This window comes from Ailuropoda melanoleuca, chromosome 20 (genome assembly GCF_002007445.2).
Source record: "Ailuropoda melanoleuca isolate Jingjing chromosome 20, ASM200744v2, whole genome shotgun sequence".
Lineage (NCBI taxonomy): Eukaryota > Metazoa > Chordata > Mammalia > Carnivora > Ursidae > Ailuropoda > Ailuropoda melanoleuca.
Genome location: NC_048237.1, coordinates 1,392,994 through 1,448,269, shown reverse-complemented (window position 1 = coordinate 1,448,269; position 55,276 = coordinate 1,392,994). Strand labels below are relative to the sequence as shown.

Here is a 55,276-nt window from a genome sequence, read left to right as displayed (position 1 = left end):
ATCCAGCTCAACTCAGGGGACCGGCTGAAAAAGGGGTCCCCTACTCCTCCGCCATCTTAACCTCCCTCTCTCTTTACCATCTTTATAAATAGAGTTTTAGAGGATTCAAGAGATAAATGTGGGTTAATAATGGGTTTTTTTTTTTAGAGATTATATTTTTAAGTAATCTCAACACCCACCAAGGGGCTCAAATTTACAACCATGAGACCTGGAGTCTCAACTCTACTGACAAAGCCAGGCCACCCTAGTTTACCACGCTTAGCCCAAATTCTGAGGAAAACACTTATTATACACCCTCTTGAATTGTTTAAAGTATATTTTCATATGCATTTATATTTATACAGATTTGAAAATAAAATTTACATTTTAAACCAATAGAATTAAAAATTACTGTAAACCAAGAATATATAACTAATATAATAAGGAATGTATTAATATTTTGATCATAGCTCATTCATAAAATCTGCAGAAAAGGAGATAATAATTAAGGAAGATTGCAACAATATTGACAAATTCTTGCACTGAAACACAGACATTGCTTTTCTATTATTCCTTGCACAATTTCACTAACTCCCATGCATTCTCCCAATCCCATGATTTGTGGCTCTCTGTGAGAGGTGGCAAAACAGGAGTCAGAGATATAGGATTTTCCCCCCAGTGTCACCTACCGATCTATATTGTTAAGAAACATCAGTGCAAGAGCATTTTTTTTGTCACCATATTCTCTGGGTGCTGAGAATTAGCTCACTTGAGTTCTTACCCTCAGAAACACAACTGACCTATTTAACTGGCCAGGACATTAGCTTCTTCCTCCATTCTGTTTTTGCCCCCACCCCTTCATGTTGAATATCAGCCTGTGTCTGCCAGCTGATTTACTAGAAATGAAAGCAGGGCAGAGGTCCCAGGACTCTCTTTTCCGTGCTCGGGTTCATGTGTTCCTCCTCCTTTCTTCCCTTCCCGTCTTTCTCTACTGAAACCTGCTTTGGGGCTGAAGCTCTCCCATCACCTCTCCTGCCACACTCTGTCAGGAAGACACTGGACATCACCTTTTCAGACACACCATGTGTCTCTAAAAGTGTCATAGACACAGCAACACCCACCAGGCTGCCCTGAACAACTTGTGGGGCTGGACGTTCACTGCAAGAATGAGCAAGAGACCCCTTCATTGTTATGTGGCTTTACCTTGAAATCACTTACGACCTGGCTGAGGGACTCTTGGCATCAAACTGTCCTCAGTGTCACTAAGGAACAGCTGGGGTGGGGATGTGACTTCTGGTTCCTATACTCTCGACATCTCTATGATTTTGTATCAAGCGGACACTTAAGGACAGACAACCACAGACTGTGCTGGAACCACAGTGGGTCAGTCAGAGATGCTCAGCATCCAGGTCCCTGCTCTGCTCAGAGTTTGCGCTCAGCTCCCCCTGCAGTCCCCATCACTGTGTCATTCATGGCACAGTAGTACACAGCTGAATCTGATGCTTGCACTGAGCCTTTCTCCAGGTGGAAGGATTTGGAATCTCTGTTGTACATGGCTACAAATCCTTTATTGCTTCCCTTCTGGTCCCTCGAGGCTTTCAGGAGGAGCTTTAGACCTTCTCCCAGACACTGGATATACCAGAAAAGAGTGGGGTAACTGGTCGTTATATAAGTACAGTTTATAGTCAGAGAAGCCTTTTCTGAGAGGGTCACTAGGCCTTCCATCTGGGTCACTGAGTCTCCATGAATTTGTCCTGAGGAAAAAGAAAAAAGACCTGTGTCACCTTGGGCATAAAGCTCTCAGATAAATTATAGTTAAAAGTTTTGCAGACACAGTGGAAGAAAGAATCCAAGTTTTAAGAGGCATTTTACTTACCAAGCATGAAGAGTGCCACAGTCACGAAGCCTGGAGAACACCTTCATCTCTGCAGTGTCACCTAAATAATGTTCTTCTTTCTTACCATGAAGAAACCTTGGAGTGACAGAAATGATCAGTGCAAGCCCACATTTCACGCAGGAAATGTGATTGTGATGGGAAGCTGCGCCCCTGGTGGATGGAGACTGAAGTGCGTGCGTGTTGGCCAGAGTCCTCCCCAAGTCAGTCATGTGTTTCATCCCTGCCATGAGGCACATGTCAGTCTTCAGGTGCCCTTGGAATTCTGAAGAATAGTAATCCTGTCCTCTCAGGTCTATTTGTTCTCAAGACTACCTGATATGGAACTTCTTTAACACAGCATCCCAGGGCGTTTCTGTAAAGATACCCATTTTCTCAAACATTTTAAGACAATTTTTTATAATTTCATTCAGAGCCAGCCAATAATCCAAAAGAATGTCAGAAAAGGGTTTTAAGTTGAAATCAGAGGAAACGGTAAGAAGTCAAGTCACTGTTCTTCACTTTTCAGCCCTTCACCCCACATGTGGAAAAGAGACTGTCATTCATTACACACTCACCACATATTTGTTAAATTAGACAGAAATAATGAATAAACAGCCTTTGTTTGGGGAATCATTACTACTAGAATGCAATATTTCAGTCTTAAATTATACCAATTGTAAGGAATGCATTCTTTTTAATAAAAGCTTTTTAGGAGGAAAAATTCCCATTATCTTGTCAATATTCAAATATCCTTGCATTTCAAAATCATTTAAAAAGTGAAAAATATTAGCCCTAGCCAGAACAAATGATAATCACAGTTATGTAATCCCTATAGAAATTATCTGAGATCAATACCTTATTCTACCATTTCAATGACTCTAATATAACATAACTTGTATATGTGAATTAGGCAGCAAGTGCTAATCTTTTATACTTAGTGGATATCTAGCCTCAAGGATGCTTTTCACTGTTGTCCTGTGTATTGTTATGTTGCCATATTTTAATCAAATGATTTTCCTCCACAGGGTAAGGAACCCTGAAGATGTGGGTTGGCATCAAATGCCTGAAGCATGATTTAGGATTCTCTTCATCCCAGCTTTTGAAATTGTTAAAGGCATAACAGCTTATAGTCACACAATAGCCGAGAGTAAAACCAATGTACCAGTGATTGAAAATTACAGATTCTATGACCCCACCACTAAGTCCAGGAGTCATATTTTACAGGATTGAGACCCACAAGTTTGTAATTTCTGAAGCTCCCCGCCATAGTTTTTTTACAGTCAGTCCCACACCGGTTTGTGAGATTTCATTTGTGATAAATGCCCCCTGGCCAAGATGGTCATCAAAGATCAGGAGGAAAGGTCTGGAGTCAACATGGGAAAATGTCCCTGTGACTATACAAATTTTTAAAGACTACTCTTTTTCTACAATGCACCAAAGACAAAAACAAGCACTCTCTTAGCTCCCATTTTATGACCATTTGTTTTACAAAACAAAACAAAATAAAACAAAAAACTTCTGAGGATTATCAGGATAAAGTTCTGGAGACAGACATATCTTCTGTAAGTCCTTTTAAAGAGTTATCTCTAGACACAGAGATGGAAGCTTAGCTCAGGCTGTTTCCTGGAGGCCACTCTCCAGAGAATCAGATCAAGGAGGTTCATGAGTCCAGAGCCAACATGGGGATAGTTACCCAGATGCAGAGTGAAGTACGAAACCCAGACCTGGATATTTGTGAGTCCACATATCCCTTCTCTTCTCCTCCACCTTCCAAATCACCTTGTCAGAACCTGCCTCAAAACTACACTAGAAAGGACTTTGGGACAAGCAGCTACAAACTTCTATTCTGATATACAGGGAGAAAGCCAAATAGGTTGGGATGATGCTGGATTGAAAATAGACAGTGTAACACTATACTGGATGGATGGGGGAGGTCATTATCTACACTTAAAAAAAAAACCAAAATAGTTTTAAGCCAATAAGAAGAACCTAGAGGAAATGCAATCAGGGATTTCAAAATAAGTGATGTGGCACAAAGAACTTCTCTTTTACATGCTCCGATCCCTCCTTCCCACAATACACACACAACACTGCCTATCTCCCCTGTTTTAGATCCTAGACCAGGCACATTCCCATAGGGGCTCTCCTTACCTAGCCACATGGAAGCCATGAGCACCTTCAGAAGCATGGAGAGCAACATGTTGAGTTCTCCCACTAGATGGAAAATGACTTCTTCAATATCAGAGCTTGGCTCTGTGAGGGGAGCCTGACAGAGTGAGGGAAGGATTGCTGGGTTATGTGCCCCTGTGGCCCCAGAATAGGAAACAGGGATTTCCTGGTGTAGCAAGTTTTGTGGGCCCTGTCATAGATCTCTGCGTCCCACTGAGAGTCTCACTACCCCACATCCTTTTGCATTCAACAACCCTTAACTTGGAAACAGTTACATCTGAAAATAAATGAGTTAAATTTTATATTGAAATGAGGATTGATGATTTAACTATGATGTGTTCAATCATTGCATCTGTGATGAAAGTGGGTGGGTGGCATTTACTTAAAAATACTCCATGTAATGGAGTAAGAAAAAAACACAAGATTAGGGGCCATGTAACCTCACACTCTCTATGCTGCTCTTTCACCTAAGCCAGAAAGAAATCACACTATGATAAGAAGACAGAGTGTTTAGATAATCACTGTCGCTCTTTCAATGTACCTATTGTTATGCCAGTGTTCCTCCTCATGACCTGTGTCTATTCAGATGCCGATGTTGGAGCCAAAAGCAGAAAAATCTAATCACTCTTTGCTGAAGAGTTCAGGCTGCAGCCCTCAGACAACAGATCCTGTCACCGAGGTCTCCTTCTCCTCACTGTTTCATTTCCACAGCTCAGCTCTGCTCAGAAAGGCCAGAATAGACACCAGAGTTTGGTCATTAGGTTATCAAACCTTTGACTTTATGTTTTTGCCCTCATCTCAATTGAACCACAGTAAGGTTCCATGCCTAGTATGCTCAGTTCTGAAGAGAATATACCCTAGGTGACCCCATACAACTCCACAGAAGTGTTGATCATCTAATAATTGATTGTAATAAAACTTTCTCTGGGTATGTACATTAAAAATAAGGTTGTGCCCTAAGGAGATTCCTCCACATCATGGCAAACAGCAAAGATCCATTGCCTGTCACTGTCTCTTGATACGGTAGCCAAGGCTTAACATCCCTGTCTCAAAATCATTGTTGCCTCAACTAAATTGATTGAAGCATCTTCAGAATTCGTACTGCATATGTCTCCATGAACTAGGAAGGAACCACATACAGTACAAACTGGCCTGCTCTCTAGGGGATAGCCTATAACTCTCTAAAAATGCCCAGCTGGCTGAGTAAACGGGAAATATTATTAATTTCTCCTCCTATTATTCAACTTTAATACATTTCTCAATGAAGGGAATCTCGTGATTGTGCTTCTCTCATTCAAGAAGTGTCATGTGTGGGACAGGTCTTTTGGACACTCCCCCACCAAATCCTTAATGAATAGATTTTTTTAATAATCTTATCTTAAACATTGAAAAAGACACTACCAGACTGGTCATGCAATTAGTACTCCAGAACCCTTTATAAAACCTAATCCCTTAGCGGGGGCAATGTTAATTCAAGTAACTGAACTAGTGGCTATCTCTTGGGCATGTCATTTTACAAAAAAATTATGTAGCCAGTATCAGTCATTATGTTTTTAATGTAGGTCACGGCTTCCAAATACTAAAAAGACAATGAGGTTTCTTAGCTTTCTAACTTTTCTTAACCCTCTCATGCATCCTATTAGAAAGGGACGGCAAATATATGAATTCTTGACTGCCTTCATGCTGTTCAAAAAAATTTTTGTCATAAAGACAAAGTCCTACAATACAAAAGGCACTGTAAAAGCTAGGAAAAAATGAGGAGCTCATCGTATGAACATACCATCCTGATTAAGGTTCTTATGCAAGATCCTCTTACAGAACATAAAGACAAGTCCATGGAAAAAGTTTAATAATTGCATCTTAGCTGTAGAAAATTTGGCCCCAATTTTGTAAAGAATCACTAAAAATGGTTGATTTGTTTGACCCATGAGAACAAGCTATATGAAAGTCAGGATAGCTGCCTGAAAGAGGCAAATGATCTCCAATGAACACTTACTAAAATCTGCCAGAGACAGCACATCACAGTAGGGACATAACGGATGCAGCATTAAACAAACACTGGCAAAGAAACTTTTCTGGGATAGCAGACAATGGAGCTGTTCATGCCCGTCTTGTCTTGGAACCAACAAAATCCCATAAAATCTGGAAAGGTAGACTATGGTCTGGAATTCTGTCTCAAGGAAGTATTTGAGTGTCTCCGAAAGGATCTTACACAATTTCATTCCTTTCATGAGCCACGTGTATGTACTAATAATAGTATTTTATTTACTGCGTGGATTGAAGCCCTCTCTCCTCACAAAACCACAGTAATCACAAAAGTTAAAAGTCAACTGGATATTGTGTTTAGTACCTGTGCGATTTCAATTAATCTCTATATAGTGGAGCAAATTTCTCTGGGACTGTTAGGTAAGGTTAGCCCTCATGCAGAAACTTCAATTCTCCTATCACCCCCATCCCCAGTCCTCTCTTGTAGTGGAAACAACAAATGGAATATGGAAACTGAAATGAGTTACTATAGCAGAAAGCCTTGGGCTCCTGTGGGCTAGGAAATGTTAGCCTTAGCCCTGGATCCTTCCCTCATAAAGTGCTGTGCTGTCTTACCATAAACTGCTTCCTGTAGCCCACATATCTCAGAATGTCCCAACCCAGCTCTTCACAAACTGAACCAGATAAATAAACCCTTGACACTTCCTTTCATCTCAGGCACAGAGCGCTCTCCTGGCCTTTCATTTAATCAGCTCTAAAAAAAAATCACAGAGGGAGACTGCCATTAAGACATGTGAAGTGACCTTATTAAGCACTTTTTATTACCAGTTCCGCAGATAAACTATCAGAAATGGATCCCTGGTTATGTGTGTACCAACTAGTTCAGCATCACGCATCCTTCATTGACAGGAATGGAAAATGTTGTTCATATTAGAGATCTTTCTTTCTTCCTTTCTTTTTTAAGTAGGCTCCGTGCCCATTTTGGAGCCCAGTGCAAGGCTTGAACTCACAGCCCTGAGATCAAGACCTAAGCTGAGATCAAGAGTCAGAGGCTTAACCGACAACCACCCAGTTGCTCCTCATGTTAGAGATCTTAAACTGAGGTTCTCAAGAGAATCAGCAGAAGCAGACAGTTCACAGAAGTGAGCGCCAACCGATGAAACATGAAACAAACATATTACTGCATGAAGCAGATAGTTCCATCCAAGGCTGTTAGAAGACATATCCCCAGAAGGTTGGCAACACTGGTTATCATAATCTTCTGAAGATTCTTTTCTTTGTCCTTTTAGAAATATATTCCCACTTTAATAATAAATGTTACATATTTCTAAATTACTTGACTTCATTCTTTTAGTACTAAAATAACTTGAGTATAGCCTTTATTTGAGACAATACCCATCCTAATGCTATCATTCTCTTCTACTAAGCCATTGGTAGTGCAACAAAGGCAAAACATTATCGGATATATTATTTTGTGTCAACTCCTGGAAAAGCCAAATCATAACCATACCACAATTACAACGACTACAGTGACTTTTGATCAATAAAATTAGTCTTAAAATGTGAGAAAGTTTTAGAATAGAGTTGGTATAACTAGACTTATATGAAGAACGTGTCTCGATTTGAATATAAGAGTTGGTCCAATGCTCCATTGCACCACTCCATTATTGATTGCTATGGTGTTTCCTTCCTAGAACTATACGTTAAATCTTTAAAGGAGTCCAAACACTTGAAACGATAGCTTATTTCTATAAAATAAAAGTTCAAAAATCAGGAATAGGAAACACTGAGAGGCGAAGGTCCTGCATGTGCCCATGGCATGTGCTTTCTCCCTCTAAGGAGCAGAGTGATTGGTATCCCGTTCCGTTGAGAGAACAAGCAAGGTGTATAAAAGTTATGGACAGGAGAGAGCGTGATTACAAAGTTAGAGAACAAGGGATCTGTGGGGAGCAATGCAGTTGTTCTATATCATGACCATATCACGGTTGTATGAATCTATACTGTATATTAAAACTCAATATTCACAGATATAACCATACACCCAAATAGTCCATTGTTCTATATAGTTTCTTTAATAAAAATCTCAAACACTGAGCACATAAAATAATTGATGTGGTTTCTATTTTCATGACTCCACTCTGCCTAATATATATGTATATTATTTTCTCAGTTTCTCCGTTTGGAAGAGAAAGCACCAGCCATGCCAACTGTGATAGGCAAAATGGTATCAAAAAAAAATCAGGTGGAAAAGTGGAGGAAAAAAACCAAAAATAATTAAAAATATGATTAAGTTAAGGATCCTCGGATGAGTAGATAATCCTGGATAATATGGGTCCAAACAAAATCACATGCACACTTTTAAGAGAGATGCAGAGGGAGGCTCGATGCCAGGAAAAAGAGAACTCAGTGAAACCATGGAAGCAGAGATTGGGTGATGTGGTCACAAGCCAAAAAATGCCAGCAGCAACCAGAGCCGGAAGAGGCAAGAACAGTTTCTCCATAAACCTCTGGATGGAGTACAGTCCTGTTGACATCATGACACTGTCCCTGTGAAAATAATTCCAACTTCTGGCTTTCAGAATAATGGCAGAAAGAATTTCTGTCATTTTAAGCCGCCAAGCCTGTAGCAAATTGCTCAGAGACAGTAGGAAACAAATCCACTAACCATGATAAAGTTTGAAATCCTGAACGTGTCTGTATCCAAGCTATGTGACTCTGCACACTCTGGCTGGAGCCTTTTCTTTTCTTCTGTTGAATACATTCTCAACTAAGTATGATAAAGCAGTTAAGCTAAGAGTAACTGTACCTTCTTTCTCTTCTAGCTTGGTTTAAGAAGAAATAAAACAGTAAAATATAAGCTGTGCTTCCACTATCAGGCTTGGAAGAAATGGACCTATCAATGGTCACCTTGCTTCTACTGGGAGCTAGTGGTGTAATCAAATAATAAGTAATCAAAGTTGTTGGTGTTGGGCTACGATACTGACATTTCTTATTCAGATATTTTAAACTTAATTGAACCTAATGACTTTCCCTAGAAGAACAAACCAGTTAGCTCATAACTGACAACCGTAGCTCAGTCAAGAGGGATCATTCTTGTCAAACCAAATCACCAGTTCTATCCATCCTTAGGCAAAAAATAGGAGATAACTTGAAAGTAGCCTACCCTGAGCAGGGGTGGGAGACTTAGGGAATTAATGATTTATGCAAATTCTTTCCTTACACTGATTTTATCTTCAACACTAAAAGAATTACTTTTTAAAAACTGCAGAAGTAATATTTAATTCAGACATGAAAATAAGACAGGGAAATTTGTAGCAAGATATCTCTACAATAAATATTAACCTCAATGCCTTTTGCAGTCCACTAGTCATACTTGAGTAAGGTACATGATAAATATGTATAAAAATGTTCCCACGTATTCCAGGAAGAAATATTTCAAGCGTAGGTAACAATAAAAATGAAATGGCTAGAAAAAAGCTTATTTACCTTAAAACAATTGACCGTTATTGAGACAGACATAGATAAACAGAAACAAATACTATGTTCTTCAATAATCACATACAGACTCTAAGGATTTTATTAATCACAAATTAACTTATAAATTTAATTTAATTGCCAAGCCTAAATAAAAATTGTAAATATATAGCGGAATTCATCTATTCCTTCTTTCTTTAATAAATATCTGATGATCAACTCTGTAAAAAAAGTTTGTGCTATATAATAATGATTGAAAGATACAACTTTCCCTTCTAAATTATAATAGTGTAAATGTGAACACATACTAAAAAAATTTGAAAAGAGCCTAATCCTCAATTCACATCCTTGAAGAAATCACTTCTTTCTAATTTCCCTTAAATACACAAATAATACATACCATCACTCGGCTCTAAAGAAAATTCCAACTCACATTTTTCTCAACAAGAAAATAATCAGAATACATAGAAAAAGCTATCAAATTTTGCCAAAAATATAGAAGAAGAAGAAGAAAATTTAAAACATAATTCTGACTTCTGAAAATCTCTCACGGAGCTATTAAAAAGCAGATGTTGGAGGAGGAGACTTAAAATTGAGAAATACTCAATTCAGGATATAACACGAAGTGAAAAAAATCAGAATCCTATTTACATTAGATTTTAAGAAGACAGTAAACCAAACATTAGCAATAAATTATCTGGGTACAGAATTATCAATTTCATATTTTGTTTTTTACATATATTCAATATTTAGCATGTAATGTTTTATAACAAACAAAAAATAACATTTGCAACATTTGAAAGACAAGAGTTAAAAGCTTACCCATAATAGGATGTGCTAATTTATTAAAAATTGTTTGTATGACAGGAGTCTGAATAGCAAATATAAAGTCATCTCTAAAACCCAGATTTCAAAATAAAACATTACTAAATCACTTCAAGAATCCATTAAACAAGAGTCATCCAATAAAATGTTCCTACTCTGTCTGGGTCATCTCCATTCTAATATTTTACTATATGCCTTTAACATCTAACACATCAGCTTCCACCTAGAGACAAACAGCACAAATGCTCTCCTGGAAGGTCTGTGTCAAAGGCCAGGGGCTGCCCCGCTCTCAGGTTTGAGTGCAGGCAGCAGGTGTCTGGGGAGCAGTGTGTGCTTGCCGCGCAGAAGTCCACAGCTGGGTCTTCAGGCTGCGAGTCTGCGATGTGCAGGGACAGATGTCTGGCCGTCCTGCTCAGTAAGACAGTGAGCCTTGGTCTTCTTTTGTGGCCATGCTTGAACGAATGTCTATAAGGAGCCGGGGACCTTTTCCAAGCTCTTGCTTATACTAAGGGAAGTACTCTGAACAACTGTCAGAATAGCTGCAGTTGATGACAGAGCTGTGTCCCTGTCGCACACTCAGGGTAGAAGGCCACTGCTCCACAGTCTCTCCTCGGCTGAACCCTGTGCAGAAAGAAAAGGTCAGAGAAAGGAGAAGAGATTCCAGGTTCTTACGCTTCTGAATGCTCTTTTCTACACTAACGGGGGAAACCTGAGTAAACCCGGTCTTGACTTCTGAAGACCATCCACTAATATCTTCCGTGTCCCATACTTGTCAACTCACAGCTCAGCTGCAGCCACGAGAACACGATTAAAGCTCCCCTGGATGTCCTCATGGCTCCTCCCCGTTAGACCAGCTTCACAACTGCAGCCTCCAGCCAGCTCAGCTCCTGCTCTTGTCAGGCCGACCCCTTCCTCTAACAGAGTACTTTCCCACATGGTCCCTCAGCCAATGAGAAAAAGGCCCTGCTCCTGCCACAGTCTAGTGCACCAGATGCACGAAAACGAGCCCTCCACGTGTTCTGCGTCAGCGAAGGCGCACTTCTGTTTGTGGTCACAGCGCTACTGATCTCACCGGGGAAATGTGTTCCTCCTCGCCTGTGCCTCTGAGGGGCTCACCTGCAGGAAGGCGGCAATCAGTCAAGCAAATTATCTATTAGATCAGGGATGGAGTGCACAGTGAGAATGTGGAGATCAAGATTTATACCTCTGAGCACCACTGAGTCACTGTTAGTAAGCTGGAAAGAGGAAAATGGTATTGCTGTTTATTCCATGATGGGCCTGGTGCACATGTCTGACATCAGGAAGGAATGAAGATCTACTCCCTTTAACAAAGAAAACAGAGAACCTTCCCTTTCTGCTAAATCTACCGTCCTCAATTGTCTGTTATGTAGAAAAACTCTAAAAGGAACATGGAAGCCAAGGATTAGATATTTCCAATGCCTCTCATCTCAGACTCTGCTCCTCTAAGCTGATCTCACCTGTGACCTTGCAATTTCCACAGAATTGACGGCACCAACCATCAAAATGTGGATTCTTCCCTTGGTTAATATGACAGTCATAAAAATTTCAATGATAAAAGAGCCAGAGGAAAAGTTCCATGAGTTAAGAAACAATTTGACCTATAGACCTGGTTGATTTGTGCTGAGAAATCCGACATGCTTTAAGAAATCTATTCCTATTGCTACATGGATTATATACTGGAAACATTGGGGGAAAGAGTAGAAAATCTCAGAATACATCAGGCTTCAGGTTCAAAAATGTAGCCATATATAAATTTATTTCTACAGATGCTTTTATTTTCTAGTATCAAAAGGAATGCCAGGTCCTAAATGGAGTAACTGACTCAAATCCTTAGTGGAATTTCCTCTAAAGTGTAAGGCAACTTTCTGAGCATAGAGATTTCTGCTGTTTCAGATTCCACACTCTTATTTTTCTCCCAGACTCCACTCCAGTGTCCTTTCCCAAAGACATTGACGAAGTTCCTCAGTCCTGTAGATTTCCAGAATTATCCATTTCTGCCAAACATCCTTCCTCAACTGCTTTAGTAACTGGGTATTTTCCAATTACATCTGTATGGAAAAAAGCCTAGGAAAGCCTAAATATTGCCATGTTTCTAGGGTACAGTACAAATATGCTAGTGATCATAAGAAAGGATCCCTGGGAAATCAAGACCAGCTTACCTCCATACGTGGAAGCCCTTTTCCTATGATTTATACTCACTGGTCCTCTGGCGTTGTGCAGAATAAGTACAATCCCCATCCACATGTCACACCCTTGAAAATCTGGGGACAACTGTGATGAAGAATCCAAATCAACATATAAATTTGTCTGTGAACATAAAATGTGTTTTTACATATGTAAAATTCCTCCATTCTAAGAATCTTCCTCTGTCTACTCATCCATCCTCCATAGGATAGACTTCCCAGATTCCTCTTGGGGTGAATTTCCCTCTTCTTGGAGACAGATACTTTAAGTCAGTATTTGCCCTTTGGAGTTATGTTATGCAGAACTGAATGTTACACTTTGAATACGCTCTATCCAGCACAGTGTTCTATAAATGAACTACAGCACAAGGACAATCACCCCCTGGGCAAAATCATAGCCCCAGGATTATTTCATTGAATATTGCCTGAGTCATCATCAAAACTTGTTGACCTATGAAGGTTTTCTCTAATACCTTCAGGGATGGCCAGCTGCATGAGGACGATATTCCCCCTTAGTCTCCCAACTGCAGTTATTACATTTTATTTTTTTTATTGTTTTTTTTATTATATTATGTTAGTCACCATAGAGTACATCCCTGGTTTTTGATGTAAAGTTCGATGATTCATTAGTTGCATAACACCCAGGGCACCATGCAATACGTGCCCTCCTTACTACCCATCACCAGTCTATCCCATTCCCCCACCCCCCTCCCCTCTGAAGCCCTCAGTTTGTTTCTCAGAGTCCATAGTCTCTCATGCTTCATTCCCCCTTCTGATAACCCCCGCTTTCTTTATCCCTTTCTTCCCCTACCGATCTTCCTAGTTCTTATGTTCCATAGATGAGAGAAATCATATAATTGTCTTTCTCTGCTTGACTTATTTCACTTAGCATTATCTCCTCCAGTACCGTCCATGTTACAGCAAATGTTGAGAATTCGTTCTTTCTGATAGCTGAGTAATATTCCATTGTATATATGGACCACAACTTCTTAATCCAGTCATCTGTTGAAGGGCATCTCGGCTCCTTCCACGATTTAGCTATTGAGGACATTGCTGCTATGAACATTGGGGTGCATGTGGCCCTTCTCTTCACTACGTCTGTAACTTTGGGGTAAATACCCAGTAGTGCAATGGCTGGGTCATAGGGTAGTTCAATTTTTAACTTTTTAAGGGACCTCCACACTGTTTTCCAGAGTGGCTGTACCAACTTGCATTCCCACCAACAATGTAGGAGGGATCCCCTTTCTCCACATCCTCTCCAACAATTGTTGTTTCTTGCCTTGTCTATCTTTGCCATTCTAACTGGCGTAAGGTGGTATCTCAGTGTGGTTTTGATTTGAATTTCCCTGATGGCTAATGATTTTGAACATTTTTTCATGTGTCTGTTAGCCATTTGTATGTCTTCATTGGAAAAGTGTCTGTTCATATCTTCTGCCCATTTTATGATTTGTTTATTTGTTTCTCGTGTATTGAGTTTGAGAAGTTCTTTGTAGATCTTGGATACCAGTCCTTTATCTGTGGTGTCCTTTGCAAATATATTCTCCCATTCCGTGGGCTGTCTCTTAGTTTTTTTGACTGTTTCCTTGGCTGTGCAGAAGCTCTTTATCCTGATAAAGTCCCATAAGTTCATTTTATCTTTTATTTCTCTTGCCTTTGGAGATGTGTCGTGAAAAAGGTTGCTCTGGCCGATGTCATAGAAGTTGTTGCCTATGTTCTCCTCTAGAATTTTGATGGATTCCTGTCTCACATTGAGGTCTTTCATCCATTTGGAGTTTATTTTTGTGTATGGTGTGAGAGAGTGGTCAAGTTTCATTCTTTTGCATGTAGCTGTCCAATTTTCCCAGCACCATTTATTGAAGAGACTGTCTTTTTTCCACCGGATGTTTTTTCCTGCTTTATCAAAGATTAGTTGCCCAAAGAGCCGAGGGTCCATTTCTGGGTTCTCTATTCTGTTCCATTGGTCGATGTGTCTGTTTTTGTGCCAGTACCATGCTGTCTTTGTGATCACAGCTTTGTAGTACAGCTCGAAATCCGGCATTGTGATGCCCCCAGCTTTGTTTTTCCTTTTCAACAGTTCCTTGGAGATTCGGGGCCTTTTCTGGTTCCATACAAATTTAAGGACTATTTGTTCCAGTTCTTTGAAAAATGTCCTCGGTATTTTGATCGGGATAGCATTGAAAGTGTAGATTGCTCTGGGTAGTATGGACATTTTAACTATGTTAATTCTTCCAATCCATGAGCATGGAATATTTTTCCATCTTTTTATGTCTTCCTCAATATCTTTCAAAAGTGATCTATAGTTTCTAGGATATAGGTCCTTTACGTCTCTGGTTAAGTTAATTCCAAGGTAACGTATGGTTTTTGGTGTTATTGTAAATGGGATGGATTCCCTAATTTCTCTTTCTTCAGTCTCGTTATTCGTGTATAGAAATGCAACTGATTTCTGGGCATTGATTTTGTATCCTGCCACCTTACTGAATTGTTCTATAACTTCTAATAGTTTGGGAGTGGATTCCTTTGGGTTTTCCATATAGAGTATCATGTCATCTGCAAAGAGAGACAGTTTGACTTCTTCTTTGCCGATTTGGATACCTTTGATCCCTTTTTGTCTTCTGATTGCTGTTGCAAGGACTTCTAGTACTATGTTGAATAATAGTGGCGAGAGTGGGCATCCTTGTCGTGTTCCTGATCTTAAGGGAAAGGCTTCCAGCTTTTCCCCATTGAGAATAATGCTTGCAGTAGGCTTTTCATAGATGGCTTTTATGAGATTGAGAAATGTACCCTCTATTCCTACACTCTGAAGGGTTTTAATCAGGAAAGGATGCTGTATTTTGTCAAATGCTTTTTCTGCATCAATTGAGAGGATCATATGGTTCTTGAGTCTTTTCTTGTTGATATGATGTATCACATTGATTGATTTGCGAGTGTTGAACCATGCTTGCATCCCAGGTATGAATCCCACTTGGTCATGATGGATAATCCTTTTAATGTACTGTTGGATTCTATTAGCAAGGATCTTGTTGAGGATTTTGGCGTCCATATTCATTAGGGAAATTGGTCTGTAATTCTCCTTTGTGAGGGGGTCTTTGCCTGGTTTGGCGATCAAGGTAATATTGGCCTCATGGAATGAGATTGGTAGCTTTCCTTCTGTTTCTATTTTTTGAAATAGCTTTAGGAGAATAGGTATTATTTCTTCTTTGAATGGTTGGTAGAATTCCCCAGGAAAACTGTCCGGGCCTGGAGTTTTGTTATTTCGAAGGTTGTTTATCACTGACTAAATCTCTTCATAATTAATTGGCCTGTTTAAGAAATCAATTTCGTCCTGTTTCAGTCTTGGTTGTTTATAGGTTTCCAGGAAGGCCTCCATCTCTTCCAGATTACTTGGTTTATTGGCATATAGCTGTTGATAAAAGTTTCTAATAATCCTTCCAATTTCAATAGTGTTTGTTGTGACCTCTCTTTTTTCATTCATGATTTTAATAATTTGGGTCCTTTCTCTTTTCTTTTGGATAAGTTTTGCCAGTGGTCTGTCAATTTTATTGATTCTCTCAAAGAACCAGCTTCTAGTCCTGTTGATCTGCTCTACTGTACTTCTGGTTTCTAATTCATTTATTTCTGCTCTAATTTTGGTCAACTGCTTCCTCGTGAGTGGGTTAGGCCTGTCCCTCTGTTGCTGTTCCAGCTTATTGAGGTGAGAATATAAAAATTGCATTTTAGATTTTTCTATTCTTTTGAGTGAGCCTTGGATGGCTATGTATTTCCCCCTTCAGACTGCCTTTGCAGTATCCCATAGGTTTTGGACCATTGTGTTTTCATTCTCGTTGTTCTCCATAAATTGTTTAAATTGATTTTTGATTTCCTGGTTTATCGAGTCATTCTTGAGCAGGATGGTTCTTAGTCTCCAAGTGTTTGAGTTTCTTCCAAATTTTTCCTTGTGGTTGAGTTCCAATTTCAGAGCGTTGTGGTCTGAGAATATGCATGGGATAATTTCAATCTTTTGGTATTGGTTGAGACCTGTTTTGTGTCCCAGAACATNAGCATGATCTATTCTTGAGAATGTTCCATGGGCATTTGAATAGAATGAGTATTCTTTGGTTCTGGGGTGTAGTGTTCTATATATATCTATGAGGTCCAACTCGTCGAGTATGGCATTCAAAGCGTTTTGTTTCTTTGCTGATTTCTTGCTTATGTGATCTGTCTATTGCTGATAGTGGAGTGTTGGGGTCCCCCCCATTAATGTATTTTTATCTATATGTCTCTTTATTCTGGTTAAGAGTTGGCTTGTGTATCTTGCTGCTCCCCTGTTGGGGGCATATATATTAATAATTGTCATATCCACTTGTTGAATACTTCCTTTAAGAATAATATAGTGCCCTTCTGTATCTCTCTCTATGGCCTCTAGTTTAAAATCCAGTCTATCTGATATGAGAATTGCTACTCCAGCTTTCTTTTGAGGTCCATTTGCGTGGAAGATGGTACTCCATCCCCTTACTCTAAGTCTGAATGCATCTTTGGGTTCAAAATGAGTCTCTTGTAGACAGCAAANATGTCTTTTGTAGACAGCAAATGGATGGCTCATGTCTTTTTATCCAATATTCAACCCTGTGGCATTTTATGGGAGCATTTCGGCCATTTACATTGAGACTGATTATCGAGAGATATGATTTTAATGATGCCATGTTGCCAGTAAAGTCTTTGTTTCTATAGATTGTGACTTTCTGTTCTGTATCACTCTTGGGGCCTTTTTACCTTTATAGAGCCCCCCTTAATATCTCCTGTAGGGCTGGTTTCGTGGTTACGAAATTGGTTAATGATTGGCGATTTTGGAACGTCTTTATTTCTCCATCAATTCTGAATGACAGCTTTGCTGGATAAAGGATCCTTGGCTGCATGTTTTTCTCTGAAAGAGCTTTAAAAATGCCCCCCCAACCCTTTCTTTCATTCCAGGTCTGTGTGGACAGGTCTGAAGTAATTCTGATACCTTTGCCTTGGTACGTGAGAAATTTCTTTGCCCTGGCTGCTTTCAATACTGTATCCTTGGATCTAATATTTGCGAATTGCACTATGACATGCCGTGGCGTAGGTTTGTCCTGGTTGAGCTTGGATGGGGTCCTCTCTGCCTCTTGGACACGAATGCTTGTTTCCCTTNCAGGGGTCCCCTCTGCCTCTTGCACATGAATGTTTGTTTCCCTTGCTAGATTAGGGAAGTTTTCAGCTACAATTTGTTCAAATATCTCTTTCAGACCTCGTTTTTTCTCCACCCCCTCGGGGATGCCGATGATTCTAACATTGGAACATTTCATTGAGTCAGTAATCTCCTGTAACTTACATTCTTGAGATTTGAATTTTTTGAGCCCAGTCTCCTATTTTAGCTTTCTCTTCTACTAACCCACCCTCCAATTCGCTAATACGTTCCTCTGCCTCATTCACCCTGGCCGTCAGAGCCTCTAGTTTTGACTGCATTTGGTTCATAGAATTTTTAATTTCTGCCAGATTTGCTCTCATTTCCCCCCTTAGAGATTCTATATTCTCATTAACATTTTCGTTAATACTTTTGTCAAGTCTACACATCATCTTGACCATTGTTACTCTGAATTCCATTTCTGATAAGTTGGTTATATCCATATCCATTAGTTCTGTGGCAGAGGCCACAGACTCATTGTCTTTTCTTTGCTGGGGGGGACTTCTCCTTCTCGTCATTCTGATGAGGAGAGGTTGCGGGGTTGTCCAGAGCCCAAATTATTGACCGGGACCCAGGCCGTGCGCCCTTGTTTTATAGGGACCTTAGGGATGTGGACTTCTTGATTTTTCAGCCTGCCTTCTGGGGGAGGGGCCTGCCGTGCCAATACTCAGGCAACCCTGTTTGGGAAGAGTCTATGTGTACCCTGCGAGGGGGGATGGGGATGGGCACACTGTGAGTAGGTGTTTCCAAGCTTTTGTTCTCTGGCAGCTTTCCCTGTCGGTTTGCTGTGCCTCTTCTGAGAGTCAGAGCAGCAGTGACCGAATCTCAGCCTCTGTCTCAGAACAGAGGGATCGCAGCCTCGTTCTCCACTGATGTTCTGGCCACTTTACCTCTGTTTCTGTTGGTGCTGCTCAACCCTGCAGCGTCCCGGGATGTGCACCCCATACCCAGCATCCCAGCCCTCACTTCCGGGACCGGCGCATCTCTGTCCTTTGTGTTTCTAACGCCACCAGCCGCCAGCTGCCCTACACGCTCCCAGGGCTCCTGGTCTCAGTGTGATTACAATGAGCTCACCGGAGCTCCGGATTTCAGTCCTGTGGCGCACGTTCCCGGCTCATGGTCTCAGTCTGCTCTCTCGGGGGTGCCTGTCCTTGAGTCCGCCCGCTCCCCCCGTACAGGTGGCTACCACTTCCCTGCGCCCGAACGCAGCTGCTCCCTCCCCCTTCCATTTATCTTCCGATTTCTTTGCGCAGTTTCACGGCTCCCTGCTTCGTACCTAAATACTCAGAGCTGGAGATGTTCATTTGTAGAGATCCAGATGTATCTTCCTGTGTCTCAGGCTGATTCCGTGGATGTTCAGGCTGGTCTGGTACCTATCCAGATCGACTCAGGGGACTGGCTGAAAAAGGGGTCCCCTACTTCTCCACCATCTTAACTCCTCCTCTCAGTGATTACATTTTATAACAATGTATTAGTGATGCTCTGTATTCATACATTGCCTTTAAGGGGCGTCCACCTGGGATGATATATTTATTTGTTATTTGGGGGAAAGTCCTTAGAAACACATGTCAGGGTTCACACGGCACCACCACCTTTGACTTTGTCCTACTGAAACAGTGAGTGATGCATGAGTTTGCTGGTAGAGTAACAGCAGCTCAGCCTGAGTCTCCTTTCCTGCCCAAGGTCTCAGACTTTTACATAAATTGGACCTCTCCATTCAGGCATTCAAACTGACTGGACCACAACTTTCTCAGACCCAAACTGCAGAGGTCCAAGTGGCTGGGCTTCCATCAGACCCATTCTTTTTACCTAGCAGGATGGTCCTACAGCATGGAGGCAGGGGCAAGAATGTCAAAGAGGAAGTGAGGAAACCCACTTTCTCCCTCCCCCAGCTCATTTACTTCCTGATTCTCCTTACTGTTGTCTTGAACACAGTCTGTATTTTGTAAAATGACTTTGGACTAAAGGATTTCTAAGGGCTCTTCCAGCTCTAAATTTCTTTTATACCATATAACAAAGGAAATACTTATTGAGGACTGTTTGTGTGTAAGGTGGACTGGTGTCAGAGAGGGGTGAAAGCCTGCATCACAGACACCAAGACCATTTTCCCAACCACATGTGACCTAGTGGGTCTGAGGTTGATCCTAACCCACCCTGACGTTGCTTCAGTATCAGAGACAGAGTCTTCAGGGTAAGAGCCTCTCTGTTTGCTTTTCTTCTGTGAGACCAAAGGTGGGTTGAGGAGAATTGAAATCTACAGGAAAGTGGAATAAAATGGAGCTTTCCTCACTGACTATAATATTCACCACAGGCAGGGGGTGGGGTTGGCTCTGTGGTGGACGAGCTTTTGCTCATACATATGTAAAGCGAAATGTACTTTCTCACACAGCCTGATTGCTCTCTAGCTTCTAGCTCCCTCACTCAAGTTTAACTCAGGTGTTCAACATTCCCAGGCAGAGATGGCTATATAATTCGTGGTATGCAATGACAAAGGAAAATCTGGGGCCCCATGTTTAAAAAACAGTAAAAAATGTTACAGTATATAATAAAATATAAAGCTCTCTTTAATTTTTTTTTTTTTTAACTGGGGCACCTGGCTGGCTCATTTCATTAAGCGTCTGCCTCTGGCTCAGGTCATAATCTCAGAGTCCTGGGATCAAGTCCTATGGCAGGCCCCCTGCTCAGCGGGGAATCTGCTTCTCTCTCTGCTTCTGTCTCTTCCCTCTCTCTTTCTGGCTCACTCTCTCTCTCAAATAAATAAATAGAAACTTTAAAATTTTTTTAAAAATAAATTTTTTTTACTTATAAAGCACAATAGAATTTTAATGATACAAAAGATATTAAATTGACAAATTGCCAAAAAAAGTTAGAAAAATTATTATAAAATTTTTGTATAATACAATAAATAATAATACTTTGGTAGTGTAATATCTTAATAATATTTTTCTGGCTTGCTTTTCTCCAAATTAATTTATTTGGCCATCAAAATTAATACTTTCAGTAACTTCATTTCAATCTATATAATTGAAAGCAATGTCAGTTCCTGTTGGTAAATACGATTCTGCAAACGGAATTTTTTTAACATTTTTAATTTTGAGAAGGACAGTTCTGTTGGTGCAACTGATATTACAGATTTTAAAGAATATTTTATGTGCAATGACAAAATTAGTATAAATATCTGATAAATTAGTTGAAATATAAATAAAGTAAATCTAGAGCTGATGTCTCTGGTGGAACAGTTGTTCTACAAATGATTTAACTCTTCATACCAATCAGTTTCATGTAAATCTAAATTTAATTTTAAATTTAAATTTATACCACAGCATTTTATTGTTTTCTCTAACATTTGCTGTAACTTTTGGAGGGTGTATATGAAACTAAAAAGTGGCTTCATGATTTGTATACAATTCAGAATGCTTGTTTATGCATCTTATTATATCTTAACTTATGAGAAAAATTAATTTCAGATTATCCTCTGTGTTAAAATCGGTTTACTGAATAAGTTCAAACTTCACACGAAAATGGTATTCTTTTCCACTGAAGCTATTATCTTTACCTTAAATTTCTATTTCTAAGCCTATAGATATTTGCTTTCCAACGTTGCAGTAATTTTTAAAATTAGAGCTTCTAAACATTTTAAGAACTCCTATCCCTCCAATATGCTATATGCAACGTCAACATACACACTTGTATTTAGTAATAATTCATTGTCAAGGTTACTGCCACCGGCCTTGGAGCCCAGCAGAGTCCCAGATGGCCCAAGCCTGCTGGTGCGGCTGCTGTGCAGGGCCTCCTGGTGGCGGGGCCGGGGCACAGGCGCAGCTGCAGGTGGCCTGCAGGCCCCGGATCAGCAGGCAGCACTGTGCCTCCGCGGCGCACAGGTAGGAGGCTGCGTCTTCCAGCTGGGAGTCCGCGATGTGGAGGGTGCTGGACCGTTCCCTCGTGTTCAGTGTGCAGTTGAGCCTTCCGCTCTGCTTCAGGCCCGAAGCCACGGAAATCAGCCGGGTGAGGCCGCCACCCCCGGGGTTCTGTCGGAACCACTGCACACTGTTCACAGCTTGGGAAAAATTGCATTTCAGAGCAGCGCCGGCTCCCTCCTGGAGGCTCAGGGCTGAAGGGCTCTGCTCCACATCCAGCCCTCTCACCCCTGCGTGGAAAGAGAAGAACAAACACAAGTCATCATTGGGGGTCACTGAAGCAGATTTCAAACTTGTAAAATGTCCCGAGACACACCCCTGGGGCCGTAGGACCCTCTCTGAGCTCAGTGTCAGCTCCCCCCACCACTGTGGGCTGCGGACCGCTCCCCAGCCCCGTCTGGACGCCCCCACTCACAGCAAACCTGGACCCACAGGAGCCCCAGCAGAGCTCCCCAGTGCCTGCTCATGATTCCTTGTCTAGTTGCTGAGTTACCGACACCCCTACTCTGCAGAGAGTCGAGTCCTGGGTCCAGAGAAACTGTGTCTTACAGTCAATCGTTCCAACAGAGCCGCTGAGCTCCAGTCACACCTCAGACCTGCCACTCACGGAACTCGAGACTCCACCCACAGTGGCCCAGTGACACTCATAGCAATCTCTCCAAAATTGTGCTTGTCAACAGTGCAGGAGGTGGGGGCAATAGTTCCAATATAGGAAGATATAAGGGGTTTTTTTCTTAAAACACTTTATGTAAGAATTGTGTGTGGGGTAAGGTGAATTATATTTTCTAGAAGAGTCAGTGGGGAAAGGGGGTTACACAGAACCATGAAGCATCGTTCATAGTTTGATAGACAATGTGAGAATTCAGTTATGTAAAAATACTGATGGGGCGCCTGGCTGGTTCAGCGGTTGATCATCTGCCTTGGGCTCAGGTCATGATCCCGGGATTCTGGGATGGGGCAGCCTGGGCTCCCTGCTCAGCACAGAGTCTGCTTCTCCCTCTGCCTCTCCCCTCACTCATTCTCTCTCTCTCTTTCTCATAAATAAATAAAATACTTAAAATTAAAAAAAAATAAAAAATAAAAATATTGATAAAGGAAAACTGATAGCATGCATTGTGTATTGCAGAAGTAAATACAATTTCTTGAAATCAAGGGAGTTCTAGAAACCAAGACAGTCACCATCTGCATAGAAAATGATTCCAACCAGAATTTGGTTGGTGAAAAAGAGAATGTCTGTATACTGTCCCCTCTGACTGAATTTCCACCTCTCCAACTCTCCTGTGCAACTGGTGGAGACCTGGCTCGCCCACAGAGCTGAGTCTGGCCAGGCTACGCGTTGCCGGTCACAGTCAATATTGTCCTCTCCCTTTCCTTCTCTGTTTGTCCCTTTTTTTCCTTTTTTCTTCTCTTCATTCTTGTTCCTTCCATTCTCAACCAAGATATATGAAAAGGTAAGATAGCTGGAGTATTGAGATAATTTCTAGGTCAGTGGGTTTGGGGGATTTTATTCAGAACAATTAAAAAATTGAAAACAGATAATGGACGCTTTCTGTTGAGCTTCCTCACAAGTGCCCAGAAATACTCCTATTTCCATACGTCTGCTCAGAGAATCATCCTCACAGTGGATTTGTAGAGATAGATACAGGTCCCATCTTTTTGAAGTTGATATAGAATGGCAGAACTGAAAACCTAAGATGAACTTTACACAGACAGGGTTGCCCGTTTCCCCCTACCTTTGCTATCTATAATTTGATTGTCTCACATATTTTCTGTTCTCTCCTAACTGTTCAACTCTCTTACCATCAGGGGAAAAAAAAACAACAAAACAAAACACACAAAAAGAAACCCCCTTCATTTCTTGTACAGCCTAGAGTGCCCCCTAGTGGACTAAAACATAAACGAAGCCTGCTTTAGACCAAGTAACTCAGCAGACAGATTCTGAGCCCCATATGGTCATTCCATGCTTCTTTTTTTTTTAAGTAATTAATTAATTTTATTATGATATATATTAAGGAGGACACGTATTGCATGGAGCACTGGATGTTACACGCAAACAATGAATCATGGATCACTACATCAAAAGCTAAGGACGTGCTGTACAGTGACCATCGTTCCATGATTCTTGATGAGGCAGATGATCAGAAAACAAAGTAACTGCTTAGATTGAATGGGAATTAAAAGTGAACCAAATCCTACTTTTAGAATGGAATTGCATGGAAATCAATATCATAAAATACTTTGGCAATTCTCATCTGGTGCTTTTTGATTTCTTTTACATAGTTCAAAATAAATCCATAAACATTTGCTGAAGTTTTACCATAAATGAGGTAATTCACCAGGTGTTAAGAATACGTAAAAGGGATGAGACAGTAGTTTACAGTCTACTGGGGAAGACAAAAATATCCATCACTATAGTAGAGTCAAGGAGTAGGGCCCTAAGAGGAGTATGAACTAAAGGCTTTATGATCCCAGAGGAGGGAGAATTATTTCCGTGTGGGGTGGTTGGACAAAATCTTATGAAGAATGTGGTCATTCTCTCTTTTCCTCCTTTTTGATGAAAAGAATAGAGGAAACTATAAACCTTTATGATAGCTTATTACTTATTATTAATAATAACTTTAATAGGAATTCTTGAATATATGAATTATTAAAGGACTAAAACATTACATAAAGACTAAAATCCCCTTTGACTGCCACTTTCAATTTTTACCTTTTCATTATTCGATTTGAAGTTGTTGCCTCCAAGTGTTTTACTGTAGATTACACACATTTACCAAATATATGAATCCATAGAAAATGTATAGTGTAGTTTTATTTACAGTGTTTTAATACAAAATGAAACATATTTGTGCATACCTTTCTGTAACTTACTTTATAAACTCAATAATAAATCTTGTAGGTCTTATTGTGTTAACACACATATGTCCTTCTGTTGCACTGTATTCCATATTATGAATATACCACCGTTTATTCATCACTTCCTCTATTAATGAAGTGTTAAGGTGTTGATTTTTTAAATCTATGAAACACAACACAATAAAGCCTTCGGAGCGTTCTTTATTCACATATGCACATGTTTCTCTAGGAGCTGAGACTAGGAAAAAGTGAAGGAATAAGTCATGAGGCTAGTAGGTGAAAATTACTCCAGGAAGAGAAAAGGTCAAGGACACTATGCAGGGGGTCAGCGGCCATACACTGCCACCTTCCCCACCTTGTTCAAGGGTCAACTGTATAGCAAAGTGTTAAGATGTGTAATTTACATTAAAACTTTTCTCAACAGAGGCAATAAGGTAATCATGCATGTGTGCCATTTAAATAAGCTTCAACTCTAAGGAGAGGCAGTTGCCCCAGACAAGAAAGCGAATTTCAGGGGTGATCAGCTTGCATCATAATAGAATGCCATGGCACAGGAAACTATAATTCAGCTATTCGCATCTTGATCCACACCTGAAATTTTAGTAAACAACAGAGCATACCATATGTTAGGTTTTTAATGGAAAAGTAGTGGTATGTTAGATAGCTAAAGGAATGTTAGACTTGGGTTTGCTTTTTTTTTTTTTTAAGAAACTCTGCACCCAACATGGGGCTTGAACTTACAACCCTGAGATCAAAAGTCACATGCTTCACTAAGTGAGCCAGCCAAGAACCCAAGATACCTTTAATTTTTTTTTAAAGGTTTTATTTACTTATTCAACAGAGATAGAGACAGCCAGCGAGAGAGGGAACACAAGCAGGGGGAGTGGGAGAGGAAGAAGCAGGCTCATAGCGGAGGAGCCTGATGTGGGGCTCGATCCCATAACGCCGGGATCACGCTCTGAGCCGAAGGCAGACGCTTAACCACCGTGCCACCCAGGCACCCCCCAAGATACCTTTAAATAAAGGTACCTAAGATATATGCTTTGGCTAAAATATTTTAGAGACACACCCTATTCTTGCACCAAAAGAATATAAAAATCTAAGGTACTCTGTACCTTGAAACTTTATGAATGGAATTAAAGATTTTACCCTTAACAGATCCTGTGTCCAGCCAGTGGTGGATAGAGCTGAATGGATAAACAAATTGTGATATATTCATTTAATAGGACACTCAGTAGTAGAAAGTAATGAATGAATGATACACAAGAATCTAGGTGTGTCATGTTTAATGAAAGAAACCAGGGACAAAAGGTGTCTACCGTATGATTCCATTGATTTAAAGTTCTAGAACAGTTAAACTAAATCTATGGTGATAGCAATAGTCATTGTCTTCAGGAAAGAGGCGACTGGAAAGAACACATAAAACCTTGCTCAGGTGATAGAAGTATTGTGCCCTCAGATTGTTTTAAAATTATCTTTGCCTTGGGGCACCTGGCTGGGTCAGTCAGTGGAGCCCCCTACTCTAGGGTTGTGGGTTCGGGCCCCATGTTGGCTGTAGAGATTACTTAAAAATAAAGTCTTTTTTTTTAAAGATTTTATTCATTTATTTATCAGAGAGAGAGGGAGAGAGAGCACAAGCAGGGGGAGCAGCAGGCAGAGGGAGAAGTAGGCTCCCCGCTGAGCAAGAAGCCCCATGTGGGCCTTGGTGATCATGACCTGAGCCGAAGGCAGCGGCTTAACCAACTAAGCCACCTAGGTGTCCCTTAAAAATAAAATCTTTTTAAAAAATTATCTTTGCCTTTGTATCCCTTTTTGTTTTTGTTTTTGTTTTTTAAAGATTTTATTTATTTGTCAGAAAGAGAGAGAACACAAGCAAGGGGAGTAGCAGGCAGAGGGAGAGGGAGAAGCAGGCTCCCCGCTGAGCAGGGAGCCTGAGGTGGGACTAGATCTAGGACCCTGGGATCATGACCTGAGCAAAAGGCAGACACTTAACAGACTGAGCCACCCAGGTGTCCCTCCATCCATTTTAAAGACAGAAAAAATTAGAAATAAGGATGTATTAAGAGAGATACATGCAACAAGATGACTTGGAATTACAATCTCCAGACACATTCTCATTACTGAATGAATGCTCATTTGTGTTTTAAGTTAAAATAAAATATTGTTGGGGCACCTGGGTGGCCCAGTCCGCTGAGTGTTTAACTCTTGGTTTCAGATCAGGCTGTGATCTCAGGGCTGTGAAATCGAGCCCTGCGTCGGGCTCCACACTCAACTCACAATCTGTTTGGGACTTCCTCTCCCCTTGCCCCTCCCCTCCCCTCTCTCTCTCTTTCTCTCTCTCAAATGAATAAACAAAATCTTTTTTAAAAATACAGATTTGGAGATCTTTCCACTTACAAAATCGCAATCTCTAGAAGTAAGGTTTGAGAAGTCAAATATCTCAAATGGTTTGTGATGTAGCCAACATTAAACAAACTTACAAATTAACCTTCAGGAACACTGAACTAAGAGGACAGTTGTGGTGTCTGTGAAACACATCTGGGGGTCAGCATGAGAAAACACCTCCAATCTACACAGAACATTAAAGCCATTCTCTTTTCATGGTCGTACCGATGTCACAGCTGCAGAAAGAATTACTGCTTGCTCCCACTATGCTTGCCCATTCCACTTAGAACACACAAAACTCCAAATGTTCACAGGACAAACTTAGGGAAAAGGATGCTTTGTGTCAAGTCCTGCTACTATTTGCCTTTGAACACGGGAGGCTTTTTCAGCGTGCTTCCTGGAAAACAACCACTCCATGAAGTCAGAGAAGGCAGCTACGTGGTACTGCGTCAAGGTATAAACAGCAACAAGCTTCAGACTTGGGTAGAAAACTTAGGTCTGGGTATCGTTTCAGGACATAACTACTTCTCGCTTTTCCGCTTCCTTTCTACCCTGTGTCAAGTCTCTGTGAGAAGCAGTGTCTTCCTTCTTTTTCCCTAGCCTTTTTTTTTTGTCCATGCCTCTACCCTACTCCACCTGGAGTCAAAGTAGAAATAACCTGTGAACAGTCTCCTGTTCCATGACTTCCTTCACTTACCCAAGTCAGCCTTGTCTCTTGCTGTTGTTGTGTTGCAACAACCCTCCAGCTCCTCTGAGGGAATCTGTCATCCACACCATGAGTTCCTAAGTAGATGAGTATCATAGAGGAATTGTAGCAGAATTGAGTGGAATGTGTCAGACTGTGTGATCAATAACAAAAATTGCTTAGCTAATTTCCAGCTAACAATAAATTTTATTCAGATGTCCTGACTTCAAAAGTTCACACGCTCTGCTTAAGGGACTTAGATTTACCCAAAGGTATTAGTCAAAAGTCCGTCAGGAAAACAGAAACAAGTCCAAATATTTTAAATAGAAAGAAATTTAACATAGGGAATTAGAAGTACAGACATGGGAAGAGCTGATGAAGCAAAGATGGTAAAGACTGATTACAAGAAACTCGGAAGTGTCAGGGCACCTCGTTGGCTCCGTAGGAAGAGCATGTGACTCTTGGTCTTGGGGTCCTGAGTTCAAGGGTGTAGAGATTACTTCAAAAAAATAAAACTTTAAAAATAAATAAATAAAAGAAATTCTGAAGTGTAATGAGTCCAGCTACCTGCAACCCCAAAGTGGCTGATTCTCAGGAAGAAACCCAGAAGCCAAACAAAACCATGGCCAGTAATCTGAAGAATAATGGTTCCTCCTTCTCTTCCATTTTCTTAAAATCCCAGAAATGCTTCTCAACTGCAGATTTTAAACTAGATGGTGAAAGAAAGGGACTGTGGGAAATGTAGTTCGGGCTTCTCCCCAGCAAAGTGGGGAAGTATTTTATGAAGGGATGAGGAAGATGCCCGTGGAGAGCGTACAGGGCAGCATGTCCATGAACTAAGTCCTCATCTCTACGAAGTAAAATGCAGTCTAAACCTAGAGACACTAATTGAACTGTGATTTGTAATCAGAAAACCTCTGTGATAATTAGACCAGATAGTACCTGAATGTGGATTATGACTACCATAACATTTCATAAATCATCATTTAGAATTTGTCATTTTTTCAAAATAGTGGGACTGAACATGAAAAGAACCACCACACATGAGAAGCAGGAATTAAGCTAATGATAAACCTGATCCCCTATTATTACATGAAAGTTTTAAGCCTTTATTAAAACCTCACTGTGAGTTCAGAAATCCTTACTAATTGAAGCTCCCAAAGTTAAGGGTGTGTTTTGTTTTGTTTGTCTTGTCGATTTCTCGCCGGTGTATTGTCTGTGTGCTAAAAAGTCAAAATTTCCTGTCTTGGTATTTCTTTAGATTTCAATTTCATTATTAGGCTTCCACGTACAAATATTAAAAATTTGGCTTATTTTTCTCCTGTTAATCTGTCTCCTGTAAATTTAATTCTTAGTCCAGCTAGAAGAAACATGAACCAAGAAAAATTTCTTCCTGGCCTTCACATGCCAAACAGATAAGAACCAACTTTTAATATTCCAACAGTGAAATAATATGAAAATAGAACAAGAGTAAAAGAGAAAATAATGATAATATTCGTTGGAAATTGGCCAAAGGTACTATCCCACAAATTTTGAAGATTTCTGAAATAGATTTGGAGAATTTAAGGTGTCAAAAGAAAGGAAACCAATTGTTATAGTTGGTAAAAAGAAACTCTCTTAACTTCAAAACAAGGAGAATTTGGATCTAGATTTAGCGTCTTCCACATCCTTAGTGGTCCTTGAAGAAATGTGAGTTATTCACCATTCTTTCTGCAACATTCCTGATCAGTTACTAAAAATCTCCACAAGCGCACTGTGTTTTGAGCTGCTCACCACCCCGGTCATCTCCTTTGTCCTAGACGGGCGTCTAAAAATGAGGGGAAATAGCCAGCACAGAGTGGATCCGGGAAGAAAGATTCCAAGAAAACGATCTTGAAATTACCGAGTTGGAAAGACAGTAAGTTTGTAAGAAGGAGGTAAGTCTACAAAAGGAGTTCACCTTGTGTTCAGTTTATTGAAAGATACAATCACGAATGAGTGAATGAAAAGTAAAGCCTTCCTGTGCCATGTCCAAACTCTCATATCCATCCTGTTAGAGCCTGTGCGCCCCACACTGGCTCAGCGAGTCCCTGAGCACCTCTATACTGTGTATAAGAACACTGAGGCTCCTACTGTCAGAACCCAAAACCTTTCAGATGCTCTTATCCTCCCTACTATCTCACAGAGTGTGTTCAGCTCCCTGTGCTGTCCCAGGCACTGTGTCCCTCACAGCCCAGAAGCACTTGGCCGAGTCGCTCCAATGGGCTGAGGGTTTCTTCAGGTGGAAGGAGGTTTCACTTATCATAAATTCAGCCTTGAAATCTTCGATGCCTCTAACCAAGGCGTCCCTTGACATCTACTTCAGGAGAAGCTGGAGTCCTCGGTTGGGGTGCTGCACATCCCAAACGAGATTAGGAGTTGTCCCATAGGAATAGTTGCAACTCAGCCCCAGAACAGCTTCTTCAGAGACCAACACGTGGGCTTCAGGCTGTGTCACTGACTGGGCTCCAGAGTCTCCTGCAAAATCAATGTTCTCTCTGTGAACACAGCGCAGACTTGGCTATGAAAAGCATTTCTACTAAAATTTGAATAAGAAAAGTTAGTTCTGAAGAACTAGGGACCATAATAGGCTATTATTCACTCGGGGAGAGAGAATCCCCGGTACTGGGATGAGCAACAGGAGCATGGCGGAGCAGCAGGGATGCAAGAGGTTTCCTTCTGGAAGCTTTTGTCTGAGCAAGCAGGACAGCAGCCGTGGAACCCAGCTCTTGGAAATAGGATATGTGAGTAAAGTTGGGCTAGACGAGTCCCTTGTTGAGGCAAAAATGCAAAGAAACTCCTCAGATGATCTTGAGTGTTTTCTGACCTCTGAATATCTCCCTCGTCTTAACGTCAAAAAACCCAGCAAGTATGCTTGAGTCTCCTAGCTGCAGGGAGGAGGGGCTGAGGGGAAGGTGCTGAGCTTCCAAAGAAATAGAGATCTCTAATTGCTGCAACATCACCTTCTGGAGGCCAGACATCGGACAGAGAGCCGATCCAGACTCCGCACTGGAAGCTAATCTGTGCTTTCCTTCTATTTAGGGATACATCAAAAACTTCCACTGAACAGATTTTCTTTCTTCCCTTAGCATATCACATACCACCTTCTCTAGTAAGTAATATTAATCCTTGCCTCTATGAATAATAGGGCCTGTAAACTACAGAGAAACTGATTATGCAGTAAGTCTGTCAGACTTCAGAATCCACAAGAACCTTCAAGTAAAAGCAGTGGGGCCATTCTTTAGGCACAGATAAGCAGATCAGCATTGCCAGGCTGAGCTAGGGATGGCCTCGCTGGCAGTAAGCTGGCCGTAAGAGGAGGACGTGGATGCTGAAATGAAGACACCAGTAGGACTGCTTCTTTTCTGAAGCCTCTCAAAGTAAAAATGGTTTTTTTTTTTTTAACTTTTCCAGCTGCTAGAGGCTGCCAACATTCCTTGGCTCATGGCCCCCTTCTCCATCTTCAAAGCCACAAATGCTTTGAGCCTTTGACCATTCTTCCATAGTCCCATCTTCCTCTGACCACAGCAGGGAAAGTTGCCCCAATTTTAACTACCCATGTGATTAGACCGGTCTGCCTGGATAATCCAGGGTGATATTCCTACCTCAAAGTCCTTAACTTTGATCCGATCTGCAAAGCAATCTATTAAAAAAAAAAAACCAACTTAAACAATGACACAAAAAATACCTAATGCCTCACAATCCTTCATTCTTATGATACAAAGCGAGAGCAGGAAGGATTAGCCAAACGTATAAAGCAAGTAGTGACAGGGGCCCAGGTCAGACTGCCCCAAAATGTGCCATTTGGGTATATTGATTATTTTAAATAAAAATCATTTAAAACTCAGACGTTCTCTGTTCCCTTGAAAGCAAGAAATAAGCCTCCCATGTGGAAGGCACCCTTCCTATACCAGGAGGTAAAAAGAGATCTTCCACACCAGAGATAGGAAATTTAGAGACAAGGATGCCATATAAACAGCACTTGTTACTTTTTACCCAAACCAAATTCCATTCCAAATTCCTTATTTACTGAAGCTCCTAACGTTGTCTTCCTTGCCGGCAATTGCTGACAGATTTAATGTCACCTTGTCTAAAAGTATAAAAACTACCAGCCTCGGGGTGCCTGGGTGGCACAGTTGTTAAGCATCTGCCTTCGGCTCAGGGCATGATCCCAGCGTTCTGGGATCGAGCCCCAGATCAGGGTCCCTGCTAAGCAGGAAGCCTGCTGCTTCTCCTCCCACTCCCCCTGCTTGTGTTCCCTCTCTCGCTGGCTGTCTCTCTCTGTCAAATAAGGAAATATAAATCTTTTAAAAAATATATCTAAAATAACATATCTTGAAAAAATTCAACAGCAAAGATTCAACAGCCAGGAAGAGCTCTTAGAAGCTAAAAATGTTGCCAACCCCTTTTAAAAATTAGTAGGGGGGGGTGCCTGGGTGACTCAGTTAAGTGTCTGCTTGGGCTCAGGTCATGATCCCAGGGTCCTGGGATCCAGTCCTGCACTGGGCTCCCTGCTCAGTAGGGAGACTGCTTCTCCCTCTGTCTGCCACTCCCCCTGCTTGTGCTCTCTATATCTGATAAATAAATAAATAAATAAATAAATAAATAAATAAATAATATTTTTAAAAAGTGCATAGAAAGAAAAGTCAAAAGGATCACCAATGGCGGGACCAGATGGGAGGGTACCAATCACATTGACATCCGATTTCTTAGCATCATTAAATGTTAAAAGAGAGGATTCTGATGAAAAATTATTTAAAAAAACTAGAATTATAAACTCAGTTGACCATCAGGGCTGATAGATTTACCATTAATAATACATTACCACACCTAATCCCCTGCCTTCTCTATGGCACCTCACTTCACATTCAGTTGTCTCTGGATGCCCTCATCCAAAAACTATCTGATTTGAACCAACCAGAGACTATCTTCAGTGTTTTTCTAGATTTGAGGTTAGCTTGTAGTCTAGTGTTTTCAATCCTTCTGTTCCTCTCCCACTGCCCTCTATACCTGGTACCATTGTCCCAGTGTACTTGGTGCTTCCAATCCTTCTTTCATTCTTGAGCATTCCCAGAACACAGCAGCATAAATAGAAATGCTTCCTCTTGGCTCTCCCACCGTGGCCACAGAGTTCCCCTCTGCCAAACGAGTTATCTCTTCTCCATTTACTTTCCACCCTTTAAACGGCATCTTGATGTCTCCTGTGCTGTCACCATCCTGCCTGGCCATTTTGTGCTTATGTGTTTATATATATTTTGAAATTCTTTATTAACATTTTACTAGGCTTTCAGGAGGCTGCAGAGATCAACATAAATATTCAATCAACTCAGTTCAACCAAACATCTGAGACTTTCTTATTTTTTATTGCAGATCTTCTTGCTCTCTTTCAAGATTTTTGTTTACCAGGTACCTATATTATTTTTCATTAAAAAGGAATTTTAAAATTTTAAACTGTGAAGGAAGAACTAATAATTTTAGAATTAAAATGAGAGAGAGGTTATCACTTCAGCTCATCCATAACACTGACAGAGAGGGCCAGTAAGAAAAGGAAATATTAGAAAAGACTCCGGGGGGGGTGGCGAGAGGAAAAGGAAACATCAAAGGTGAAGGACCCTTCCCTCCTATGTTTTCAGTATCTTTCCCAGTTGCCTTCCACTGCAATTCCTGAGATACAGAGACACACTGAGAATCTCTGTCATTCCCTCTCCCTGAAAGTCAAATTTCTTTTAATGGACCAAAAAAATCAATATTCATTGAATGACTGTAATACACAAGGGATGTGACCCCAATATTTGAGGAGACCCCAGGAATATCTGCAATGCAATCCAGAGACCCTTCTTCTTTCTTCTCCACCCTCTTCCTCTACCCACCCTGTCACCTTCCACTTCTCCGCTAGTCTCCTTGAGGAGAAAAAAGCCTTGAAAGGAGTCGAGGAAGCTACACAATGTTCCCCCTAACCGCCATCCCTGAACTATGTTCTGATGAAGAATTTGAGCCTGAGTGTTTTCTCTCCTCAGACTGTGTGGACAGTGCCGTCTGTCCCAAGGGCTGGCTGTAAGAAGCCACTTAATCAAGTGCCATCTGGACTCAGTTGGTTAAGAGTCTGACTTTGGCTCAGGTCATAATCTCAGGGTCCTGGGATCGAGCCCTGGGTCTGCCTCCTGCTCAGCAGGGAGTCAGCTTTGTCTCCCCCCTCCCTCTTCCCCCCACCTCCCTCCCTCCTCCCTGCTCCTGCTTTCTCTCTCTCTCTCTCTCTCAAACTCTCAAATAAATAAATAAAATCTTTAAAAAAGAAAAAAGGAAAAAAGAAGCCTGCTAATGGAGATATGGGAGGGAAGGGAGGAAAGAGTGTGTATAGGATTGGGGCACAAGCCGCCTCTTCAATTACGGGTTTGTGTCCACTTCTGAGAGCACTGGTCCATGACTGCTAGTTCATTTGCACCAAACGAAGCTATGATAACTTTAATTTTCCTTCCGTTATTTGCCTACATGTGGAACTCTGTTTCTCTGTCTTCCCTTTGATTCTTGCCCTAAGAACCAGTTGCTTTGGTTCTTTCCTGTGTCCCTTAGGAAATAAGCCACTCTCTGTCAGGGAGACATTATGCAGATGTAATCCCATCTATCTCATGTTGTGTCTCTAACAAAAAAATCATATACATTGCTATTTCTTTGGGTGACCTAGGCCAAAGTCACAGGGTTGCACTTTGTCTGGAAGGAGGAGAGACAAATCACTGATTTTTTTTCTTCTTCAAGTTATTATTTAAATTCCACTTAGTTACCATTCAGCTTAGCGGTAGTTTCAGGTGTAGAATTCAGTGATTCATCACTTACTTTTTTTTTTTAAGATTTTATTTATTTGAGAGAGAGAGCACGTGCACATGAGTGGGGGAGCAGAGGGAGAAGCAGACTCTGTGCTGAGCAAGGAGCCCCATCTGGGGTTTGATCCCAGGGCTCTGGGATCATGATCTGAGCCAAAGGCAGATGCATAACTCACTGAACCACACAGGCGCCCTGTGATTCATCACTTACAACACCCGGTGCTCATCACAAGTGCCCTCCTTAATCCCCGTCACCCATTTGCCCATCCCCCTGCCTGCCTCCCCTCCAGTAACCCTGAGTCCGTTCTCCATCGTTAAGAGTCGTTAAGAGTCTGTTTTATGGTTTGCCTCTCTTTTTACCTGTGTTCATCTGTTTTGTTTCTTAAATTCTACATGAGTGAAATCATATGGTATTTGTCTTTCTCTGGCTGACTTATTTCACTTAGCATAATACTCTCGAGTTCCATCCCCCACTGACCCTTGATTAAAGAAGCCAGACCCTGTTTCTTATTCCTACAATGGGGCATTAAATTCAGGGCATATTCACCTCCTATTCTTCCACTGTGTCCTTGGAGTTGATCTGGGTGATCTTTGCACCTGCCAGAGTGCCTGAGGGTCAAACCACAGGAGACTCTCCTGGAACCAGAATGAACCATGAGGAACAGTCCTCTGCAGGTGGGTCCTGCCTGCCCTCTGAGGGCTTGTGCTGGGCTCCCCAGGAGCTTCTCCCTGGGTCATCACTCAGCGCAGTGGCACACAGCCATGTCTGCCATAGGGACTGAAAGTTTCTCCCAGGGAAAGGTGGTTTTCTCTTCATTTGTGGCTTCAAAACCTTTGTTGCTTCCATCACATTTTCTTTTGTGGTTCTCAGGACAGCTGCACAATTTCACCAAGACACTGAACACACCAGAAAAGGGAGGAGCACTCTTGTTGGCGGCAAAGGAGTGGTTTACAATAAGGAAAGCCCTTTCTGAGAGGGTCACTTGGTTTTTCATTTGGCTCACTGAGTCTCCACTGCTTCCACCTGGAGAATGAAAACTGCATATTTCCTTGGCCACGAACCAGACAAAATTGTGGTTGATTATTATACTGATATACGAGATGAAAAGAACCCAAAAATTTTAATGTAATCTATGTATTAGAATGAGCCAAATAAAATTGCCTCTATTAAACCACTTTGGATCTACAAAAATGACAATTTTTACATTTATTGAGATATAACTGAAAGTAATAACATAACTGAAAGTACGACATAATGACTCCACATTTATACACATTAGGAAGTTATCACCACAGTAAGAGTAGTTACCATCTGCCACCTTACAAAGTTAATACAATGTTACTGACATATTTCCCATGGCGTCCATTACATCCCCATGACTTACTTATTTTAGAACTGGAAGTTTGTACTTCTCAGTCCTCTTTGCCCATTTTGTTCCACCCAACCCCCGTCCCCCCGGCACCTACCAATCTATTCTCTGTACCTATGAGCCTGAGTTGGTTTTGTTGTAAAAGAATCCACATTTTAAGGGGTATTTTATTTACCAAACTTTAAAACCTACCAAACATTAAAAATATCATAATCACTAGACCTGTTGAAATTTTTACCTCATTTAACCTTAATGACCTCCTTTTTTTAAAATTTTTTTAAAGATTTTTTAATTTATTTATTCGACAGAGATAGAGACAGCCAGCGAGAGAGGGAACACAGCAGGGGGAGTGGGAGAGGAAGAAGCAGGCTCATAGCAGAGGAGCCTGATGTGGGGCTCGATCCCATAATGCCGGGATCACGCCCTGAGCCGAAGGTAGACGCTTAACCGCTGTGCCACCCAGGCGCCCCAACCTTAATGACCTCCTGAAGGGCAAATACAGTCACATCAGGGGTTGGGGCTTCAAGATGTGGATTGAGGAGTATGGGTGGTGGGGACACAGTTCAGGCCAACAGCAAGTCATTGGCTCTTTAGCCTATCAAGTCTTTGAAATCATGTTAAAAGCCACATGAAACCCCTATAATTGACATCCACAAGCATTGTAGGGAATGCTTCCTAGGTTTTCCCACCTCTCTATGTATAAATCATCACAGCCCAGCTGAAGTCCTAAGGTCACCTCTGCGGCTCCCAGGGTCTTCTCTGAGTATCCTTAAGCCAATTAGGGGCTCAGTGCTGGAATCCAAAATGTGTGCCCAGTTTATGGTAAGGGACTCATTTCTCTGTTTCCTGGTCCCAAGAAACACAGAACCATTATGTTAGTTTGACTCACCAACCACTAAGAAAGTGCACCCTCGTCTACGTTACACGTGGACACTACAGGGTCTTTCCTGGGAGGCAGACCCATAGTTGAGATAGAACAGTACTCCAAAGAGATCAGGCTTCCTTACCATATACTCAGACAGAGGAAGACAAATACTGCATGATATCACTTATATATGTGATCAGAAAACTGAAACTCATAGAAACAGAGTAGAGTGGTGGTTACCAGGGGCCAGGGGGTGGGGGAGAGGGGGAGATGTGGCTGATGGCTACAAACCTCTAATTTAAAAAATGGAGAAGTTCTGGGGGTCTAACGTACAGCACTGTGCTTACAGTTAACAATAAAGTCTCATCTATTGGAAAGTTGTTAAGAGAGTAGATCTTGAATGTTCTCACCACAAAAAAGCAATGGTAATTATGTGACTGGCAAGAGGTGTTAGCTAATCTTATGGTGGTGAACATTCTGCAACGTGTACGTGTATCAGATCAACACATTGCACACCGAGACCTTGCACAGTGTTGTGAGTCACTTATCGCAGTAAAGCTGGGACCCAGGAGAAAGGAAACTAAATCAGTGGGAGGAGATTCCTGATAGCTCATTTAGTCTATAAGCTATTTTCCCTAAAAATGATGAGATCCATGCAGTGTTCCGATCTCAGAGATGGAGCTCAGGAAATCACATGCTTACTTGGTAGCAGGGCTACACAGAACTTCCGTAAATGGTTACCATGGGGTATTTTTATTTTATTTTATTATTATTATTTTTTAAAGATTTTATTTATTTATTCGACAGAGATAGAGACAGCTAGCGAGAGAGGGAACACAAGCAGGGGGAGTGGGAGAGGAAGAAGCAGGCTCATAGCGGAGGAGCCTGATGTGGGGCTCGATCCCAGAACGCTGGGATCACGCCCTGAGCCGAATGCAGATGCTTAACCGCTGTGCCACCCAGGCGCCCCTATTTTATTATTTTTTAATGTTTTTTTTATTATACTACGTTAGTCACCATACAGTACATCCCCGGTTTCCGATGTAAAGTTCAATGACCACGGGGTATTTTTAATCTGGCATGAAGAAACGTGACTAAAAACAGGAACATTTCTGGAAATTAGAAATCAAGTTGTCATTTAGATCGTGTCTATCCATTCCTCGCTCAAAGTAGCACCGGGTTCAGAGCGCGCAGGCATCCGAGCTGGACATTGTTCCCTCCCCTCTAGTGCCCAGCCCGCAACACTAACTGGAGAGAAACCATCCTCTGCGCTGCAGGCTGCGCACAGCCAGGCCCCGCCTGTGCAGCTCTGGGTTCGCGCTGGGCTCCCCCTGCAGGTGCTCTCACTGTGCTCCCAGCGCGCAGTAGTACACGGCCGAGTCCGACGTTTGCGCCCCGCGTTTCTCCAGCCGAAAGGACTTGTCGCTCTTATGATGGGCCTGAAAACCGTGACGCTCAGCCCTCTGGTTTTCTGATGAACTCTTCAGGAGGAGCTCAGGCTCTTTGTTCTGGTGCTGCACGTACCGGAAGACAGAAACCGAGTAGCTGCTCTCGTAGGTGCAGTTCAGGGTCAGCGGTGTCCCCTCCGGGAGGGTAACAGGGCCTTCTGTCTGCATCACCGTGTCTCCACAGGTCCCTCCTAAAATAATGAAGATTTTGTTATTTAGGAATTTATGAACAAAGGGACAGTCCCCAGTGAGGAAATTGAGCTAGATATCATCACCCGAATAGAAAATCATTTTAAAAAATGAAACATTACTACAGTATGGAGATTCCTCCAACAATTAAAAAGAGACTAGCCTATGACCCAGTAATCACACTACTGGGTATTTACTCAAAGAACATGAAAGCACTAATTCAAGAGGCTGTGCGCCCCCCTATGTTTATTGCAGCAGCATCTACAACAGGTAAATTATAGAGCAATCCGCGTGTCCGTCGATAGATGAAGGTAAATATGTGGTGTATGTATATACACTGGACTGTCACTCAGCCATGGAGAAGAATGAACTCTTGTCATTTGCAACAACACAGATGGGTCTGCAGAGTATTATGCTAAGTGAAATAAGCCAGTCAGACCAAGACAAATACCATATGATTTCATTCATTTGTAGAATTGAAGAAACAAAATAAATGAACAAAGGGGACAAAAAGAGAGAGAGAGAAACCATAAAATGGACTCTTAACTATAGAGAACAGATGGAGGGTTACCAGAATGGAGGTGGTGTGTGGGGGGGAAATGGGACAAATAGGTGAAGGGGATTAAGAGTCCCCTTACCATGATAAGCACTGAGTAATGTATAAAATTGTTGAATCCCTATGTTGTACACCTGAAACTAATATAATACTCTACGTTAACTATATTGGAATTAAAATTTAAAGCTTAATAAAAGATTGATTTAAAAAAAAATGAGGGGCGCCTGGGTGGCACAGTGGTTAAGCGTTTGCCTTCGGCTCAGGGCGTGATCCCGGCGTTATGGGATCGAGCCCCACATCGGGCTCCTCCGCATGAGCCTGCTTCTTCCTCTCCCACTCCCCCTGCTTGTGTTCCCTCTCTCGCTGGCTGTCTCTATCTCTGTTGGATAAATAAATAAAATCTTACAAAAAAAAAAAAAAGAAAGAAACATTACTCACTGAGAATTACTAGCAGGACCACCACAAGTGTTGAGCAAAAAGCAGAAAGCATGGCTGTTTGAGCTGCAGGAAGAGAAAATGGCTTTGTAACCCCAAATATAACAAAGCTGATAGGGTGCTTCTCTAGTCTGATTCTGGATTCTGGATAGAATCTTCTAGAGAGTGCTTGCTCATTTGGAAAGAGAAACTTCCTGCCCTACAGCAACTTGCAACTGAAAAGAGAACATAACATGCACAGAGAAATAGGGCCAATCAGTGTCAAGCCACCACGTGACTGAGGGAACAAACCACATCTGAGGAATGGAGGGCCCTCTTGTGGCTTTCCCTGCACCTTAAAGTGATGTCATTAACGTTGTGTATTTGTAGGGTAAAACGTATATTCACTTTTATATTTAACTTACTAATTTTAATTTTTAGTATAACAGATAATTGTTTGCTTCATTGTCATTAATTTTGTCATATTTATCCGTCTTAAAAATAAACTTGTTTTTAACTTTGGAGCCCTTATCGAGATGGCTCATTCTATGCAATGAACCACCTCCAAAACACAATACTGAAATTTTTTTTAAGCTTCATGAAATGCTAAAGCCTTCATTACCTATTTATGTTCTCTAATAGTAAACGGCTTAACGGACTGAGCCACCCCAGTGCCCCTATTTACTTAATTCTAATGATGTGGTTTTGGACTATAGGTGAGGTTCAGTGGGGTGGAGTCCAGAGGGGATGACAAAGAAAGAATTCTTCGGGTGTCTCTGGTGCAAAATGGTGGCTTATTAAAGCACAGGGACAGGACCCATGGGCAGAAAGAGCTGCTGTCCCAGGTTGTGAGGGGTGCCTGATTATATACTATGGGGTTGGGGGAAGGTAAGGGAAAAGGGAGGTTGAGATCATACTTGCCTATGTTAAAGAAGACTCACAGGGTACAGAGGCCTTGCCATTGTCAAGTCAAGGTTGTTTTTCCCTCTAGCAAGGCATTATTAGCATTAAGATAGTTGGGAACTTCCTGGAGGAACACCAGGTATCCCACCCAGGAGTGGGGGCGGGGGAGGTTGCGGGGTGTCAGCTTGAGATTTGTCCTCAGCCAGCCTTCTGCTCCCTCACCACTAATGTAATTCTTTTACAGTCAGTAATTTCTAAGCTCCTTCCCCATCCCTGCCCTGAGCTGCTGGCTGATTCCCCATCCTTCTCTCAGCCCCCTTTCTTGACATGACTTTTACTCTTAGTCAAATTATCTGAATCTTTCGTGGCTCATTACACATTTTAAAGATGCAGTGAAAACTCCTCCCAAATAACACATACGCCTTAATAACATAACCCCTATGTTCGATTTCAGGAGGCTTATAAATTTTCAAGAAGTTTAACCAGTTTAACAACCCTGCATTGAGTATCTTCTAACAAATCCCAGAAGCCAGCACTCAGAGCCAATTATTCCCTAGCTTCCTAATGTTCCTAGCATTCTCTATTATATTGATTATGATTAAGATTAAGGATTTGTACTGGTTGACTGTTAACGTATATTCTAGCCCTCAAATTCTCTATTTCTCATTTTCTCATTTTCTTCCTCTATTCTCCTCCATATATGCCCTTCCCCCTAAGAAAAGGTGACCTTGCCTAAAACAATCTTTTCTTTTCTTATGTTAATACCTTTCTGCCCCACTCTCCTTCATATTAAAACATTCCATTTTGTACAATTCCTGGGAACTTTTGTTTACTTGCTAGGTAGAACGCTGCTGGATTCATGACTCAATAAAGCCAATTAGATCTTCAAATTTACCTGGTTGGATTTTCTTTATTTAATATTAGTAACTGAATATGCCATGGCATCTGTCTGTCCCTTTTGTTAATTAATAAACTGAAAATGAATCCAAAAAGGACGAAATATATAAATGACACACTGGTAATGTGGGGAGGAAGAGTAATTTTTCTTCTACTCTTCTAGGTTCTTGGCTTCCCCTCCCCTATAACAAAAGTTGGATTAACAGAAGAAAAACAAACAGAAGTTTGATGGCATGTACACTTCCTGTATTCATCGTGATGTCCTTTTGGAATGTTGGTGAGGTTTGCTGCTGATGGCCAAGAAAGAATTCTTGAGACATCTTTGGTGCACAAAGGTGATTTTATTAAAGCACAGGGGACAGGACCCAGGGGCAGAAAGAGCTGCTGTGCTGGGGTGAGGAGGAGTGGCTGATTTTATACTGTGGGAGTTGGGGGAAGTAAGGGAAAAGGGAGGTGTCCAGAAGGACTTCCATATACTAAAGACCCTCAGGATACCAGAGGCCTGGCTATTGTCAAGCTAAGGTTTGTTTTTCCCTCTAGCAAAGCATTCACATTAAGATAGTTGGAAGTTTCCCTGAGGAATGTCACACTTGACCCACCCAGGATTTGGGGGTGTGGGGGGGAGTTGCAGGGTGTCACCCCTTGCTTTTTCCTTAGCTTGCCTTCTGCTCCCTCGTCAATGGGAGAGATCAAGGAAAACTGAGTAACTTCCAGAAATGGCTCAAGCCATCACCTTAAACACCATCTTCAGGGGCGCCTGGGGGGCTCAGTCATTAAGCATCTGCCTTTAGCTCAGGGCGTGATCCCAGCATTCTGGGATCAAGCCCCACATCAGGCTCCTCTGCTGGGAGCCTGCTTCTTCCTCTCCCACTTCCCCTGCTTGTGTTCCCTCTCTCGACGGCTGTCTCTCTCTCTGCCAAATAAATAAATAAAAATCTTTTAAAAATTTTTTTAAAAATTAAAAAAATAAATAAACACCATCTTCAGCTAAAGACAAAAGAAAGATGTGGGGGGTGAGGGATATGCTAGTTATGGGAGGTTTTCAGGCAAAACACAGTAAACAAAGGGTATGGTGATTGTGCAGATTTAAGTTGCTACCTTCTCTATTGATAAGAGTTTCTAGAGCTTTATTCTGCTCCCTTTCAATAGAAATGTCAGTGCAGGATTAAAAAAAAAAATAGAGAAGTCCTCAACTCAGAACCCATGCCTAGTACGAGAAGGTGCAAACTCTGTCTATTAAACAGTTACACACAGACTTGCTCACTGACACCACACATAGTAAACAAAGGCTCTAACTGATGCGGGAAACAAAGGCAAAAGAAAAATGATTAAATTGCCTTACTGCCTACAGCCCACTGACAAGTCCTTGAAACAGACTGACCTTCCTGTAGGAACTCAGCTGCCTCCATGCTAATACTTTACTGAGGGCAAAAGGAAATCTTAGCCCAACTCCCAGGGTCCTGTAAGTCTATCTGAACATATAAAATTCTTTTGGAAACTTCCTTTATCTCTAATCCCAAGATATACATTGGCAGTCATCCCCACCCAAGCGCATGACCCACCATATACATCTGAAGGGTCTCATGACTAGGGTTTTACTAAACGGTAATAAATGACTTTTTCCTAACAATAGCTAATCCCCTCAAGGTCCTGGAAATCTTGCTTCCAAATTCCTTAGGGACTTACCCTATCCCTAACTCCCTCCCAACTTGAAAGTATACAATGGGCCACTCCTCATGATCCCAAGGCAGCTCTTTCTGCCCAAGGGTCCAGTCCCAGAGCTTTAATAAAACCACCTTTTTGCACCAAAGACATCTCAAGAATTCTTTCTTGGCCCTTGCCTTCGAGCCCTAATGTCTTTCCTACATCCCTAAATCCATCTCTGTGGTCCTTATGACTTATGGCATGTTGCCCAGTATAGTCTGGCTCTTCGTTCATGAGATGAGTCATAGCAAAGAATACAGGTGTTAAAAAGAAACCCGCATGGCCATAATGAGCCACTTAAGGCCACAAATCAGTAAACCAAGATTTAATAACTAACCTAACCGCAGTTCCAACCCCTCAGGAATGGACCTTTAACCAGCCAAGCTGGAATTTCCTAGAGGCAGTCTCCTGAAAGACTCCTCACCCCTCCGGGGAGGGGGGACAACTTTGCCTAGACACTGCATTCCTTGCTAATAAATTCTTTTTTTTTTTTTAATGCCTTCTCTCTGCCTTTAAAAACTCTTCCTTCCATGCAGCTCTGCAGAGCTCCCCTCTGCTTACTGGATAGAATGCTGCTCAATGCATGAATCATTTAATGAAGCCAATTAGATCTTCAATTTTATTTGGTTGAATTTTTTTTTTTTAACCACAGGTCAATTTTTTATTCCTACCATTATCATCATTATTTGGGGTTCAGTTTAGAAGGGTCTCAGGAATGTTTAGACTGTTTGTTTTTTGTTCTTTATGTAAACACTGAAAACATTCAGTGTTTAATGTGTTGAACCCTGTATATGTCTCAGGCTTTCTGGCCTAGTCACAAAAACTGGGCAGAATTAACTGTCCTTAAACACACACACACACACACACACGTGAGTGCATGCGTGTAAATCCTCTTTTCTTGCTCTCTGGCATTCTTCAGGGCATATTTCTTCTTCCTGAAAAATTATCCTCTGTTTGACTTTCAGAGCTGAGACAAACTTGAGAACCACACGTCAGACCCTTCATGTTCCGCCCGAGGCCACGGAGACCCACGAATCTCAGGAGTGACCCGAAGTCACGCAGTGGTACCCGCTGTGAGGGCATCAGAGGCTGTGCGATAGAGCCTGCCCTCACGGTCAACCCGGGACTCTGGCTCACACCCTTTCACCCTGTCAGGTGGCCCCCACTTCCTAGGCTGGGGCCGGTGGGCACCGCCAGCAGTGGTGCGGACTGAGTCACTGGCAGAGTTCGGGCCAGGAGGCCGGTGGCAGGGCCCTGCTGTGTGCCGGCAGCACAGAAGCAGGTGGCCGAGTCTGCAGGCTGGGATTCTGTGAGGGAAAGGAGCTCCGTTTGACGGTCTTATCAAAGGTGGCCCTCAGTCTTCCCATCTGCTTTTCACCCTCATTTTCACGAATGAGTAGCAACAAGACAAGGGCTCTTCCCAGATGTCGTCGGTACCGTGGGAAAAGCACCGGAGAGAAATCTGTAGAGTTACAGGTCAGCACGACCTTCTTGCCCTCCTGGATGCTCAGGGACTGCGGATTCTGTTCCAGCTTTTGGCAGCTTACCCCTAGGCAAAAACACTATGCCAGAAACAGGAGGCTTAGTCACTACACTGACACTCCTAAAAGTCATATTTTTGGGGGCGTGAGGGTGGCTCCGCCAGTTGAGCAGCCGACTCTTGATTTCGGCTCCCATCATGATCTCAGGGTTCTGGGATCAGGCCCTGCGCTCAGCTCAGAGCTCAGCGAGGAGTCTGCTTTAGGATTCTCTCTCTCTCCCTCTGCCCCTCCTCCCACTTGCTCACATGAGCGCGTGCGCTCTCTCGCTCTCTCGAATAAATAAATCTTAAAAAAAAAGTGTCTTATTTCCTTTCCACAACCCCAGATATAATGAAAGATGAAGCAGAATGGACCCCATCCTATGGGCTGGGTCCCTGGATCTCTTTGTCCTCATCACCAGAAAGCCTCCAACTCACAGTCCACTGGAAGACACAAAATTGCCAAAATAACTCCCAGGAACAGCTTCATTCTTCTCCCCAACTGTGGCCTGGTATGTGGGCTCAGTCTCCTGGATCAAAAAGCCATTCCCTTTAGTTTGGTGGGTGTCACTGGAGTTCTTCTGTGGGAGGAAGTTTCTGCTTCCTACCCAATCAGTGACAAGCTTTTTTAGCCCTTTACAGACACTCACTGATCTAATCCAACTTGAAAGTGAGCTTGTTTCAAATCTGAGAGAGGATCCAAATAGATAGGAAATACCGCCATCTTGTGTTCAGAAGGTTTTTTCAGTAACAAATGTGTTCAAGACCAGTGCTTCTCACCGTGTATACCAATTACCTGGGGATTTTGCTAAAATACAGATTCCTTTTCATTATGTCAGGGAGCAAGAATATCCCATTCCCTATAAGGTCCTTCTAGCCAGACTAAGAATCAAGCGGTCATGAGACAGATTAGTAAGAGAAAATCAAATCTGATGCCGTACTTATGGGGAATCCACGCAGACATGGAAATTCCAAGACAGGCAAAATGAGGTATGTATGTCATTCTCAACTAAGGAGAGGGGGTAGGGGTCTGGGACTTCAAAGGGAAGAAATTCACAGGAAGATGAAAAAGTATTTGGTAAGCAAATGTTTGCTGGATAACTCAGAGACAATGGGACATTGAGGACTTCTATCAGACTGGCTTTGTTAAGTTCCTCCATGTCTACCATACTTAGTTCATAGTATAATGCAGTTATTTACGGTGGTAGCTGTCTTTCTGGAGCAGGTCCTCTATCTAAATTCTTTTTAGGCAGTTGTTGGGGGGGGTGTAAAGAGCTTTTCCTGAATCTGCTGGGTTTTGATTGCCTTTTAACTTAAAATAATCTTCATGCCAAAGTGGCCCATCTTGGGGCAGCCAGCCCGTGGCCCCAAGAGTTAGGTCTCCAGTGGGATTGGATAGTCTATATATATATATTTTTTAAAGATTTTATTTATTTGACAGAGAGACACAGCGAGAGAGGGAACACAAGCAGGGCGAAGGACAGAGAGAGAAGCAGACTCCCTGCAGAGCAGGGAGCCTGACACAGGACTCGATCCCAGGACTGCAGGATTCGATCCCAGGACCCTGGGATCATGACCTGAGCTGAAGGCAGACACTTAACAACTGAGCCACCCAGATGCCCCTGGGTAGTCTATATTTCCAACAAGCTTTCTGGCAATGTCGATGGCACTACTTTAAGTAGTAGGACTAGACGAATGCTTGTCTCAGTCCGGAAAAGGGAATTTGCAGTATTTAGGTTTGATACAGGACAAATGATCACATTTCCCAAGGTCTCCATTCCACCACCCAAACTATTCTGTTGTTCCTACAACAGTTGCTGGAGGACGTCACCAGCCACAGATAATGGGGAGCCCAAGAGAGTGCGTGGCGGAATACTAGGGAACTTGCTCAGATCCAGGGAGGGAACCTTCTCTCTCCACCTCTCCTGACTTCCCCACAGGCAGGAAGATTATTGCTTTGACTTCAACAGGTCTTTCTTCTTGATCTCATTGGGATAGTGTAGTAAATATTCACTTTAAATCCAGCAGAAACTCAAATCAGGGAAGTTTCCTAGTTTATGCAGAACGGTGCTCCCTGAAAGGTCAATTATTTTTTAAAATACAGCAGTCCTCTGATTGCATATATCAGAATTTCTTTCTTTTCTTCTTTGTTAACACCAAGGTAGGTGTATTGTTGTCACATCCTCAAATACATTGAGGCCATTCTGTGGCCTAAATTATACAGGAATGGATCAATGGACAGACAGACAGGCAAATGAATTCATGGGAGAAAGAAAGAAGAGAATGGGCTAGGGTATGCTGAGAAATAAAGCTAGAAGGAGAGTTTGGGTCTAGAAAGCAGAAGATTTTGAATGCTTGAATTTGTTTATAGGTTATTTATTAGCAAAAAACCTACAGAGGCTTTTCAGCAAGTAAGTAATATTTAAAAAAATTCTATACATTCAACCTGGCTGCTTGTCCACAAGAGTAATTTGAAGAGAAGGGTTGATAGGCACTGTGGGTTGTGTTCCAGCCTCAAGTCGTCCCGGCTCTGAAACCCACTCTTGCCTTTAATCTCTGACTGAGCTTGGTTGGGCAAGCTGCTTAATGTCTTCAGGTACCAATTTCTTCATCTGCAAAACAGGAATAGCACCAGGATGTTATGAGGAGACGTGGATGGACTAATGTACATAAAACACTTTGTACATATGTCACGCACAGTAATGCAGCAAACGGGAACTATCACTCTAAGAAAGGGGATACAACGCGGGCTGCACGGCCACTCCTCTCACTGTGACCCATAGTGATTGAACTAGGGCTCACTGAACTTCAGAGGTAGGAGGGATTTTAGAGAATTTGCAGAAAATGATGGATTAGAGATACCTTAAATCGGATAAATGAAAAGAGAAAAATCACTACTCGTCCGTGTTAAGGAAGGATATACATTATCGATATCTCAGTGCATTACTTTCCAACCTTTGTACTATTCATAGTTTCACTATGTAGCAATACTAAGTAACAATCACACCAGTTCATATCTTGATAACCATTATAGATTCTCTTTATAATACCATTTGTTTGCTATATAATATTCCATTTGGGTGACTAAGCCTTTCCCTTCTTTTCCCCCAATATTTATTTATTTATTTATTTGAGAGAGAAAGAAAGAGCAGGGGGAGGAGCTTAGGTAGAGGGAAAGAGAATCCACAAGCTGACTTCTTGCTGAGCATGGAGCCCAACATGGGGCTCAATCCCAGGACCCTGATATCATGACCTGAGTGGAAATCAAGAGTCAGATGTTTAACCAACGGAGCCACCAGGCACCCCAAGCCCTTCCCTTTAAGATTAGACATTCTGGTTTTCAATTTTGGGGTAATATAAATAACTTCCCAAATATCTTTGTAAATAATTATTTTCATATGCATGGAGGGTTTTCCTAAAGACAAATTTTCCAGGGAAAAAATTACAAGGAAATTAATCTGTTTTTAGATTACTAAATCATGTTTTTTAATTACTTTCCAAAATAGCTTTAAAAGTAACTCTCCCACTAGTGCGTGTTTATTTCACAGAATCCTGCTCAAATTCTCTGTTCTTTAAATTGCCATTAAATTATTCCTACAACTCCGTAACGGTTTTTTTAAAGTTATTTGTATACATTTTTATGAATACCAGTGGGTTTAAACATTTTCCATGTGTTTTGAACCATATTATTTTTTTCTTGTGCAAACTCCCTCATCACATCTTCTATTTACATAGTTCGATATTAATGTTTTCCTTTCTATGCACATAAAATTATGCAGAGAAATTATTAATCTGTTGTCAGATTAGCAGCAAATTAACAGTAAACTGTGGTTTGAAGATAATTTTGGTCATTTTTACATATAATAAATTAGCTTTTAATATTTACGTAATCAAATCTTCTATTTTTTCCCTTGAGCTTTTCCATTGTTCTCAAGTTTAGGAAATTCTTCTCCCTTTAGTTTCTTAACATGCATTTGTATTTTTTACTAATAACTTTGGGATTTAATTACTTTAATCTCTCTGGAATTTATTTCATCGCGTGAGGTACTTCATTTATTTGTTCAACCAATATTTATTGATTGCCTACTGATTTTGCAACACTTTTGTTTTCAAATAGTCAACTTTGTGCTTGTCAAATTACAGTACTCTTGCCCCCAAGACAAAACATGTAATATCATGCATCATCTGGGAGCACTTTTATTACTGAAAAATTGAAGAATCGGTAAATTATTTACAAGATTATGTTGCACTAAAATTAATATGGATACATATTGCAGTAAAATAAAAATGATCTCTCCAAAATTTTAAAGTAAATATGAGACTGTTTGTACTTTCACCAGACTACTTTGGGGGACTGTGCCCTCACATCCAGATTTCAAGAAGGAAAACGTCATGTTTGGTCTCTGTAGGGATGCTTCAGGAGAAAGTATGAGAACCTCTGATCTGAACAACTGATACAAGATCATTTGAGGATAATCCTGTTCTTCCCCATTAATTTAGAATTCCTCTTTTGTTTTATTCAAACTCTTTCATATTCAAGTCCACTCCTTGTTTTTCCACTGTCTTTGTACTAGTTATTACTATTATTGGTATTGGTAATATTATTATTGGCTACCACATATAAACAGCTATCTATTTAAAGGGTAACATCTGAGTTAAGAAAAATATTCCCACAAATATAAGGGAATGATTAAAAAAGAAATAAAATGGTGACATAAAATCACTCATAAAACCATTAAAAGTTCAATTTCATAAAATTTGATAAATGTGAATGCTCAGATTATGGTATAATGTTAAGTGGAAGTAAGTCCCAATATCAGTCTGTGTGTTTCTAATCTTTAACAAGAGTTTAATGAAGAATGTATACCAGATATTAGCCATGATTTATCTGGATAATAGTGTTATGTTTGAACTTTCTACTTTATATATATTTTTGGTTTTCTTCCTATAATGTGGAGTTAATATTTTTATAATCAGAAAAAGTTAGTAAGTGCTATTATTAAAAGGTAAAAATCTTTCCATCAGGAAGAGTACTCCCTGACACTGACACCAGGATGTCCTTGGTAGACGAGAACTCTGAATGGTCCCCATAAAGTCAACCTTAAAGCCCAGATATTTAACTAAGTAATCACTAACTCCCCTTAAGTGTTCATTCCAAATATTCTGACACTTATTGGGTCATTTTGAAACTGACCTTCTTTAAGATCAGTTAGAATGTTTATATATATATTTTTTAAAGAATGTTTATATATTTAAGATGGAATACGGCAAAACCTCTGACTTGAAGGCTTGTGACAAAGGAAAAAGAGTGGGGCTTCCACCCCAGTCTTCGGTTTGGGGACAGGCTGCAGGTGCTTTTGTCGCACAGAAGTAGGTGGCTGAGTCCCCAGGATGGGTGGCTGTGTCTTGCAGGGAAAGATGTTTGTCCTTCTTATTCAATAGGACGGTGAGTCCTTGTTCTTGTTTCTGGACCACATTTGAAAGAGTGTAAATAAGCAAGTGGAGGCTTTTTCCAGGCTCTTGCTTGTACCAAAAGAAGTAGGTGGAGGCACTGTCTGTGTAAGCGCAGTTGATAACAAAGCTGTCTCCCTCCCAGACAGTCAGGAAAGAAGGTGCTGCTTCACCTCTTCTCTGCTCATCCCTGTGTAAAAAGAGAAGTCAGGCAAAATCGTCAGGTCATCACCCTCCAGAGTTTGCATTTCTTTTTTGCTGCAGCAACTTCAGGAAGTCTGGAAAAAACCAGTCTCCCTTTCAGACTTCTAATACTAAAATACCCTGTTCCCCAAAGTTTTCCGCTCACCGTCCAGCCGCAGCCACGAGAACAGGAACAGAGGTCCAATAAATGTCTTCATTGTATCTCCAGCTGGGATCTGCAATCTCCAGCCAGGAGAGCTGCTTCTATTACCAGGTTATCTCTTTCTTTCCTCCAAAGCACAGTGGTTTCTTCAACTGTCTACACAAGTGTCTGCTTCTGTCTTAGCTTACTCTTACAGGCAACCAGAAGGACCCTTTCATGTAACCTGCATCAGCAGAGATGCCTCGCCATCTTGTGGTTGGGTCCCCAACTGCTAAACCAGCTGGTCCGATCCTCTTTTCTCTTGTATCTGTGGGAGATGAACACACAAAACAGCAATAGGCTAAATAAAGTAAGTTCTGAGTGTGTCTCCAATCAGAAGTTATGTGGGGGGTGCCTGGGTGGCTCAGTCGTTAAGTGGCTGCCTTCGGCTCAGGGCGTGATCCCGGCGTTATGGGATCGAGCCCCACATCGGGCTCTTCTGCTATGAGCCTGCTTCTTCCTCTCCCACTCCCTCTGCTTGTGTTCCCTCTCTCGCTGCCTGTCTCTCTGTCAAAAAAATAAATAAAATCTTAAAAAAAAAAAAAGAAGTTATGTGGATTAGCAGAGCGCAAGCATAGTGAAAAGGTAGGGTTCAGAATTCCATTGCAACTTATCAGCACAGTACTGAGTCCTTTTAAATAAATTTGAAGAAGTTACATGTTTCCCACATTTTTTCAACAGGCTTAGTCTACTTAGAATCAGGAAAATGTCAACGGATAAACCCATAAAGAAGATGTGGTATATAGGGGTACCCGGGTGGCTCAGTCGGTTAATTGTCCCACTCTTGATTCTGGCTCAGGTCATGATCTCAGGGTTGTGGGATCAAGCCCCACATGGAGCTCTGTGCTCACCATGGAGTCTGCTTTCCCTCTTCCTCTGCTCCTCCCCCACTCTCTCTCTCTCTCTCAAATAAATAAAATCCTTAAAATAAAGAAGAAGATGTGGTATATATACTATACAATGGAATATCATTCACCCAGGAGATGGAAAGACATCCTGCCATTCGCTACATGGGTGGTACCTTGAGGGCATTATGCTAAGTGTAATGTGTCAGACAAAGACAAATGCTGCATGATATCACTCATATGTGGAATCTAAAAGAGCCAATTCATAAAAAGAGAGTTGAATGGTGCTTACCAGGAGCTGGTGGTTAAGGAATTGGGGAGATACTTAGGGTACTAACTTGCAACTAGTAGATAAATAAGTCCCGGGGAGCTAATAAACAGCATAGTGATTATAGTCAACAATACTGTATTATAAACTTCAAAATTGCTAAGAGGCTAAATCTTCATTGTACTCACCACAAAGAAAGAAATTATAATATTGTAACACCACAGAGGTATTAGTTAAGGCTACGGTGATAATCATATTGAAATATAACTATATCAAATCAAAACATCGTACACCTTAAACTTACACAATGTTATCTGTCAATTATGTCTCAATTTTTAAAAAACCTGATGGAAGAGATAAATACATTTTTATTAATTTTTTGAGTGTAGTTGACACACAGTGTTACGTTAGTTTCAGGTGTACAACATAGTGATTTGACTAGTTTAAAAATTATGCTACGCTCGCCGCAAGCATAGCTCCCGTCTGTCTCCATGCAGCGCCACTACAGTATCGTTGACTATATTCCCTGTGCTGTGCCTTTTATGCCGTGACTTCTTCATTCCATGACTGAGAGTCTGTATCTCCCTCTCCCCTCTGGCAACCACCAGTAAATACCTCTTGCATGCAGTCGCAAACTCAGTATTCACCAGCATAACCTTAAACCAGCTATGCTCCACCCTCACCTGAACCAGGGCAGTAGTCTTCTAAATGGTCTCCTTACTAGTTCTGCCCTCTACGACCTACTCACTACAGAGCAGCAGAAGAGACAGTACTGAAATATGAAGCAGATCATGTCGACGTGGAGCTTTTATTCAGTCAATGGCTCTGACATTATACTTAGAATAAAATCTATACTCCTTTCAAAGATCTGCAAGATCTGGCCCCAGACTACTTCTCCTATCTTATACTATCTTATCCTTCTGATCCTCACTCCCATTTTTGCCTAATTCTTTCTTATTCATCAAGTCTCAGATTCAAAACCATATTTTTACAAAAATTTGTACATGAATGTTCATAGAAGCATTATTCATCATAGCCCAATGGCAGAAATCACCCGAATGTCCATTAACTGACAAATGCATAAATAAAATGTGGCATATCTCTGTAACGGAATATCATTCAGCCTTAAAAAGGAATGAAATACTGAGACATGCTACAATGCAGATGAACCTGGAAAATAGGCTACAGTGAAATAAGGCAGACACAAAAGGACAAATATTGTGTGATTCATTCCTCTGATAGGAGGTACCTAGAACAGACAGATTACTTAATTATATGACACAACTCTGTATATTTCATACCTTGATTGTCTTCTACCCGCATACTTAAGTACTGAGGGCCATAGAACATGTCCAAGCCAGTTTTGTGCAGTTCCACATCCTACAGATGGGTGAGTGCACACAGTAGGCGGAAGCAATAGTCCTGGAAGCAATTCCTACACGAGAAATGGCAAGCAGAAACTTAACTATACGCAGAAATCACTGTAAATCACATAAAATCATATAAATATATCTCACTTAATGTAAACCAAATGTGTCCTCAGCTCAATCTCACCCCAGCCAGATTCCCAAAAATGTCTGAAGCCTCCAACACCACCTAAAACAAGGGAAAGACTGAAAGAGGGGTAGTTAGCACGGGAAAAGACTGGTTTTAACCAATTGCTGTTGAAATAGCTTATTTTTGAAATTTTCACATAAAGAAAATGTGACTGTATTACAGGACCCCTCCTAGAACTTGGCCTCCATCAGGTTTCATCGGGTCTTGGAAGCTCTTCCTGTCTTTGTGCCATAGTCTTGCCCCACACTTCCCCCATGAGCCGTTCCTACGAGCACGGACTGTGACCCTTCTGAAAGATAAATTAGATTAGAATACCTATTTAAAACCCTTCAAATGCTTCCCATTCCATATAGAACAACTTATGAACCTAACCATAATGGTATAAGGCCACATATGATTGGGCCCCCAGCTACCTTTTGACATATCACCTACCACTCTCCCCTCATTACCTTCTGGGAACATCAGCTCTCTTCCACAAATATACCAAATTTGCTTCTGCCTGATGGCCACTGTTGCATTTGAAAACTCTTCCTTCTCCCAGGTTTTAGCAATTTGTTTTTTGTCATTTTTGTCATTGAAGACAGTTCAAATGTCTTCACTCCAGAGAGCTCAAATGTCATCACTGCGATTCTCTTTTACATTACTTTGTTTTCTTTTCTTTTTTTTTTTAAGATTTTGTTTATTTATTAACAGAGAGAGAGACAGCAAGAGAGGGGACACAGGCAGGGGGAGTGGGAGAGGAAGAAGCAGGCTCCTAGCAGAGGAGCCTGATGTGGGGCTGGATCCCAGAATGCCGGGATCACGCCCTGAGCCGAAGGCAGATGCTTAACGACTAAGCCCCCCAGGCACCCCTACTTTGTTTTATTTTCTTAATGTCACTTATATTTTGAAGTCATTTATTCAATTGTTTCCTTGTCCTATCTCCCCACCGTAGAATAAAAATTCCATATGTACAGGAACCTTGTCTGTACTGTGGAATTAGATATGTTCAAGCTCCATACCAGTGCCTGTCGTATAACACAACAGAATAAATATTTGTTGGGTGAATGCACATTTGGATGAACTCCAAATGAAATAATTTCGACTACTTCTCTCTTAGAAGAAAGCAAATCCCCGGTGGCCTGGTAGGGCCTGGTAGGCCCAGTGTTGACTCATGGGATGACCCCGGTCTCATTTGTCTTCTGGCCTCTGCTGCCTGGGTCACTGAGACCTTCTGGGGGTGGCAGTGGGTGCTTCTGTAGAACTGAGGACAATAGGTGAGTCCTGACTTCATACATAGGGGACCTCAAACTAGCTTTTTCTTAGATGTCACTATTGAGAAATTGTCAAAATATGCTAATTCACTAACTTTTATGAAAACATCCTGCATATTTATCACTGTAAATAATTTGATTTGTAGGTTTCTGAGAAGGTAATTGGAGTGTAGGGCTTAAGAACATGGGATATGAAGTCAGATTGTTTCTCTTCCACGAGTGGGTCTGCCCATTAGGAACTTGGCTATTTAAAGTCATTTACCTTTTATTTTTAAAACTTCTTACCCTTGTTGTAAAAAAAAAATGGGGGTGGGAACAACACAGTACCTGCATTATAAGGTGTCAAGGAGATGACAAGATACGAAAGATGTTTGTATGATGCTCACTGCACATGGTGTTGTCTAAACATTAGCTACTCTGCTATTATATTTGTTATTCAGGACCTCCAGGCACTAAAAGTAACGAGAAGAAGCAGGGCCAAGTAAGACCAGGCTCTTCTTTACCCTTCTTAAAAGCTGAGCTACGTGTCCATATTAACCGGTGAGTTGTACCAGCAGCACACAGCATGGGTGGGGCTCACGCCATAGGAAGCTATTTAGTGTCCGCTCCTCAGAGCTCTAGGTTTGACCCTGACTTGGACGTTTCCACTGTTTCCTTAAACATGGATTTGAATCTTGCCATTGTTTTTGGAATCTCTAAGAGCTCCATGTTAGCAGTATAGGTCTGTAATTATAAGGAGAATGAAAAGGCTGACAAAATGAATAATGTGCGGGCTGCTGGGCAGGGCCTCCTGGTGGCAGGGCTGGGGCACAGGCACAGCTGTAGGTGGCGTGCAGGCCCCGGATCAGCAGGCAGCACTGTGTCTCCGTGGCGCACAGGTAGGAGGCTGCGTCTTCCAGCTGGGAGGCCGCGATGTGGAGGGTGCTGGACCGTTCCCTCGTGTTCAGTGTGCAGTTGAGCCTTCCGCTCTGCTTCAGGCCCGAAGCCATGAAAAACAGGGAGGTGAGGCCGCCGCCCCCGGGGTTCTGTCGGAACCACTGCACACTGCGCACAGTTTGGGAAAAATTGCACTTCAGAGCAGCGCCGGCTCCCTCCTGGGGGCTCAGGGCTGAAGGGCTCTGCTCCACCTCCAGCCCTCTCACCCCTGCGTGGAAAGAGAAGAACAAACACAAGTCATGTCACTGGGGGTCACTGATGCAGTTTCCAAACTTGTGAAATGTCCCGAGACACACCCCTGGGGCTGTAGGACCCTCTTGGAGCTCAGTGTCAGCTCCCCCA

General features: G+C 41.6%; 2 long non-coding RNA genes, 2 pseudogenes and 2 gene segments (V, D, J or C); 1 reads left to right on the top strand and 5 right to left on the bottom strand.

Annotated features, from left to right (window-relative positions):
• Positions 1-432: 432 nt before the first annotated feature.
• Positions 433-2,112, bottom strand: LOC105234967 (annotated as a pseudogene).
• A 7,159-nt stretch (positions 2,113-9,271) lies between these two features.
• On the bottom strand, positions 9,272-11,292 carry LOC117797248 (annotated as a pseudogene).
• Positions 11,293-19,646: 8,354 nt separating this feature from the next.
• On the top strand, positions 19,647-41,257 carry LOC117797253. The gene is made up of 3 exons (XR_004622193.1): positions 19,647-19,886; positions 29,338-29,454; positions 41,180-41,257. It is a non-coding gene; the product is annotated as an uncharacterized LOC117797253 (long non-coding RNA).
• LOC117797252 lies at positions 20,619-22,168 on the bottom strand. The segment is given in 2 exon segments: positions 20,619-21,842; positions 22,028-22,168. Coding segments are annotated over 2 exon segments (483 nt in total).
• LOC105235017 lies at positions 37,544-39,435 on the bottom strand. The segment is given in 2 exon segments: positions 37,544-38,248; positions 39,241-39,435. Coding segments are annotated over 2 exon segments (348 nt in total).
• Positions 41,258-46,658: 5,401 nt separating the features above from the next.
• On the bottom strand, positions 46,659-53,440 carry LOC117797270. Its single transcript, XR_004622215.1, has 4 exons — positions 52,490-53,440; positions 50,040-50,343; positions 49,514-49,880; positions 46,659-46,851 (listed from the first exon to the last, which is right to left on the bottom strand). It is a non-coding gene; the product is annotated as an uncharacterized LOC117797270 (long non-coding RNA).
• Positions 53,441-55,276: the final 1,836 nt, after the last annotated feature.